Raw genomic sequence first — 72,089 nt, forward strand, 5'->3', positions numbered from 1 at the left:
TTTTTGAAAATTTGTAAAAAAAAAATTTGTAAATTAAATATTCTCTTAAAAGAATTGAATATAAAACATTAATAGAAAAGGTTAAAGCATTAAATTAATTCAGTTTTTTTTATACGGACAGAAAAATTAACTATTTTTTTTAAGGAAAAAATGAGCTATTTGAATTTTAAATGTCTTCGATTTATTTGTTATAATATACTTCAATGTTTGTTTGTTTCCATATTTTTTTTGGTTTAGATGTTTCCTTTAATTAGGGGTTATAATCAACACTATCATTTTTTTCTTTTTCCTTCTGATCCATCGATCAAGGCATTTTCATTCTAAATAATTACATGACACATTTTAACCTTTATAAAATCATTTTAATTTAAGTGACATTAATTACTCTTAAATTGCTTAACATTATTAAACTTAATAAAAAGGAAAAAACTAATATTTGAGAATTATATTAATTATTAATTATACAAATACTTGATACTTATGTGTTAATATAATTCATTTTGCCTAGTTAAAAATACCAAATACGTGAAATTTAGAAAGACATGACATTGAGAAATAAGATTAAATATTACACATAGCCGGCCCTAGTTTTCTAGTGAGGGAAACTCCAACTTCTCTCTAAACTTTCTTTCCCCTTCGTTCGTTGAGGAGGGGTTGTTTTAGGTCATTTTTTGACCCAGAATCACCCCTCTACATCTTTTTTCCCTTTTCTTTCAATCTAAATAAGTTGTTTTCACATATATCAAGTTTTTTCTTTTGTGTTTTTTTTTTGTGATTTCGCCGTCTAAGTGCGGCGTTGTGTTGTTCGTCGTCTTGTGCGGCGTTTGATTTCACGTCTTGTCGCGGTGTTTGTTAAGCATGTGAATTTTAGTGACTTAGGTTTTATCATATTATTTATAGGCACCTTAAAAGATAGGTTTGAATCAAACGAAAGATAATTTTCTTTATGAGTGTATGTTTTTAATTTATTTTTCTACAATGACAATAAACTAGTCAATCAAATAATTCTGAATTTTTAGCATTTATTAATTGAATTTTTTTAATGTTTGAATCAATAGTAGTTGAATGCACATAATTATAATCAAGAAAATGATTTAAAACTTTCTATATATGGATTGTAGTGGTAAATATTTCTTCATTGAATCAAACATACAACAAAATACCCATAGAACAAATATTTTATCAACTTAATTTAAAAGTTGGGGTAATTTTATTATACTTTTTTGTGTGTGATCCAGAGTTTATGGACATCAACGGTATCTTTTTTTATTGAATTTTAGTTTGCCATATTGTGAATGTAACTTGTGTGAAAACTGAGAAAATTCAACCGAAACTTGGATATGATTTTGATGTAAGAAAAAAAAATTATAAAAATTATTCATTCTCTATTTGGATTATCTTTTATAACAACAGGACTCTTGGACATAAGAGTATGAACATGCTTCATCATTCAACATGTTTTTCCCCTTCATATTATCTCAAAATCTCGAAACATTAAACCCCTTGTCTAAATTTATAGTCCTTGACCAAAGTAGGATATTTAGAAATAGTATAACAATGGAAAAAATACAAAAGAGAAAACAAATCATTTTTTTCATAATCATTCTACTTGAATTCAAAAGGGAAAATAAAAAATGAATTTGTTGTTCAAATGAATTACACCTTTCTATCAAAGCTTTAGAATTTAAAGGGCTAAAAAAATATCAAAAACACTACTTCAAATGAACATTGTTTATATGATCTATCCTTTTGAATATTTGACTACATCTCATGACGAAGATTTGAACCAGCAAGATGTACACACATAAAAAAAACAAAACTCGCCCCCATGGAACGACAGATCCACCTCATAAGGAAAACCTTGACTCAGATAATTCATCGCTAAAAGACATGAGATGGAAAATCAAAATAGGAGAATCTTGTGGCATTGTAATAGAAAATTAATGATGTAACTATAAAGCAGATGTATAATATAATAAAAAGAAGAATCTGCATATAAGAGTAAGAATTATTTGATTGTATTGATTTTGAGATGACAAAATGTAGAGTTATATAGCATCACTAATGCTACAATTTGGGAGTTGATTAAGAAAGACAATAAACGCGTGGTGGTGCCAGAAAGGAAACAACATTCGTTTATAAAAGAGCAATTTTTTTTCAAAGATGGATTGGGTAATTTGATTTGATTTCGGTTTAATATTTTTAACAAATGCATTAAATTTAGTTTGACCAAACCTTTATTCTTCATAAGATAAAATTGGACAGAAATTAAATGGGCTGTTATACATACAATTGTTTTCTTAAGGTTTTGAAAGCCAAGACTAAAATAACGTGATCAGTTGCCTGAATAAAGATTGAGATAAGCAGTCACGTAAATGTAGCTCAGTTGGTAGCTACCAGGGACAATGTTTGCAGGGGCCGAGGTTCGAATCCCGGATTCCCCACTTCTCCACACTTTAAAAGTGTGAGATCTAGCCACTAGGCTATTGAACCAAAAAACAAAAAGATTGAGATAAGCATTAATTGTAAGAATTAGCCATATTTCTTAGAAATCATGAAATTTTGGTGTGTATATGAAACAAAACATTAAATACAAATTTCAATATAATCTTGCCATGTGTACTATCAAAATAAAATAGAGAAAATGTTTATAAGATAGAGATTAGGAAATTAGGAAATAAGCACTATATGCATAACATACTCCTGTAAAATTCTGTTAAGGAAATAACAATAATCCTCTTTTTTCATTATTTTCGTAAAATTCTGTTAATTTTTTCCGTAAAATTCTGATCACTTTTGATTGAAATCATGTGCATTAAATACTCTTATAAAATGAGTCCGTGATTATGATGCAAGATCAGCAGCTGAAGTAGCTGCTGGTTTCATGCATGTTCTTACACGAAATCAGAAGCAAAAACTTAAGGTACAACATGTTTTATCAAAGCAGCCTTCCAAATCCCGTGCACGGGGTGACACTCAACCGTGAAGGAAACTGTTGTGCAGATAAGTTGGCTGCTTTGGGTCACTCCATTATTGGTGAGATTTGGCTTGACGATCTTCCAGATGAGGTGAAGATTGACTTTTATAGGGACAAATGTGGGTTACCTAATTATAGATTCCATTAATCTATTTTTGGGCTGTTTTTTTGTTTCTCTGTTTCTTTTTCTCTTTTCTGCTGTTTTTTTTGGTGGGTTTTGGTATAGTCCCCCCACCTTTTGTAATTATCTTTTCCCCCTTTTTTTAATAAAATTTTCGAGTTTGGCGACATAGGATGGAGGTAGCTCGGGGTGCCAACCTAGTTGGGATGTCGATGTTGTCTCCTGATGCCTGTCCTCTCTCCTTGCTTATCAAAAAAAAATTACTCTTATAAAATAGAGATAACATTTTAGGATAATTCATCAAATTATGATTGTTGTTTCTATTATAAACTTTTTCATATTTATTGTGTACATAAAAGAAAACATTGGTGCATTAAACAACAATTTCAAATTCTGACTTTTTGCACAACATTTTCGGTTACCTAATTTGGATTCCAATTTTGTTTGTTTTTTTCCTATTATAAACTCCATCATATCTTGTGTGTACATGAGAAAAACATTAAATGAGCCTCTCACTAATAGGTTGCCACATGTACTTTAAAAAAAAATAGCGCAAATATATATAACTAGCATGGACACCCGTGCCAAGCACGGGCTAGAATGTCGTTATATTTGATGGAGGGAATATTGTGATGTATCAAGTGTTACTTAAAATTTTAGATGGAGTTTTGGTTGTATCATTATCACTTGTGTGGTTTCTCTTTATCCAAATTGTCGATCTACATCAACGTAGGCTCCCACAGAAAGCCCAACGGTGGTATCACATCCGGGTTCGACGTTGTGGGGGATCGAGAGTTGTTCTTGGTGGTGGACTACAGACACAAAGATCCAAACACTTAATGGAGAGATGTTAATGTCTCAAGTGTGAGTTAAAATTCCGTATTGTATGCAAGAGTAGATGTGAGAAACATATAAGTGAAATGACTCATATACATAATGCCTTAAGACTTTGAAAGAAGATAGGATGTGAATCTCACTTCTGTGATTGATCTTAGCTTAATGTGATAATACAATCCATTGTAGGATCCTAGCCTAATGTGATGATTTGTTTCGTTATTTTTTGAGTGTCATTTGTTTAACTTTTCATCTTAAATTTTAGTTTTTGAATGTGATTAGCTTTCATGCACAAAAAAAAACCTTTGTCATTTCAAATTCCTTCACTTATGGTATTTCATGGGATCTTGCAATGGAAAAATGTATATGTATGATGAGTTGACAAAATACATATTCGTTATACATTTTAAATAGATGTACATATTTTCAATAAATCTAATATTTTTGTAGCATAATTGCCCAGTAATATTCAACTTCTTCAACAAATCCATAAAAACACCAGCAATTCATTATGTTTCCTATGCTCTCACGAATAAAACGCACACTCCTTATTTTTTTTTTTCTCTTTTCATTTCTATCAAGTTCAAATTCATTTTTAATCTTCTTTTCTTTTATAATTTACTTTATCTCTTCTCATGAAAGAAAGAAACAAACACCCCTCTATGAAACTGCCGCCAACCCACTTTTTTTTACCATGTCATGTCTCTTACCTTATGTGATATCTCACCAGATCACATACATAATAGTCTCACACTTAAGGGAGAGATGTTTATGTTTCATATGTGAGTTAAACTTGTGTGCAATAATATACATTGAGTAACATATAAGCAAGAAGAACAATATACATAATGTCTTAAGATTTTACGCAAAGATGTGATGTCAATCTCACTTGTGGAGTTTCTCATAGTCAAATGTGATGGTCCAACCCATTGTAGACTCCCTCAGAACTCTAAACATTATAGTGATTTAAACTTGTGTGCTATTATACATTGAGTAACGTATAAGCGAGAAGAACAATATACCTAATGTCTTAAGATTTTACGCGAAGATGTGCTGTCAATATCACTTGTGGAGTTTCTCATAGTCAAATGTGATGGTCCAACCCATTGTAGACTCCCTCAGAACTCTAAACATTAATTTTTTTTTTTAGTTTTTGAATTTCATTTGTTTAACTTTTTATATCAAGTATAAGTTTTTGGATGTCATTTGCTTTTGTACAATTTTTTTATCCAATCAATATTATATCAAATACCTCCATATTTGGCCTTTCGGTGAACGAACATGCGAATGGAAAAATACAAATGTGTTATGCTGAATTGAAAAAGTACATGATTATTAAACATTTTATAAAGATGTGGCGTTTTTTTAACCGAGTCTATTTTTTGGTGAAATATTTACTCTTAAATTTCCAACACTTTTTAACTGACCCATAAAATTGTCAGTAACTCGCTATATTTCCGATACTTCCATGGACAAAACACACTATTTTTTTCCCTTATCATTTCTTTCATGTTCAAATTTCTTTTCATATTCTAATTTAATTTTATTGTTGCTAAATTTATTTCTCTCGTTTCATGAAAGATGGGAACACAAACTTCCCTCCGCAAAAACACCATTAATCCATTTTTTTAACCATGTTGTGCCTTCGCCTAACCTTATTTGACTATCAACAAATTACAGACGCATTGAGTCTCACACTTTAGAGATATATGTTCATGTGTAAATTGTGACTTAAAGTTCCACATTATTGGATGCCAAAGTAGACGTTGAGAAACATATAAGTAAGATGACCAATACAGCTAATGCCTTAAGGTTTTGGATAATGATGTGATGTCAATCACAATTGTGTGGTTTCAATTAGCCTAATGTGATAGTCCAACCTACTGTAGACACCCTTAGAACTCTCAACATTACGATAAACGGTTTCGTTAGTTTTGGGATGCCAATTATTTAATTTTTATATCAAATTTATGTATTTGGGTGTTGTTCACTTTCATGCAATATTTTTTAATCAATCTCTAAGATATTAAATTCCTTATCCTTTGATCTTTGGTGGAATTTAACCATAGATAAACACTTAAGTGTTATGCTGAGTTAACAAAATATGTGCTTAGTAAATTCTTTATATGTTGTTGCGTTTTTTTACTCGAATCTAACTTTTTGGTAAATTAGTTTTTTTAACGCAATCTAACTTTTTGGTAAATTAATTACACAAAAATCTTCAACTCCTTCAACAATTTCATAAAATCACTTGCAACTTACTTCGTTCTTTATAACCTCATGGACAAAATACACAATTCTTATTTTTTTTAACCGGTATCAGTTCTCTCAATCTCAAATTTATTTTTCATCTTCTAATTTCTTTGATATCTTCTCATGAAATAAAGGAACAAAAACACACTTTTAGTAAATTACCATTAATCTACCTTTTTGATCATGTTGTACATCGGTTTGACCTTATTTGGCTATGTCACGTAATTACGGACACAGAGAATGTCACACTTGAGGGAGATATGTTATCGTGTAAAATAAGAGTTAAAGTTCTACAATGAAAGGAATAGTAGATATTGAATAAGATATAAGTGAGATGACTCACAAACGTGTGCCTAAATAATTTGGGAGAAATTGTGGTGTCGATATCATTTGTCTAGTTTCTTTTAGCCTAATGCAAAGATACAACCCAATGTAGGTTACACTTGCAGTCCCGAAATTATGATGATTTGTTTTGTTAGCTTTTGAATGTCATTTGTTTAATTTTTTTATGTTAAATATTATATTTTGGAAGTCGTTCGCTTTCATGCAATTTTTATTTGTCAAGGCGATAACTTTTTTTTATTTAACCTCTATTATTTTAAGTTCCTTCACCTTTAGTCTTTAGTGGGATATGACGGAAAAACGTTTATGTGTTATGCTGAGTTGAAAAATTCATGTTTATTGTACATTTTAAATTGATGTGACATTTTTAATGAGTCTAATATTTTCGGTAGAATAATTACTCAGTAATATCCAACTCCTTCAACAAACTCATAAAACTACCCACAACTCACTCGTTTTCCTTGTCATTTCTTTCTAGTTCGAATAATTTTTCTAATTTAATTTCTCTCTTCTCATAAAATAAATGAGAAAAAAAAACACATCTCTATGAAACCACCACCATGCCACCTTTTTTACCATGTTGTGCCTCTGGCCTTATTTGACTATTTCATCATATCATAGACATAGAGAGTCTCACATTTAAGGGAGAAATGCTAATTTGTCATGTGTGAGTAAAAATTCTATATTGCCAGCAAGATTTGATATTTATGAACATATAAATGAGATGAGTAATATACATATTGTCTTAAGGTTTTGGATGAAGATGTGGGGTTTCTCATTTTGAAACACAATACATTGGTATATGTTCCTCATCAATATTATTGGACATCCAACTTTAAATCTTAATTTGTGGTTTGAAATATGCAATTGTTAATATCATTCAAGAACTCAATTGAATACCATTTGCTTTGTAGCTTTTTATTTTGGTCAGCTTGACAAACCAAATCAAAGCTAATATTTTCCTTCTCGTTTTCTGGAAACAACGATAGAATAATATTGTTAAAGTGCTCAAATGGGTCCAAAGTTTGAGCAAGTATCCCTCGCTCTTGATTTTTTTGGAGATCTATATATTTTCCAAATTATTTGGATAAACAAAGTCAATAAGGGAACACAATGAATAAGTTTGATCTAACCCACTTGTTTTGGCCTGGGATTACTTTTAAGGTCTCGTGTTTGATTCTCTATGCTGCCTTCATATCAATTTTAAGGTCTTTTATTTTCTTTTCAAATCCATGTATCAATGCTTCATTGATTTTCAATGGAATATTGAAGGATGAACCGGTTGTACGAACACCTGGAATTAACATGTAAGCTATGACCCTAGGAAAAAATGGTCAAATTGATAATAGATTAGAGCCTCGTAAGTATGTGGATAGCAGTTCAATTTTTGCCTTATGTGTATGGAAAATATTCGGCTGAGATGAGAGAACTCGTCTTATGTATCCCACAGGTTTTCCAACTAAGATTAGTCACTGCTAAGCGGTGATGTAAGCTTTATACCAATTTCATGATAACTCAAAAAAATATCAAATATAAAATTAGTTACCAAACTTAATTGATACATTTAATTAGTATATCTAATAAACATTAAAAATCAATATTTATTATTATTAATAATATAATAATAATAATAATAACAATAATATTTAAAAATTGATAATTTCAGCAAGCATTTATTTTTTATTATTTTCGACCAAAAATTTTCATCAATAAGTTAATCGATTGTTAGAGCATCCACAATGGACCTCTCCTTTTGGTTGCTTAAATGAGTCTCTATGTACATGTCACTTGCTCTTATAATTAATACTTAATAAGATTTAATCTTTCAAACTCTAGGAGTATATATGTTACCAGAATAACTCAAGGACTTTCTCTTAGTTCGTTCCTTTTATTTTTCTTTTGGTTTTCTTTACTCTTTTTTTTCTTGTTATTTACTTTTTTCTTGGTTTGGTGTTTGCCCCTCGGCTTTTTGCTTAGCTTTATTGAGAAGGTTTTGGTCCATCCCCCAACTCCTTTTGTTCTTGTTTCCTTTTATTTATGCATTTATAAAGTGATGCAGCTGGTTCATAATTGAACCCCATTTAACTAAAAAAATAAAAAATCTCTCAAATTCAACACTTCAAAAAATATTAAATGGGTCTTAGTAATAAATAATTGGTGTGCATTTTATATTAAATGTGTAGTTTTTTAATAAATAATAGTTGTTTTCAATAAGAAGTTATTACTTTCAGTTGCTTTAACATGTGCAATATTGCATCTAAAAACCCATAGGTCTAGCCACTGTATATGTTCTACACCTAATTTTCTAGTTCTATCTAGTGGAGGTTCGGTTTAAAATTAACATAAAAAAAAAAATACACATTTGTTGGCTAGTGCCCCTTTTAAAATAGATATATTTTGATTAATGTGTATATACACTCTTTACAACTTTGTTTGTATGAGAGGTAGTACAATACTTATATTATTGAGTAAACGTGTTTTATTCAAAATATTGATTGTTATAATGATTTTTTTAAATTACCATTTACATGCTCTTCAAAGTCAAATGAGGTTTGGGTTTCATCATTTTTTAAAAGTGAAAACGAACCAAACTTAATCGATGGTGTACGGTTTGGTTCGACCAAAACTGCATTTAAATAAAAGAGGAATTCCCTCAAAAAAAATAAAAGAGGAATTTTTTTTTCCTTCAAATGTTTGTATTTATTTAATACTGAAAATAAAATATATGAAATTCCGTGAGAACACATAATTCAGAAATAAAGTTGCAATAAAAATTTAGATTTTTTTTAGCAAAATTCAGAAATAATCATTGTAATAAAATTCAGAAAAACTTTTGCAACGTAAGAATCTAGAATATGTCAAAAAGGAAACTTAAGAATCCATAAGAGAAGCTGCAACAAAGAAAAATGAAACCCTAATTCAAAATTCTTATAATGTAACAGTAATCCAAACAACACAAAGAAGAAAAATAAACAAAAGCCTTAAAAAGACTAAAATACACACTTATTACATATGATTCGTGGTATAAAATGAGTAAATGACAAATTACCAAAAAAACTAAAGTTTGGCCATGACAGTTAATATAAGATGCGCGACCTTGAACTGAATATATAGATAGGAAACTACTTTGTTCTCAATATTATAAAGGTCTCTGCAAAATAATGAACACATTGTAAACAAAACCGATAAAAGAAATTTCAATAATGTTGACTTTCCTCCTAATTAGAAGAAACACAACCAAACTGGAAGGAATTAAAGTCGATTAAACTGAGATATACTTTAGTTAAATCCGATAAGTTCTTTGTAAATTTGAGGAACATTGAGTTGCAATATGGTCATCCGCAAACAAATATATGGGAAAATAAATATGTTACATTAATAGCAAAAGAAATTTAATGAATAAGATCATAACGTTATATGATGAAAATAATGTCTCAAATGAAGCATTTTCAAAAATGATATATAGTAGACAATTATTTGGAACAAAATATAAATTATCAGAGAATTGGAACAAAATATAAATCATGAGAGAAGATTCAAGATCCCTTTCGTTTATGCCTTTCTTCAGCTTCAAAATCAATTTCTCAACAAATTATTTGATAACTAACATTCTCCCTCTTAATTATTTTCTCTTGTACAGCTAAAAAACCAACTATTAGCAATAAAATTCTAAACCATGGTCACAAACCATGATGAAGGGGAACAATCTGATGCAATCAACAATAAAATTTGATGAAATTGTAGGAACTAAAGGTGTTATTGATCTTCTTACCGTTCTCAAAACCATTTTTGAAAAATAGTAATAGTGATGAGAATAGGATGGGAGATAAAGATTTGAGCTATTTTATTTCCTTTTTGTGACAAAAAGAATCATTACCTTTCACTATTTTATTTTGGTTTTAATTTGATTTTAATAGGTGAGAAACAATTCAACGATAGTCTTGAATTAGACCAATTGTCAACATTCTTTTTTAGGATTGTTATAAGTGTTGAATAATTTGAATTTAATTTCATTAATTGGTAGTTGATAGTTTCTTGTTTGATTTTTTATGGGCAGTTTCTTGTTTGATTTGATATCAGGCAATTAAATTTCTAGATATCATTTTGATCATAATAATAAATCGAATGATTTCTTAAAATAGAGGCATTATATGGAAGTATGTGTTGAGACTGAAATACCAGGTGCTAAGCATATACCATGTAATGGAAATTTGAATTTTTCTAGCATTAATTAGCCTGACATTAATTAGAATGAGACTATAACATGCCACATGTACTTTTGAATGAAAATGGTTTCACTTGTTTATATTGTAGATGTAGATGTAGATAAGGATACGGATAGAGATATTGATAGTTTAGCCGATATTGTTGTCTTTTTTTTTTAATATAATTTTAAAATAAATAAAAAAATATGGGTATGAAATAAAGGCAAATAAATATTATCGATGTTGATGAGTGACTCAAACAACCATAAGTATGTGTTTTATCATGCAATTTGTAAAAAAATTAACAAAGAAGTTTGAGTATGTGTTGATGGCAGAAATAAATAAATATCGGGAGATAAAAATGGAATGCTTGATTAGGTGATAAAGAGTATTTGATGCATGTGAACTAATTTATCAAATGAAATGAATGGATGAGATTTGATGTTAAAATAATTTATGTGAAATAATATATATCAATGCCAAGTTTAGTGAAAATGAGTGATTGACAATAGAAACGAAAAAACTTAATAAATTAAATCAGTTCTTTTGAATATGAGCAAATGAAAATAATAAAGAAAATAGTGAGGTTTAGATAAAATTCATTGAAAAAAAATAACTAAAATAAATTTTCTACATTTTCGTAGGGGTCGGTCTTGTTCTACAACATACATGAATAGTTTGCACCACAAAAATGTAAGATAAAAATATAATATCTTGAGAACTATCAACTAATATGTTACCCAAAAATACTTGAGAATTCTCTGTTTTTTTTAAGGAAGAATTCTCTTTTATATGCACAACTTCAACGTTGGAAGAACAAAACATTGACATGCCTTTCACATATCTCTCATTATTAATAGTGGCAAAAAAAATAGTTTTGGAATGAAGAAATCTGATTCAAAACGTCTTTCAATTACGTCGCTTCAAATTAATAGAAAAATAATGAAATTCATTAAAACGTGAAGCAAACTTTTTCAAAAGGTGTAAATATATATGGGGATGAAAACCCTAAAATTAACAGAGCCGACAGCTAAACCTATAAAAGGGAATCAAAATTCGGAAGGAAAAAAAAAGGTGCCTAAATCAATTTGATAATAATGAAATCAATAAAATTGAATTGGTCAGGAGGTAGATATATTTGCATTTCAAATAAATGATATTATAAACAATTTGTACGAAAGGAAGATGCATATACAAATGATGAAAGACAAATTGACTATATATAGGAAAAAAAACTCAAGACTGGCTAACTTAATATGATGATGTGTTGATTACAATTTGATTGGATGATAATTAAGAATTATGTACCAACATGTAATTGGTACATATCTTGTCATAAGCCGTTAGAACTCGAGGGTATCATAGGATGAATATGTGAATTTGAACAAAATACATGGATATATACAACATGTAGTGGAGTAATATCATAAATTGAATCAATTTTTGAAATTAGAGTGATGAAAAAAATATGTTAAGAAGAAAAATGTTTCAATAAAATAAAAGAGAGATTTTGAGAATAATTTTAAAATTTTAGTATGAATTGTAAATGATGTGAAGATGTTTGAGACGGACAAACAATATTTATAGGAAAAAAGAAGCAAGTAAGTCACATCAATTATGCCATTAATTTAGTAATAAAATTAGTAACATATTAAATAGCAAAAATAATTTGAATAAAATATTCCATTTATTTTTTTGTCATTATAAGCCTTTTAGTCAACTTGCATAATCATGTTAATTACATAAGTCTTGCACAAATCACATAATATGTACCAATTGCACAAAATATTAAATGCACCTTTCAATATAAGGATGCCATGTGTACTATCAAAATAAAATAGTGCAAATATATATAATAGAGATAGAGATGGCTTGAAAAAATTGGAGAGAGAGAGAGAGAGAGAGAGGGGAGAGAGAGAGAGAGAGAGATAGAGAAGAGAGTGCTTCCATAACCACCTCTATCTATAAGCACCAAACATTTTATCTCCACAATGACGGTTCCTATTTAGTGTGGTGCTAAATAGTTCAAAAATGTAGATGCTCTAAGGGAGTTGATTTTAACATAAGAGGTAAGGCAATATAATTCAAGCTTCTATCGAATGAGTAAAGTGTAACTTTTTATAATATACTTTACATGGTAGAAGAGTGTATATTTTGACATAAAAGGAGAGAGTGGGGGTAATTTATGCATATCTTAAGGGAAGGGATGGTAATTTACTCATACTTTTGTTTAATAAAGCAAAAACACAACACCATGATTTTACATAAAAATTGTTTGTAAACTTCAATGTTATTAAAATACATTAGGCTTAAAACAAATTTGATCCTTCTAACTTATTGCAAAATTTGTTTTGGTCTTTTAACTTAAAAATCGATCAATTTTATCCTTTAACTTATTTAAAAGTTCAGTTTATTCCCTTGAATTTAAAAGTGACTAATTTGGTCCACTAATTTATGTGCACCATTTATGCCTTCTAAGAACATTTGAAAAATGTTGCCTGAACATTGAAAAGCGTTGCCTAAAAGAATAGGGGGCGTTTTCCAGGTGTCTCTGTTCGAGCATTGCCTATTATCTAAGGGGACGTTTTTTTGTGGTCTTTGGGCACACTTTTTAGAAGCGGCGCCTAAAGCACAGGAATAGGGGACGTTTTTTATGGCATCTGAGGGGACGTTTTTGAATGTTGCCATATATGGCTACAACTGATAATCGTTGCCTTAAATATTAGTCTAAATAATCACAAAAACGTAGCCATAGCATATAGGCAACACTTTTTACAATGTCCTCATAAAATATACAATCTTTCAATTAGTTTAAGAATATGGTCGATTATAACCGGCTTTGACGTATTTTATAGATTATATCTCAAACAAGATCAAATTTAAATACGATAGTTGTATTATGACAAAATTGAGTTCGAACATTAATTCAATACAGTCATAAAAAAAATCTCTAATTAGTTCACTGTAACTTATTTCTATCATATGCTTCAAAGATTTTCTTGTTCCTAGCTAGCCACAAAGCCCAAATTACTTCCAGCCATGATATATGTTTCAATCTTTTGCCTATGTTTCCCTCTAAAGTGACTTCCATGTTGTATGAAATGGTTCATACAACTATCCGCACGAACACCTTCAACTCATAGCCACGTGTAAAACGCAGTCTATAGAAAGTCTGCAAACGAACACGATATTATTTTGTTATGCAAGGTACATAGTTGAAGTGTACTTGAGCTAAATTCAAATACTTAAAGTGTATTCAAGCTAAATCCATGATTATATTCTCATAATCCGGCCTTGTTATTTTAATACATGGACATTTAGAAAGGGGCTCTTTTATTTTAATCCATTAACTAGATTAAAAATAAGTATATTACAAGATATATATGTGCGTGTGCGTGTGTGTGTGTGTGTGTGTGTATATATATATATATATATGTTTTGTTACAAGCCACCCTTTGGTGGTGTCTTTTAACAAGTCACACCTTAAGGTGTGATTTTCACTTTTTAGTTATAACTTTGCTAAAAGACACCTTCATAAAAGTGAGTTGGTGTCTTTTCGCAAATGCTCATAGAGTAACTTGATAAAAGACACCTTCATAAAAGGTGTCTTCTATCATAACCCTATATATATATATATATATATATATATATATATTCAATACAAGCTTAGCATGTATGCATTATTTAAAAGGAAGAGGAAGAAAATTTGTTGACAAAACATATAACCCACTTTTCTTTAGAAGTTGGAATGAAGCAAGCCTTGATTTTCTCTTTCTTTTTAACTTGGTTTCTAACTCCTTCCTCACATAAGTTCAAAGCAAAATCGGAAAGAACCAAACATTTAGTACCCCAAAAACGTGCAAAAGGCATAAACATAAGATGCTAATTGAGTCTTAAAAAATTTCAACATCGGATTTTGTATGTTTTACCATACCTTTTGACTTATTTCCAAATGGAGACACCAACGATGTCCCAAAGCCCCTGCAATCAACGAAGAGGTTCTAATATAGCTCAATGGAGATGTAGTCTTCAATGTTGACAATGAAAAAGAATATATGAGCTTAAATAACGATTTGCTCTTTTCGTTTTAGATTAAAAAAATTAAAAAGTAAAACTTTTAATTAGAAAACTAGAGGTAATTAAATATCAAGAGGTTCTAATAATTTAAAACTTCCCGTTGGCCACACATCTCAACATCGTATTCTTTAAAATAAAACACAAACTATCTAATCCATCACACAATAATATCATCTTTTAACCATATATCAGGAACATAGACTTATCTATTTAACCTCAAAGCACTCAAATCTAACTCTGCCAAATTAATTTAAGCATCTAAATTAAATTTGAATTTAACTTATTAAAACCTTAATCACAAGTGGATCATAAAACCACCATCCACAACAAGTACTTGATCAAAATGGATTTTTAAAAACTTACAACTCTAAGTTCTACCAATCTCCAAATTCTCATTCTCAACAAATAAAAGGGCAGTTTTATTGCAAATGAAACTATCTATACATTGTAAATAATGGTTTCTTAAAGAATAGTTGTATCTTTAATCCTTATCTTTTCTGCTCTGTAAATAATAGTTTCTGATTACGTACCTATGCCTATTGTTAAAAATATAGATATTATCATGTTGTACACTACACTACAATTTTAATCTACTTACTTTCTTACCCATGTACATTGAAAGTAGCCACTAATAACCACTCACATCCTGTTTGTATAAGAAAAGTCCATATTATTAAGTTTCATTTGTTTCCTCCTAATTGTTTTGTTCTATAATATTTGCTGATACAAAGGTCCTTGATAAAAGTAAATATACATGGGTGTGAGTCCATTGATAATGGCATGGAATCTAATGTTCACATATATGACCTGATATTTTCAAATTGAGATGTACACTAGACAACCACTGTACCACACTTTCTAGACATACTCTGATACCTTAGTGACAGATCAGAATTAAGAACACCAATTTTGCAAAGGACCAAAACTAAAAAAGTTAAAATCATCAATATAACAAAAACAACATGCTTAATTTGTGTCTCTTCAAACAAAAACGAAAATACATATAAAAGTCCCTAAAACTAAATTGAGAGAATAGAAAGAAGATGAAACTACCCCAAAAGAAGAAGAAAAATTGGTTAAATGGCCGCGAATCAGTTTCCGGCGCGGTGTAGGTGAACTCCGACGTGGTGGTCGTCGGTGAAAATTCTCCGATCATGAAATAAAATTAGGGCTTTTGTTGAAGAAACGAGAAAAAGAATATCAATTAACTTTATCAAAATATTGTCTATGGTGGCCATAAAATGAGAGACAAGGTGGTGATTAAACTTTTTCAAATCCCACTGATCTAGAAACAAAATGGTTGTTTTTGGAAGGGAAAAGAGAGAGGAGTTCAATGGTAGTCTTTGTTTTTCAAATCGGTCCTTGTGGTGGCTGTAAACGGCGTCAAGTAGCTAGCGGTGGTAGTGGTTCAAAAAGGGAGAAGAAGATATGTGTTGTGTTTTCACGTGAAAGAGAGGTGAGATTTAGTATGGGAAAGGGGAGTTGTTTCCCATCATGGGAAAGTATTTTTTTGACCATTAGATCAAATATAGACCATAATGTTATCATAGACACTCGCCACAGTATTTTATTCACTCTCCTCCATATATCTCTCTCACTCACCACTTGCAGAAACCTACTTAACCCATTTAACAACATTCAATCAATGGCAGAAACCCAACAAACTCCTCCTCTTCCCTCCCTAAACATTCAATTCCTGCAATCAACAACAAGATCTAGGTATTCAGATTCATAGCATCAAGATCCAATCATAATCAACTACAACTTCATCATATAATCATTTCATAAAAGAAAAAAGAACAAATAACAATAGGTGAACAAAATGGAAACAACAAAAATAAAAATAAAAAACAATGAGAAAAATTATGATTCAATTGAATTAAACGAAAATCAACTTGTGTAAAAGTAACCTCAAATAGAAAACTATTAACTTCTTGTTTCAATCGGTTAAACACACCTCCTTTAATTTTCTTTTATAATTTGATTCCATCTCCAGTTTCAGCTATATATCACTCTTTTATATACTACTTTTTGTAATTAAAGTACTAGCTGGTAGCAAGAAAATAGTAACTAATGTGCATATTTCAGAGATTGCAAGAAGAGAAGCAGCACATAATTTATGGAGGTTCCAGTCCGTTGAACAAACAAGGATTAGAACATAAGAAGATCAGAGTTAAAAGAATTCACAAGCGTGAAGCCATCGTTGGATGTAGGGAGGTGAGAAAGAAAGAGACAGCGGAAAGGAGATTAGAACAGAGAGGTCAGGTGAGATGGTGGGGAAAGGAGGAAGATGAGTGGGTAAGATTTAATATTGAGAGTCCATAATAAAGATGTGTTCTATACTTGATCTAATGGTCAGAAAAAGCTTTCCCATGGTGGGAAAAAACTAGCCTTTCTCAGGCTAAATTCCACCTGAAAGAGAAGGAAGGAAAAAGAAATGCGTGATATCAGTACTTGCCAAAGGGAATAAAATTGAAAGTAAATAATAACAAAAACAATTATTATTATTATTATTATATTATTATTATTATTATTATTATTATTATTATTATTATTATTATTATTATTATTATTATTATTATTATTATTATTATTTTGTCAAGTAGTCTAGTGACTAGAGCTCGCATAATTAAATTGTGGAGAATTGGAATGATGAAAAAGTAAGTATAATTATACTCATCTAGTTTATTACACTTTTTAAATGATAAATTAAAAAAAACAAAATATATATTCATATCGTGTTTGTTACATTTGTTTTAATATTTAAATTTATTCTTATCTATTTGTTACATGTGTTATTTGTATTGAAAATTGAGGGTATATTTTGAAAGAAAAATCTAGCCCAAAAATGCTGAAAGGGGTAGTTTTCTTTATACTAGACTCTTGACCCATGCTACCGCACGGATCATACCACGTAGAAGTTAATCTAATGAATCGCAATAATGTAAACATATATAGTTGATAGAAGTTTTATATCAGCTGAAATTGGGGTGAAAATGTTGGTCATCTTATCATGTAACATCCTGCTCGTCAGCTAAAGGGATATTACCAGTCGAACGTGCTAGAGGATAAATGTTCATGGAATGTAAGTATGACGGAAAATGTTTATCAAATGATAACAGTCAAGCATGGGTTTTGTATCAGTGTCGGACTAAACACGATTAAGGCGAAGGGTAAAATGGTAAAGAGCCGCAAGGGTTATTTAAAGCCACAAGGGCCATATTTCATTCATTTTCATTTCTCTTTCTCTCTCTAGGTTTGAGAAAGAATTTCTCTCCTCCTTCTCTCTAAACATGTCGCCCCCTTTCCCTCTCCCAATCGACATGTTTAGAGAGAAGGATGAGAGAAATTCTTTCTCAAACCTTGAGAGAGAAAGAGAAATGAAAATGAATGAAATATGGCCCTTGTGGCTTTAAATAACCCTTGCAGCTCTTTACCATTTTAACCTTCGTCTTAATCGTGTTTAGTCCGACACTGATACAAAACTCATGCTTGACTGTTATCGTTTGATAAACATTTTCGTCATACTTACATTCCATAAACATTTTTCCTTTGGCACGTTCGACTGGTAATATCCCTTTAGCTGACGAGCGGGATGTTGCACTCAACCCCCTTAAAAAAATTTCGTCCTCGAAATTTAGAGATTCCTTAGTAATTGCGTTGACTTACACTTAACATCCTTGCATTTTAGTTCTCTGGCGTCCAATTACACACTTTCAAAAGAATTCAAGTATATTTTTCCCATTAAAACATGTAATTCCTTTTACTTTAATCCACATAAAACCGAATATAGTCTTCTTAATCTTAATATCCTCCTCAGAATTTGGCGTTCTACTGAAACATCGTGGTTGAAACGTACCCTTACTACATATGGACTGGTTTTCTTAGATCCATATCTTATCTACTTAGCATTAACCATTCGTATAAGTAACTTATCATTAACTAGAACATCCAGGTTTTGCCTTTCAACTGGGGTCCTACTGGAATCCAGGTTTGCCCTGCAATGCTCGATTGCATCATAGGCATCTTATCGTGCATAGATATAGTTCATACTTAATCTTTCTTACTGCACCTTGAGACTCATGTCTCTTGCTTATGTTGGTTATCTAATGATTCTGCAATCTTCTTAACTCATCTCAGAGTCTTAAGAAATCTTCCTATCTCATTGCACCCGAATTCATGGGTTACTCATATAACTTGGCCTTATGGGTGTTGGTGGTGGTGGATTGGAATGTGGTGTGAGGGGAAGTGTGAGGTACTCCCAGCTAGATTTAGTAGGAGATAAAGATTTGTATGGAAAAATAGTTTCTTCAAATCTTCTCCCTTCTCTCTCTCTCCTCTCTTTGCTCCTCTCTCTCTCTCTCTCTCTCTCTCTCTCTCTCTCTCTCTCTCTCTCTCTCTCTCTATATATATATATATATATATATATATATATATATATATATATATATATCTCTTCTCCCTCTATCTCCTCTCTTTTCTCCCTTCTCTCCCTCCTCTCTTCCTCCTCTCTCTATCTCTCATAAAAATAAAATAAAAAATAAGAGTATGTATTCAAAATATTATGATAGATAGTGTGTTGTAATCATTTCTTTTCAATGAGTCCTTAAAATTCATAAAATCCTTTGAAATCTTATAAATCCATAAAATCCTTTAAAATCTTATGATGTAAATCCATTGAAATCCAAATTGAAAATCCTGATTGTCTTTTAAAATCATGAAAGTCATTAAAATCCTACAAAATCTTTTAAAATCTTTGAGATTTTTGTAAGCAAAAATTGTCCTTCAAAATCCTAATTCAATACACCCCCCTTAGATTTATGACAATCTTGAGTAGAAGCAAAGCAGAGTGAACCAAACACTTTGAAACTAGACAAATCAGACAATTCATTGTACACTAGTTTATAAGGAATTTCTCCTTGAATAGCATTAGAAGGTACTCTATTCATAATAAAAACAGCATGAGCGACTGCAAATCCCCAATACTTGGAAGGCAAATAGGATTGTAAAAGAAGATCTCTTGCTATATTCAAGATACATTGATGATTGCGTTCCACCCATCCATTTTGTTGTGGTGTCCCTACACAACTGGTTTGATGAACGATACCTTTGCTAGCATAGAAATCAGCAAGAGTGAACTCCGGTTCGTTATCGCCACGTAAGACTTTGATCTTGGCATTAAGTTCTCATTTGGCAACTTAACAGGAATATCAGGCACCCTTTTATATCGACTAAACATGCTAATGGAACAACAAGCATGATCGGTAGCTCCACTGTCCAATATCCAGGCATCTATGGAACCAGAAATAGAGCAGCATGAGACACAGGTCTTACCTTGTGTCATGTCAGAGTGAGGCTTTGGTGCTGATTGTGCAGAGGGTCCAAGATGTCGAACAACATTCACCGCATGCTCAGCATCACCCTTGACAATGTTCTTGAGAATAGATCTGAGAGCTTGCATCTCCTCAATGCTAAAGAAAGCTCCAAGGCGAGAGTCATCCATATAAGCATAGACCGACCTAGTATCTGTATCATCGGTATCTACACAATTAACTGCAGCCATCAGGTGCTTAGCAAGTGCAGAACCATCGTGTAATCTGAAGCCCGAAGGGTAGCCATGCTTTCGGTAACATGTATCCACGGTGTGACCAGTACAATTGCAATAAGAACAAGGCTTAGTGCTGGAATTGCCCTTTGCCTTTACCATATACAATGGATTTCTTACCATCAGAGAGGTTAACCATGACTTATGAATTCTTAGTAACATCCAATCCATTAAGACTCATGTTGAAGAATCATTCCAAAAACAGAATTAAGATTGGGAAATGGTTCCATCAAAAGAATTTGGGAACGAACAATTGAGTAATTATCGTTCAATCTCCAATTCAGTGACAGAGAGAGAATTTTGACAAAATTTGTGTAAATCACGTTGTAAGGTTGAAATGCGAACACGATCAGTGCGAGAGAAACATGCCTGCAAATCGTTTCATGCATCAGCGGCGCTATCAGTGTAGATGAGGCTTTGCGCGATTGAAGGAGGGACAGAGTTCATCAACCAAGAATGAACAAGGTTGTTGCAGCGGATCCACGCTTCAAAGGTTGGATCGAAGGAATCCGGCATCGGAGACGAACCATCAATGAATCGGAGCTTACATGACAAACATAAGATGAAAAAAATAACAATAGCTGGTTCAACTTTATGTTATTTGATGAAATTACTGTGGAAATTTAAGCTAATTTATATCTAACAATCAAATTCACATTTTCAGGTAAAAAAGAATGTTATTTAAATTTTAAATGTCAAAAAATGATTTTTAGGTCAAATAGTAATGTTGGTCCTTGCAACTATAGCTGCACAATTTTGTATCTGCTTCTTGTTACTTGTGCTGTTTTTCCAAATAAGTTTTACGCAAGTCATCTCCCAATCAAATTGGTACTCATGATTTACTTCAATACCAAGGGAAGTGTATAGTATGGTTAATCATTTATTTGATCAATTTCTTTAATTTGAACCTTAGGATATGATTTGTTAATGTTACGCAAATAAAAAGAGATTGTTGGGAAATATTACCGACATTGATTCAAAATTATATGACATAGTTTGTTTTAAATAGGTTTCAGATGCATGCAAGGTAATAAGGGTAAATGTCATGCCAATACTTTCAATCTAACACCTTTCAATCCTAACAAAGTTGCAACCTTCAAAAATGCAGACGCTATTGAATCATTATAACCAAACTAGAAATAATAACGACAAAAAGACATAATACAACAAAAAAAAACAACAGAAACACTTGACATTATAATAACTAGTTAACTCAGTCCCTTAGATGTTCAATAATATCTGCGATCATACCCGCAAATCATTACAGGTCTGTTAAAAGACTCATCACAGTTAACAAGTAATTCAAAAACAAGATTTCAAAATGACACTAAACTATAAAAAAGTGCATTTAAATTTATTACAAGATGGACTAATAAAATTAGATAGAAAGAGGGGATTGCTCATATTCTATGGGTGTAAAGTGTCTGTCATGCCAATAGCATTCAGTACGAGGAATTTTTTATAATCATCACAACCAACCTCTTTCAATCTTATGCTACTCTAAAAATCAATTAACGAAAGAACAAAGAATTCCAAGATTTTTTGAAATTGAAAAATGTTGTGCTGATATTTAACTCCAGACTCGTGGGTTACAAGAGATGAAGCTGATAGACAACACCAAATATTTGAGTTTTTTTATCAGACTCTAAATCCAATTAAAAGGGATAAGAGGATCCTTAATTAAAAACTCAATGACACTAAACAACAATATACTACAGTGATTAACAGAACAGAACAATTAAACACAATTATGAACTAGTCTACTTATAAGCCGATAATCAACTACAGACACAGGACGTGTTAACACGCCAACACTGCTAATAATTTGATAAAACCATATTATTTAGTGTAATTATATGTGTCGGTGTCGTGTCGGTGTCAAACACGGCCTCTGTACGACACGGAGACACGCCTAATCCAAGGAGTGTCAGTGCTTCATAGCTTATAACAATCCAAATTTAAAGCATTCTAATCCAAATTATTCGGCAATTTTGAAACACAATCAAAGCCTCATTGAATCCATTAATGTCATATGAATGTCCCTTCACCAAGTAGGTTCTCCCTGTAAACAGGGGCTTGGCTCCAAAACACCTCAAACAATCGGATATAGTTTAATCATAGGCCAAATTAACATATTAAAAAACAATTAAAAATCAATAATACAAATATAACGTGAATTGCTTAGTTAATATTAAAGGCTCGGAATACATTACAGCTCTCTCAGTCACGAATTTTCAGAAGCAGAACTGGCATAAAGCTGAATAATTTGTCATCACAGCCAACATATTATTATAAAAAATTGAATGAAACAGAAAATGTAAACAAAAATAAAGAAATTAAAATTTGGCTCATATTAAGAAATTCAACCATTATTCCGATATACTTCATACAAAAAACTCAGAAGCGCGGATAAAATGTAATCATAGCCAAAAATTAGTGTTAAAAATCGAAATCTGAATAAATTATAACATAATGATGTGGCGAATTTTTTTAGAGGCATAAACATTGAAAGGTTAAAGCACCACGTGAAAACCGCCTATGATTCAATTTGTGCCTCTATGACTAGCTTTTGATTTTCATGGAATATATTTGAAAACAAGCTAAAGGTGTAGTGAGGCAAAAATCAAAACATATAGAAAAGCAAAACAAATTGGCAATAGCTGTTTGGTATTCAATGAATTAACCATAGAATACTGCTGATTCATAGCGTATATGCTGTGGAAAATTCAATAGAATAGCAAACATGTATCCAAATTGATTAAAAAACGATTATGGGTATAAATTATAGATCTACAGCAGCCAATGCTAAACCCTAACTATGATACAAAGAATGAATTGTTGTGAGAGAATGGAAGCTGGTTATTGATTTTTATAGGCGTCATCAAAAGTCAAAACCCTAAAAATACCAATTTCAAGGGCCGGGCCTTTGAAAATTACTCTTTGAATGGATCCAACATAATTGGCAAAAAAGCCCACTTTGAATGAAGACCATGTTTTGGAAATTACTCTTTGGGCCTCTTGAATTGCTCACAGACCCCTAAAATTCTTAAAATGCTCTTACTTTCAATTACTCCCTCCGTTTCAAAATGAGTGTCGTTTTAGGTGTTTACACACATATTAAGAAATGCAATGATTAAAAGAAAGAGAATGATTATTTTACCAAATTATCCTTATTAACTATTGGTTAGTTTTAAAAGTAATACTTTGGAAGTAGTGTGCAGAGTATTAATTGGAGGGTACAATTGAAAAGAAAAAGTTATTATTGCATTGGAAACTGAAAGTGACATTCATTTTGAAACAAATTTTTTTGGTTAAAGCGACACTCATTTTGAAACGGATGGAGTATTAAAGTTACGAACGGGTCCAATCGATAGATAACTTATGAGTCACATAAAAATATAGAAAGAATAGTATGAACCAGAGACATAAGGACGTGTTGTGACAGAGCTAAAAATTGGTTAATTGGTATGTTGACAACAAATAAAACAAACTGATATAACAATCTGATGACATAACAAAACAATTGGATATAAAACATCAACATTGAATCATTTCAATAAACCAACAATTTGTGTTCGTTATTAGATAAACCAACAAATCATGCAAATCATTTTGATAAATTTATGTATTCATTATATAAAACATCAGTATAAATACAAAAAAAAAAAAAAAAAAAAAAAAATCAAAATATGAAAATAAAACCCTATCTAATAAGTTGTTCACTCTGCATATCCTTTATAACTCATGTGTCTAAACCTCAAACGATATTGGACGATATGTCCTAGTTATGTGACAATTTGTTTGAGACTAGCATATAGAGGATCCTATATATATTCCTCACCATTATTCATTATATCCAATGTTATGATTCTAACCCTCCTGCGAGGCATCATCATGGGACAAGAGACTTATAGAAGCAGAAAATGTAATCAAGATCGACTTGTCAGTTGGTCTCGATCACTGGCCCGTGCAGCTCTTTTCGATACAACATGTAACAAGTAATCCTCAAATGTCTTGTCCATCTGGAAAAAAAAAAAGTTTTCTATAATGTAGATAAGGCAAATGTTTAAGCACATGTTTTGAAAAGTGGGGAAACACACGGCCACACGGGAGAAACCAAAGAAAACACAGGGAGAGGATGGGGAACAAGGTTTAAAGCTAGATGGAGCATTAGAATTTGAAGATTCAAGTGTTGATTCAACATCCTCTCATTTTCATCTCTTTGTTGTAAGTTACCATGATAATGTGTAACTAAACTTCTCATTGTGTTGGGATTAGGTGTAGTTAGTTGCAATTTTAATATGAATACTTGATTTTGGATGGTTATATAAGTTTGGTTCATTATATCAATGTTTCAATTACCACACTTAACTTTTAAAAAACGTTAAGCTTCGAATATGATCTATTGATTTAGAAAGTGCAAGACATTGAATTTTTATCTATTGGTTTACGATCACGCACAATATCAAAATGTAATGCCATTTTATCAGCTTACTAAGCGAGACATCAGAAATGAAAGGATAAAATATATCTCTTGTTATTTTCGAATAATCGAGATGTATGGTGAGCAATAGGTGAATGTGTAATTGAAACACTGAGTATATTATAGATCAATGAAAGACATTATAGGATTAACTAACGAAACTTCCAAGCACAATTTTCTCATCTTGATATTTATAATACTTTCCTGCACAACAAATTCTTTCCAATTCTGAAATCGAAAGAACCGTGAGGAAAAAAATCAATAGCAAAAAGAAAATTAAGTTAACTCCTTTTAAAAATTGTGATATTTTCATCATTTTTTGTCCTTCTTTAAGTCAACTCACATGTATCATTCGAAATTTAAAAAAAAAAAAAAACAAAGTCAAGTTTAGCACATTATAGAATTTTCTCTTACGAAAGTTTAAATTTTTTGAACAAAGGATTAATTAAATATGAATTTTTATGTTTTCTGAACTTAAAAATTCATATTTTGTTAAAAAAATAATAATTTTTTAGAGAGATTATTATAATATTCTAAACATTTCTGTAAAAAATCATTCAAAAATTTGAATGATGCACAAGACCTGAATTAAAAGCAGTAACAAAAAATGTGGACCGAAAACTTTTCGGGGACTGAAAGTCGATAAAAATTTTAGAGACTAATATGACAAGTAAAAATATTTATAATGGTAATAACATATTCAACCCAAAAATCAAACTTGAAATATAAACCCATCTTGATCGAACTGCTGAGATATACACTACCCTGTCACCCTAGATCAGTTTAGTACAGCTCAAAATGCTGGTAGGTTTCTAGTGGAAAATATGTGATAATGACCATTGTCTACACATTTTTTAACGACTGCTCTAATGTTTCATTTGAACAATGCAAGTGAAATGAGTTACCAAACCCCACACTCATCAAATTAACTCTTAGAACAATAATACTGAGTTAAGAACCTCCTCAAAGTAGTGGTCTAACCCAAAAGGAATTAATATTCTAGTGCCAAAACTTGATCCCCAACTATTCACATTTAGCTAATGCAAAAATGAATATTCTAGTGACATGTTTTTGTTGTATAATTTTATTAACAATTCAACTATCTCATTCTGCATCTCCCTCACCTTCTCCTTCTAGATCAATCATTAGCATCCCACTATATCACAAGAAAATGTTCAATAACACCTACATAACCTCTAGAGGAATACAACATCCTCAAATGGAAACTACATCAGATATATACCCTCTAAATGATGCATATGCAATATTTTTATGGATTGGTACTCCAGTACAAGTTGTATTTGTTATGATAGACATAGGAAGCCCAATTTCATGGTCACAATGTGATCTATGTAATAATTGTTACCCTATGCAACGCCCTCCTTTCAATACTAGAGCATCAAGTACCTTTAGACAACTTGGTTGTTACACAGATACATGTTTGATCCCAATGATGAGGGAAGTTTTTGGAAACTGCACTGAATGGACATGTAGATATAATGTGAAATATGGTACCAGGGATGAATCTCATTCCTTTGGTGCAATGGTGACTGATACACTTAATTTTGAACATTCCAATACAGAGATTAAGAATTTCATCATTGGTTGTGGAGATTCATATGAGGGTCCATTTAGGACTCAATTATCAGGTGTTTTAGGTTTAGGACGCGGTCCGCTTTCGGTTCAAAGTCAGCTCAATGCAAAGGCCTTTTCTTTTTGTCCTGTAAGTCAAGGATCAGAGAATCCTTCATCTCTTGAGTTTTATGATACTCCACCTGAAATGAACCAACATGGTGTTGTTGATGATAATAGCTCCATTATGGTTCCCTTAAGTGAGAACAGTGGATACCCTTTTTATTACTTTTTGCAATTTGTTGGTATAAGTATTAATGGGTTTATGTTGGATATTCAATCTAGAGTTTGGGGTTATGGATTGAACTATGATGGTGGTGTTATTATAGATATAGGAACAGTGCTAACTTATTTACCAAGTGATGCTTATAGTGTGTTTAGGTCAGAGATACTTAGAACAAATCATAATCTTACAGTGAAGCCAGGATATGAAGGGTTAGAGTTTTGTTATAAAGATGATTCATCTAATGTATTTCCAACTATTGAACTTCACTTTCAAAATGGAAATATTGCAGGTGAAAATTTTGTGTCTTACAAGTTGAACAAGAAACAACTACTCTTCACACCAGAAGAAGGCACTGTTTGTCTATCATTTGCAGAAGGAAAAAGTTCTGCTCTTACTGTGATTGGAAGCAACCAACTCCAGGGAACTTTATTGACGTATGATCTGGCCAATGAGATCCTTGTTCTTACATTTAATAAGTGTTAGGAGATTAGTAGAACATTGGTTGTTTAATTGATGTAGTACCATCTGTATAACTCTTTTGTCATTAATCAATTGTCATTAATCAATTCAAATTTAATAAAAATTTAATAAGGTTGAGTGTATTATTCACCCTTTTGAGTGCTGCAGGTTTAAGAAATTATGATAATATCCATTACACCCTCCGGTCACTATTATAAGCAAAAAACAATATTGTAGGTTCATTCATTTAATGATGTATATGGTCTTTATTGTAGACCACATACATCATTAAATGAATGAATCCAAAATGTTGATTTTTGTTTGTAAAGCCTTTGTTTACATTCAAAATTTTGGGTGAATGAGTACCTATACTAGCCTGCCCTAAGCTAGGCAATTTACGATAGGGTTTTATTTTTACACATTTACTGTGGTTTATAAGCCTTTATTTAAGTTTTATTAAGTGTTAAAGGATTTTTTTAGACTATTATATTTTTATTATCAGTCAAAAAGTTCTAGTTTGGTACCCCTAACATCATACCTTGGTTATAGCGGTTTTAACTGTGAAGTGAGAATTTCTCACCCAATTTTGAAGAAACAAAAAATTTGATGTTGCCAATATTTGACATAAGATTTATAGCAACAAACTTATACTCTCATCACATTGCCACCAGCGAACTACAACAGCAAATAGTTTATAACATCAACTTACTATCAGAAAGAGATGTATGGCTGAACTGAGTATGGTTGTTGCTTTTCAAAAGCTTCATTTGAAAGTTGATGATAGAACTTACAATAACAAAAATAATCTAACCAATTGGAAATGCAGGATCAGAAACAAATAATCATGTCGAACAATATTACAGTTCAAAATTGCACATAACACATTCCAGTCTTAAACTTTCTAATCAACTTAATGTTTGACAAAGTTGCAAAATCTATCTCACTATGTAAAATTGGGATTCCTGCCAAAACTTTGGGGTGGGGGCGTGTGGGGGTTGTAGGTGGAAGATGAGAATCACATCCATGTCTCCTGCAAACGATGCTTCATAAGTAGCCGCTTATAGTCTGCATATCTTTTCTATAAGGATTGATGTCGCCTGATCAATGTCTTCTTCCTCCTTCCACTTTTTGAATTTTCTTCCTATGCTTCGAAGCACTGCTATCTATGTTCAGACTTATCTTCGGTGGGTTTGTAAAACAGAATGAGGTAGCAACAGCCTACACAAGTACAATAAATAGTACTGTCAACATATTGTTATTGTAGTCATCATATCATACAATTCTAAACTGTAATTTTTATCTACCGCTAAGTCTTCATTGGTGGTGTAGTAGGAAACAGTTATTCCACAAGCCAGAATAAAGAGGCTTGAGAGAATTATGCATGGTAGCACTTAGGAAAGGAGAGATTTGCTAAATTTCATATAAGATAAAAGATGTCGAGTAAGAAAGACATGAATGGATCTCATTCATGAGAAAGAAAAAGGGGAGAAGAGTAGAGTGGGATGGGTAACAGAGGGTATTAACACACCACTCTAATTGTATTTATCTTCAATCCCAGAAACTATAATTTTATCGACGTAACTAAAAACATGTCTAACATACGATTAACTCTTCAAATACAATGTAGCCATCTTACTCATTTTAGTTTCAATAATTTATTCTTCTATTATTATTAATCATTCAATTGTTACAACCTGACTCTATTATGAAGTTTGATATTAGATGAAAGAAAAATATGAAGAGTCCAAGAGGCCGTTGATTTATTTCAGGTTGGTATGTACGTGTTTGTACACAACTTCAGACAAGGATCAATTAAGATTTGTATCTGTCTGTTTGAAAGACATGGATATTCATACAGTTCAGGAAATTTGAAAACCATTATGTAAAATGTGATGAGAAAGTTGTACCTGTAAATCAAGGCGGTGAACATTGAATATTTCCTTCATAGAATGTGCATTATATGCCAATATATATGACCTATAAGCCTCTTTGGCCAGAGTGTTCAAATGATAAACGCTGGCCACCATCTTCTCCTGCAAAATCCAGATGATACTGTGTAAGATAAGCTGCAATTGGTTCTGTATTAAATCATTTTTTAATTGGCACTTGAGGAAGGAGGAACATACCAGTTGAGACTGTACATTTGAAAGCTTTTTATCATCAAATGCATACTCTTTCACAGGAACCTTTGCTGCCTGAAATTAACCACAAAAATAAAATTCATGATTCAGGATAATGTAAGAATAACTTTTCAACCAATATAATAATATTTTCAATTCACCGCCTAATTTTATACACTTCCAAGGGATAAAAAATACTGCCTTCCCCCTTTACAATATAAGCATAACACATTCAAGGTTTCCTCAAGAAACCTATATTGCAACTTTTAAGATCAAGGTAGAAGACTCTAGTTAACTGTGTAGCTTTCCCCTATAAAGAGAGTAGAATCTGACCTTCAAGTAGCGAAGAAATTGCAATTCTTCAGGAATCAGGAAAAGTAAAGCATTTCCTTTTCCACCTTCCCCACGAGCTGTTCTACCAACTCTATGGATATATTCCTGGAAGCCATAGAATAACATATGTTAGACTGATATATAATAAGAATATAAATAAACAAATTGAACATGATCATGACCATAAAAAATAAGAAGCACCTTTGGTTCATCAGGTGGATCAAACTGCACAATCCAGTCCTACAAAGCAGAAAAGGAGAAAAAGATTAAAACAATTGTGCCATGATATCAAATTAACAGAACATAACTATAGCAAAAATGCAACACAACATTTGACCAGTTTTACAATAGTACTAAGAACCAAATTAAACAGAACAACTCTAACAACTAGGAATATGGGAAGCTCAACTTACAACAACAACAACCAAGCCTTATCCCACTAAGTGGGGTCGGCTACATGGATCAAATGACGCCATAGTGTTCTATCAAAAACCATATTCGAGGGTTCAATGTGACTATTGTAACTTCGGCCAACACACAATTTGAGACTTTACCACCGTGGAGCGGCTTTTTGCAAAAAGATGAGGGAGATGTATTAGGGTGCTGATATGAGTAACAAGGGTCAAAGAATGTCTAATTCTTTGGTAAGAATTTCTATCATTTTGTTCTTCCTTATTTTGGCATTTCTATTGATTGACGTTGATTCCGATCTTTTGAAAGTAAAGTGGACCTTTTTCAGCAGGTCTCTAAACCTCCTCTTTACTCGGCTCGGGTTCGGGATCCAACTCATTGACCTCTAAATCTTTTCTAATGGTTTCTCTAATGGTTTTCTTAGGTCTTCCTCTACCTCTTTTAACCTGACTCTCCTCCATTTGATCTACTCTTCTTACAACGGCATCTACGGGTCTTCTCTCTACATGTCCAAACCATCTAAGCCTATTTTCTACCAACTTTTCTACTATAGGTGCTACCCCCACTCTCTCTCTAATGGTGTCATTCCTAATCCTATCCTGTCTAGTCTTACCACTCATCCAACGCAACATCCGCATCTCCGCTACGCTTACTTGATGTTTTTATCCTTTATGTTGAAACTTTTGTACTATTTATCCTTTACATTTTTTATCATTAGTTGCTCTCATTATCATTGTTATAATTATTTATTTTATCATATTATTTAACAATACTTTTTGTTCTACTTTATTACTAAGCTTTAAAAATAAAAGAGGATAATCTGATTGAAAATAAAAGTGTTTGGGCCATACAACTCTATTCCCCCATCCCCACAAACATAGAGTCTAAAGCAAAAATAAATAAAACTGAGTTGGGTCAGGCCCAAGCTTTCTTTTCCCCTTCAGCAAAAAACCGTAGTTGTGCTGGGTGAGAGGGATGTGGCCACCTCAACTGAACTCTCCTAAAGGTATAACAACCAATTCACATATAGGCAAAAAACAGAGAAGGGGAGTAAGAGAGATTCACAAATGGCGGTGCAAAGAGGAGCTGCGAGCGCAAGGAGGAGTTGTGGTCGCAGGCGGTGGCGCCTTTCCACACTCAGGGTTTTTTGTTTTAAAAAACAGGACATTCGAACAAAACAGTCAGGACGAAATAAAGTCCATTTCGACACCTTTCCACCCACACGTTCCCACCGGCAACTCACGATTTCACCCACAACGGCACACTTCAGCAATTCTGGTACGTCATAACACGGACCAAGGGCCTTGGGAGGCATAGGGATTGTACAATCCTACGACGCAGCTCACACAAACTTGACTGCACTGCAAACCAGAGTTCTGATTGATCCAAGACTAGTGAAAGTTGCAACAAAAAATAATCTACACTTTCTTTTTCCTATTTTTCATCCAAATTTCAGATCCAAGCCTTTAAGATATATTCTACTGTTTTTTCTTTGATGTTTACTAGATACCCAAATCAGTTTGGCACCCTAACATTTACCACCGGATTTCATATCCAACAGTAACCCAGGCAACAATGCTATAGAGTACTGCAGACTGCAGTGTTCCCTCTTCTTTCAGTATCTTCATTATATTTCTTTCATACCCCCACACCACACTCTTTAAAAAGGAAGGTTGTATGGATGCAAATTTCAACTGAAGTTTTGCGTGAAAACAAGAGTCTGACAACTTAATTATATTGCAGGTCAGAAATATATACATGTAACTTAATAAGAAAATATAACATACCACAGCAGGTATGTCAAGTCCACGAGCAGCAACATCAGTACAGAGCAATATCCCTTTTTCAGCTTTGCAAAAGTTGAAAAAGGTACTTGTCCGAGAATTCTGCTTTTGTTTTCCATGAATATTTAAACAGTCTAATCCAATGAACTTAAGAAGATCAGCATGGAATTTGACAGAGTTGCATGAAGAGAAAAACACCATCACTTTTTTTGATTGGTATCTCTTCAAGAATGAATACAGAACAACAAAACGCTTGGCACAGGGAACAACAACATAACCCTGTTCCAATCCTTCAACAGTGACCTGCATCGATGCGGAACGTATTAGATACTATGATAATGCTGTAAAGAAAATTTCAAAGGAGGTGATAGAAGTAGGTAGGCATCACCTTTTCTCTCCCAACATCTACATCAACATAGACAGGAGGTGTCTGAAAAGACAAGCGGGCAAGATCCTCAACCTGTAATTAAACAGGAAAATATTTCAAAAAACAGAGAATAAGTAAGCAATATGCTTGCATTCCCAAGATTTCCAACTTTCAAAAATAGCATGCATTAACTTCAAGTATAGCAAGTGAAAATAGACATTCACACGACAATTTAGAATTGAGTGGAGTTGACAAAATTGAAACAAGGATTTGCTTTAAGGGAAGGTTCATGATGAAAAATAGAAATTAACAACAAACCTTCTTTGTTTGTGTGGCTGAAAACAAAGCTGTTTGCCTTTTCTGTTAGAAATGAGAAGCAGATAATTAGCCAGGCTCATAAAATTAGGTAAGACCAAAATCTAGATATAAAAAAGCTACATTTAGCATACAATCAGGAAAACTAGGGAAGATAATATGATGAGTATAGCAAGTTAGCAACATCGTCCCAGGTCATAGCCTAAAAACCTTGGCACCATACCTTTAAACGTATTAACAAGATACCACAAATATTTGGGACCTTTACAAGTACATATATCCAGAAAATATACCTGAAGCACTATTTTTTTGTCAGCAAAAAAGACCACTATTTTTAGAATGTTACAAGTTTGAATGCAAGCAGCTACATGTTCAAAATCAATACACTCACTAGTAGTATTAAGTTAACTGACAGATGAAAAATACTAGCAGAATAAACTACTCTTTTGGAGATGAAAACCTTGAATTATTTAGCATCTTGTTTACAAATTACAAAAGTAATCATACATATATTGGTCAAAAAGACTACAGGTTTCAAAACTTCCTTCTGAAAAAAGTTACCTATACATGTTTCTTCTTTACAAATCTTTGAAAACATATAATATAATCTATTTGGTTGCATCATAAACTTCCATTAATTTTCATCAACAGTGCAAAAGACACTGGAAACTATCATTCGGAAAGCTATCTACTGTAATTAATTTTCAAATCCACTTCCCTCTATGTAATGAATTCATATAATTGCTGAAGTATTTTTCATGAGGCTGGACAAGACTAAATAAAACTCCAAAAGTTCCAATACCTTTGGAAGTATATTAAGGATCTGCTTCATTTCCTCCTCGAAGTTTGATTCCAATATCCTGTCTGCTTCATCAATCATGAGACACTGTCGAATCATGCAAGAGCTCAGAATAAGAAAACACCAACACCAGAAGTTGCAATGATATATAAACTAACATAGAAGGAAACACTCCCTGACAACCAGAGAATAACTTCTCTGTTCCCATCAACAAAAAAATAAGCAGAGATAAAAAATAGGACATATACAAAAGAAAAAGGGTGACTGATGCAAGCTCCATACATGATGGAGAATAAATCAAAGTAAAAGAAAAGACCCTTATCGAGAGAAACAGCTTCTCTGCACAGCCAAAACTACTCAACAGAATTCATGAATACCTCTCATATCCCCCATCACTTACTTTAAAACCACCTCACCTTAATTCCTCTTGGGATTATCAATGTTAATTGGTCTATCATATGATATTTCAGTACTACATATTGATTTTATGTTTTATTTTCCTTCTAAACTACAAAAGGATGTTTGAAATTCAAACCGATACCAAGAGAGGACTTATAACTTATGAGTTAATATTCGTCACATACTTCCCAATAATTTGTTACAAAACCATTACAATGAACGAAAAGCATGAACAACAGATATCAACATTGTTTGTCACTTGTCCTGTCAGTGTCGGTGCTTTTTAAATCCATGTAATTAAGAATCAAATCAGTTACTTACCTTCAAGTTTTTATATATGAATCCTTTTGTATTCTGAAGGTGGTCAAGAAGACGACCAGGCGTTGCAATCAACAGATTTACTCCTTTAACAATGCGCTCAGCTTCTCCCTTTCTACCCACACCACCAATAACCCTTCCCAAAGTTTGTGAATGATAACCTTTCATTAGCTCACTCGCCACAGCGTGTGTCTTAAAAACCAAGTCGCGGAATAAGTCAATAACGACAACAAAATAATAAAAAACAAGAAAACAAATAAAAAGTTGCGTAAATCAAAATAAAATTTAAACAAGGAAACGAGCATGTGTGTATACCTGAATGGCAAGCTCTCTAGTTGGACAAATGACAATTACACCAGTTCCATTACGAGGTGTGAATTGCACATTGTACAACAATTCCACAGCTGGAATTAAAAATGCAAGTGTTTTACCAGAACCCGTCCTCGCAGCACCAAGAACATCCTTTCCCATCAATAGTGGCGGAATCGCTTTTGCTTGAATCTGCATTTCACCATTCATTGAAGTAAATTATGAGTCTGTTTGGATCGAGTTATTTAAGTTAACTACTACCATACGCACTTATGAGGCTTTTTGGGATAAATTATGAAAACAACTTAAGACATGTTCATAATGTGCTTTTCAGCTTATTTCTACAAGTTATCCAACATATTTTATGAATACACCTTATAGCTTACACGAAAACGCCATAAGTTTTATGAGACTGACTGGGAGAAGTTACGAAATTAGCTTACGACAATTTCATAAGTTTTTTCAACTTATTTTCATAAGTTCTCCAATGTAGCTTATAAAAACAACTTAAAAATTACAAAAAACAATTTAACATTAGGTATTTTTTGCTATGAAAATACATTATGCTAGATTATACTTAGGGCTTGTTTAGATTAGGCTTATTTTGAGCTTATGCAAATCAGCTTATGCAAATAAATAAGTTTTTATGTTATTTATAAGTTCTCATTAACCAAAATTGTGTCTTTATAAACTGTTTTTCCACAAACAACATTTACAAACTTATGAATAATACATTAAAGCTTATTTATTTGCATAAGCTGTTTTGCATAAGCTCAAAATAAGCCTAATCCAAACGGGCTCTAAGAAATTATAATCAAATTAAACTGTTTATCTAAACATCGCTTAAAACCTTCGTTTTATTTCTACCTATTTGATCAATTAGTAAAAAAATAAAAAATTACAGCTCACAGTTAATAATCAAAAAATGTTACCTGAGTCATATGGGTAAAACTCATTGCAGCAATAGCCTGAGAAGTACGTTGAGATAACCCTAGAGACGAAAAAGACTCATTACTCAGAATTCCAGAAGGCAAAACATTCTCAACTTTCTTCTCTTCTATTTCTTCGATGTCGTCGTCGCCGTCTTTATCGTTCTTCTCTTCTTCATCTTCTTCTGCTTCAGATTCTGTGTTTTCATTATTCTTCTCCTCTTGTTGTTGTTGTTTTTCAAGTTCTTTTTCCAATTTACGAGATCTTTTTCTGTTGCGAAGCTTCTTATTCTTCTTCTTGTAACTGTCGTTGATTTGGTTTTCGGGTGAGATGTGGTTGTCGTTGTCGGATTCGGCCATGATTGGTTTTGGTTTGGAATTGGTGAAGCAATGAAGCTGCTGGTTGTTCTGTGGTTTTTGAGAAACAGTGTCTAGCTGCGGGGTGTGTGTGTTAAACCCTAATATTGAATTTCTGGTAGTTTCATTTTCATATGCTTTTCTATTATTAAATTAAATTAAATTAATTTTCTACTTCAATCAAAATAATAATAATAATAATACTAATAATCCTCACCAAAAAAAAAAAAATATAATCCTCTCAAAATATATATATATAAAAACAAATATGAAAACAATTTGAAATAAATTGAGATTATTTCAAAAAAAAATTGAATATAAATTGAGATAAAATACAATAATTTTTTAATTAAGTTATATTTATTTTCTAAACTACTTTTTTAAGGTCAAATTGACTCATCTTTTATAGACTAAAGCAAAAGGTATATAAAAAAAAAAAAAAAAAAATCAATTGATTTGCCTTAAGTGGTTAGTGAGTTTCATTATATGAATTGTTCGAAAGAACTTGAGTTCGATTCTTAGTGACAACAATTCTCGATCAAGGTGAAACTCAGTGAAATTAATTAATTTATTAGCAAAATATTTTGGTAATTATGGAGTAGTTTATTGCAACTGCCTTGTGCTCAATTAAATTTAAAGTGCCTTATTTAGATAAATTTAAAATTTTCAATGGGAAGAGACTGTTATTCATGCTCGTGAAGCTCTACTAGGGTTTCTTTGTGTTACGCTTTCACAAAATTTAGCTAGGTTATCGGCTGATGTCCTATCAACTTTAGGACATGAAATTTGGTTGTACATTTTTGTGTCGTGGGTGTTGGACGAGGGATAGGGCAATTTAAGAGCATCGACAATGGAGACACCCATTTTTGGGTTCTGAAATAAGTTCCACGCGTACATTTCAATTTTTTAATATTAAAAGAGTGTGGGTCCCGTTTAAAGTTGGAGGTCTTAAGTAAGAACCTGGGTCTTAAGTAAGACCTCGGGTCTTAGAAGACCATGAAAAAAGATTCTCCCCAATGGGGGTACCTAATAGGTATCGGGTCTTAAATGTCTAAGACTCTCCCATTGGAGATGGTCTAATGTGTGTTATGTCCATGTTGATTTCTATTTGCCTTTTCCATGCCTATTCATATCAATAATAGTTTGGTCTAGACTTTCTTAGACTCTAGGCTAGGTAATTCTACTACATATGCCCTGGTTACAATGCTAAGACGCAATCAATAATATTCACATAGCGGTTAGCGGGATATTACTTGTAGATTGTTCAATTTCATTTGGGCCATTAATGTAATCTAATGTAGGTTTTATTTCTATGTAATTTTATTTTCCATTCCAATGTCTGCACAAGTTATGATTCCAAATGGTTTTTTATTTTCTTTATGATATTCATCTGTATTTTGCCTCTAAGGGTCGATGTTAATGTTAAAATTGCAAATTTATCCTCATGTGAATCTATATGTGTTGTTATAGTTTCATATTTGGTTGATTCATATTTGACATATTAGTAGAATAGATATATAATGTCAATGCATAGCAAAAAATAATGGTTTTGAATCTGTGTTTGATGTGTTAAAAAATAAAATAAAAAAGGTTATTGGTTTATTGTCTGTTTCAGATATTCAATGGTAATATGGTGAAGGAAGAATCCCTGAACTGAAGCTGATGGTAAGATGCTTAATTTCAATTTGTAATAAAGGTAAGGAATACCTGCAAGAACTTGCTGACAGAAAATATATATGTGAAAGTAGCATGAACTTAATATGGCACAGAGCCGTTGTTGAAAACCAGCAAAATTATAACACTGCAAAATTATATGTATGTACCAATTGGAAGAATCATAAGAAACATAAAAGGAGGAAGCTGATGCCAGGCAGTCTCTACAATGATAAGATTGTGCAAGGAGAACCCACTTAATTCTGCCATGTTTTTCTCACGTTGTATTGTAATTTGCAATGTGCAGAATGTAACTTTGAAAATAGAATGAGAAAAAACCAGAAACTAAGTCTCAAAATATTGTGGTGAGTGAATTTGAATCTGAATTGGAAAAAGATATAAAAGCTGCTACTTCTTCTTAGCAACAATTTAAAGGTCATTACTTCTTACAATATAATTTGTATGTTGGGCTGCATAAACGTTGCATTGGATTACAGTACATGACAGAGTCATGTATATGTATAAAATCCCATTACCCCACTTATCTATCTGGTGTACTGTTAAATAATTATAGAGATTTGATTAATGATACTTTTATATGGTAGTTGAAGGATATGATCATTGCTTAGTTAAGTGTAGAGGTGCAATAATCAATTTATTTTATGCAACTCTTAATAGTTATTATAGTAGGTAAGTCAGGCCAACAGTGTTGATTAATGTTTTGAGTGATCTATCTAATACAACCTCAAAATTCACAAACATAGTCTATGAGCTGACAACTACTTAGTTAGTAGTTAGTTTATGTTATCAAAGTGTTGTTACTTCCGTTCATTTCCTTTTATCAGACCCTTGATAAGAGACTTAAGATTCTTAATACATAATAAATATTTTTATTCTGTATTTATACCTTGCATATGACTGATTGCGCCTTAATTTTTTCTTTGAAATAACATATATTATTCATTGACAAGAGGGTGCAAGACATGCTCACAACTCACGGAAAAAGTGGCAACAAATACAAGAGGGGCCGTATATAGGCGGCACACCTAAACACCAAAACCACTCGGTCATGATGCCGAAATATACAACAAGTGAAATCCCAGGATAAGCATACCCCTGCATCACAACCGAGCTCACCACTCAGCTAAACCAAAACAAATAACTTCCAAATATGAGAGAAAACCAAACCCCTAAACTGGCAACACTTTCCACACCGAATAAACAGGTAAGACACTAGAAAATCTGTTAGAGACAGATACATATAAACTTCCAACCCAACTGTCCAGACTCAACCTCCAAATGGCACAATGCAAATACAAATGCCATAGCAGCACATGCCTATAATTATAATACAATGCAACACCCCTCTAAATGTCCTATCAAAAAGAGTTATGGTTGACATGTTTTGTCTTCTTCTAATCAGTTGAAAAACACTATATACTCTTTATAGGGACGACTTAACTTCATTATCTTGATTTGGAGATGTTTATGTTGGATTTGAATAATTTATGGTAACTTTGGTCAAGATTATTTGATTCCATATTTCTTAATTCCATCTAGGCGTCTACTGAGATGTAATTTTTTTTCCAGCTTGCAATGCAATTCTTTTTGATTCCTTATCTAAGAGTATACAAATGATCAATAAGTATTTAGCTGCTAATCAGAAGAATGGTTGTGCGATTCTTTCTGATAGTTCTAATCAGAACGAGTTTACCAATGCAGAAGCTGCTAGAAAGGATATACTCTGTATATTTCCCACGCCCTTATTCTCAATTCCATGTTTGCTTCCCTCGACAATTTTATAATGTCTAAATTATACCGAGTACTCAATTTATTTACATGCATTTACGTGTTCATTGTGAAAATGAAATGTCAAGTGTAGCTGAGTTAAAACTTGGTATTATAATTAGGGAGAAATTGTATGCTACTTAAGTTAGTGTTAAAAAAATTATGACAGCTTACATGTATATCAAATAAGATATTTTTTTCATCGGTTGAATTTCAGAAAATCCATTGTGTCTACGACAATGCTGTTATCCGACCCTTTATGAGTGAAAAAAAAAACAAAATGTGTGAATTGTGGAATTGTGCAATGGAATTAATTGTGGTATTGTATAATTGTGGAATGCAATGGGTTAAAAAATGTCAGTTTTTTTATATTTTTGTATCTTAGGGGGGTGTATTGGATTAGGATTTTAAAAGACTATTTTAATAAAAAAAAGTCTTTAAGATTTTAAAAGACTGTGTGAGATTGTATTGATTTTGTGAGATTTTAATGGATTTATCACACTGTCTTTTAAGGATTTCAAAGGATTTTATGGGATTTTAAAATTTTAAAGGATTCAATTGACTTTTAAGGATTTCAAAGGATTTTATGGGATTTTAAAATTTTAAAGGATTCAATGAATTTTAGGGGAAAAAAGAACAAACTTACAAGCGTGAATGATAAAAATAATGAACAAATAAATTCTAGTGTTTGAATAAAGAAAAATAAAACCAATAAAAAATTCTTTTACTATTGATTTTAAAATTTTAAGGATTTTATGGATTTTATAAGATTTTAAGGGACTAAAAAACACTCTTAACACATTATTCTCCATACACATTTTTTGTTTGTTAAAAATGTTATTCCCACAAAATTCAATTGTACATATTTAAAATTATGACAGCCCTTACAAATCTTTCAAAAAAAAAAAATATTGTGTCAGCCCTCATTTTGTGTTTGAAATTAGAGAAGTCGTTTGAGTTTTTCTAAGAGAGGTGAGAGAGAGAGAGAGAAGAGAGGAGGGAGAGGGAGAGAGAGAGAGAGAGAATGGAGAGATAGAGAGACGAGGAGAGAAAGGAGAGAGGGGGGAGGGGAGAGAGAGAAGGGAGAAGAAAGAGATAGTAACTTTTAAATGAAAACAATCCCAAGAAATCTCATCTTTTCATGAAAGACTTTTTCTTGTTAAAATTACACTACAAAATCCCACAAAATCCATCAAAATCCAATTTATTAAACAATCCTTCGAAATTTAAATGATTTTGAATACCATGAGACTTTTTTTAAGTGATGAAAAGTCTTGATTGAATACCTCAAGACTTTTTTAAAATGACAAAGAGTCTTGATTGAATACCACAAGACTTTTTTTAAGTTGCAAAAAGTCTTGATTGAATACCACAAGACTTTTTCATAATTAAAAAGTCTTTTAAAATCCCATAGAATCCTAATCCAATACATCCCCCTTATACACACCCCTGTGTATTCTGTGTTGCTTCTTATCCATATATTGCTCCATGTGTTATCATTTCACCAATAGTGGGTTAACTGTCCAATTTTACATGTGTATGAGCATGCCCAATTATTATTTTTTCGAGCTATTACATATCTCATAAGAGTGAATTTTAAGTTTCTATAAATAGAGGGTTGTCCATGAGCTTCTAGAGTCTATTTATAGAGTTAAGTTGTTATACATATTCTATGTGATTGCCATTTAGAATGTCCATTTTTAAAAAAATTATCCGGAGAGAGGTTTCAAACGTTTATAATTCTCCTCGCCGTCCCCTTGCAATTTTTGACACCGTGCATGCACCCAATGAGGTAAAAGTATCAGGACTTTTTTTGTTGTTGTTATTTTTTTGGTATGACTTTTCTATTTTAGTGCATTCCAATACATCCTTAAAAGAGCTCCGATGATTGTAGTATTGTTTTAATTTTTTTTAGGAATGTGGGGAGGTTGATCTTACCTTCTTACATAAGTTCAGTTGCAACTTTGGTAACCATTGGACTTTTCTTGATGATCGTGGTAATATTCATAATATTATTTTTAATGGTGATTATAGTCATCCTTTGATGGTTGGTGGTTGGAGCCAGTTTTGAGATTTATATTGTCTGAAAGGTTTTACAATGGTACAGTCTTATATTATGGAAGTGATCTCTTTCAAGTAGAGTTTGGAAATCGTGTTGATAATATGCCTCACATACCAAGTTTTCACAGTCGTAATACTGTTGTAGGAGAGACCAAGTATTTCAATTTTATTCTTGAAGAGTCTGGTGTCTGCATTGACACATATTTGGTATGGATATTTTACGTGGTTTTTTTTATTTACGTTTATATAAAATTATGTGTAAGATCGTTATCAAAAAAAATTTGTAGGTGTTTGACGATTCTTTTACTGAGTATGCGACGATGAATAATTTCAAGTATTTGGTTTTGTTTGGATGCGTTGGTCGAAAGGTCGATTGTCCATTATATACTGAATATTTTCCTGATCCATGCATGTTTATTGAAGATGGATTGATTGAGTTTTGCGAGACAGTGATTTTCAAGTTGGTGACTCCATTCGCTTCAAGTTTGCCTTCGTTGATACTTCCTGCATGGTTGACAACCTCAGGTTCCAAAACTGTCACCGTCAGATCCTACTGCCGCCTCCATCTTTATTGCGGCGGGGAAGAAGATATTGTTCGAAAACTGTGTTGTTCATCGAATCCCTTACAATAGGGTTCGTCATCGCACCGTTTCTATGAAGACTCTTGCTAAGTGTGGACTTGTGAGGGTGATGGATAAGGTTTTTGGCGATGGTGCAGGTTGTGGAGAAACCAAGTGAATTATGTCGTATATGTTAGGTGTCTAATGTGTTATGTTTAATTAAAGTTTGTGCCTTATATATGTGTCTAATGTGTCTAGCTCCTTTGGGTTTTACCATAATAAAGTTAAGTTTTTAACGATGATGAGAACTTTGGAAGCTTGTTGAAGAGTTTGCTGTGTATGGTTGTTTGATAAATGTATTATAAGGGTTGTATTTGCTAGGTTGAGTTTCTTAGCTTTTTGTTTGGGTTGGTCTGCTATGATTTATGTATGATGCTTGGAGGGAATGTTAGAAGATGAAGAACATGCATTCACACAACAGGAAGAAACCCTAGCGACCAATGATGATATATTAATTTTCTTGCTTATTGATGCCTTCATGCTGTTTTTTTCTCTTCTCGGGGAATGAAGTCATATGGTCCGATTCTTTGCTAGATCAATCAAGTATTTTAATTTGTGTTACTTATTTAACTCATTGTAATATGTGGATTGATATTATATGTGATGTATAATTTCTAATGTATTGTTGTGTATTCATGTATAATGTATAATTTCTAATGTATGGAATATTTTGTGGTTGTGTATCCCATGGTTTTTAACATGATACGTAATTAATTATTAGCTTGCCTGAAAATACCAAAAAGTATATGTAAATGAACAACATATCTTTATCATATTTAACTAATAAATATTAATCAATTTGAAGCAGTTTTTGGTTACGGTTATTATCATCTTCGCTAATTACAATTACTGCATCTGTTTTATCATTCTGCTTGGTAATGTGACCATTGGTTTCACTCACAGCAGGATGTCTTCATGTATGATAGGCATGATCAATGGATTGCTAACTGTGGCAAATTCTATAAGGATTATCTTGAAAAGAGGTAAGTTTTAGTTAATTCAAATAATACGTGAATTAAATTGAAGTTTCCAACAATGTAAATAAAAGTATTACACATTAGTCATTTTTTATATTTGCAGGTCCAAACTTGCTGTCTGAGAGATTGAGTGTAAATGTTTTGTGGTTGCTATTAATCCCATCGTTATGTCTTGTGTGTTGATTGAAATGTGTGGCCGATTTTACTTAAAAATTAAGTTTAGTACATTTAGTTGGAATGTTTTGACTCCATTATTTCTTGCAATGATGTATTTCTCCATATTCACATGTGGTGTATCTCCTTCTCTTCACAGAAATTCGAATATGCTACCAAATTTTGTTCAGGTCATTACTTGATTCTTATAGACAAGTGTGCATTCTATTGAATTAGTGACTAACATCTTTATTAAGCAGGGTCCAGTTGTGTAGTTTAGATGTTTTAAGTGTGAGCTTGGTTTATTTGTTTTAGGAGTTTGCTTGATTAGAAATTAAATTTGTGATATTATATCAGGAATAACTTGGTTCCATCCTTTAATCTATCCTTCGTACCGTCTTGATTACATTGTAACGAATCTGTTTCTTAAAATATAGATTGTTTGGATAGGAATGCAGACTGATGACTGAAAGTTGCAATTTATTATACCAACTTTTTTTATTTCTTTTCTACTAATGTTCTGTAGAGCAAAATTGTTATTGAGCAGCATGTTAATATTTGCTTACCTTCAATTACCATTTGTTTTACATTTTCTTGCAATAGAAGGTTTTAATTCTATATATTGTTCAGATTGTACCCTGATGGCTTTAACATTATGACTTTTTTTCTTTTTATGTAGTGACCAAAATATATTTTAAGTATGCTGGAATGTTTTAAATTAGTGTCCGTTATGGTGAAAACACCGCGACTAAAAGGTATGTTTAGCCATTGATAATGTTATTACCTGTTTTTAGGGTGATACCGCGATTGATACTGTGACTGTTATTTAGAACCTTGATAGATGGGATCTTGACAGCCTTAAAGCGAATGCAATTGATACCACAATTGATACCGCGACCGTAATTTAAAACCTCGAGTATATGTATTCGTTTTCAATCCCATTAGGGGTATGTGTACATTAGATTTGTAAGTGGTGATTTGTTTGATCCATACTTTGCTGTAAGGGCAATTTTCTATGAGATGTACTTGAAATTACAAAACATGAGCTTATTTAAAATGAATCAGTTTTTCTTTTCTGTTAGTGCCAACAAAACATAAGTGTCGGTACAAAAAAAAAATACTTCATCATCTTTTATGGCAATAATTGGTTGAAGAGTTCTATGTCATTTTTGGTAATTTTAGGAGTGAGATACTAACATGTTTTTGTTTATTTGCGTGATAGTATTCTTCCTGGTGCCGTTTAGGGCGGAAGACCACATTAGGTCTCCTACCGTGAGAGACCCAATATTTTTTTTGGACAATTTAAATGACTTATTTTTGTAGGTGATGCACATTGTTTACCTAGTATAGGAGGTAAAAAAGTATATAAATAATTCTTATAATAATTTCATGCATATTATATTACTTTTCTCTTATCCATAAAACATATAATTTTATTTTTTAAATGATTTCTAATATTTTTTGTTGGAATAATTACTGTCTAATTTATTAGAGTTAAAATAATTTAAGTTAATAATTTTTTTAAAGTGTGGAAAGTGTGGAAAACATAATACCATCATACTAAAATAATAACATAATAACATATATGTTCTTTAAAGTGAATAAAAATAATTTTGAAAACTACACATATATGTTCTTTAAAGTGAATAAAAATAATTTTGAAATTCAATAATAATTTAATAAAACAAATGATTTTAGGGAACTTTAGAAAATAATTTTAACATCATATTGAAAACAGGTGGGCGTGTCTAATATAGACATCTTAAGAATTGTTCAAAAGTTTATTTATACCAATTTTTAGAAAAGAAAAAAAAATGGACTGGGGGAACACCAGACCGCCCCCTGAAAAAATATCCTCAATTTATACACAATATTTTTATTTAGATTAAATATAGATTTAAAATTTTATGTGAAGACTGGGTATTGTTCCTGAACACTTTCCTGGAATTGCACTAGACGATGCGCATATGAGTTTGCTGGTATTTTCACAATTTTTTCAACGATGCCAAAAACAGTAAAATGTGATTCCAAAATCAATTGCAATTTTTAAAATCAGTATATATGTTTAAATAATAGCAAGCTAATGGGTCACATAACCTGCAAATCAAAGCCATTCAAGAGATTTCAAGTGTATCCAATGGGTCATATCCATTTTACACACACAAAAAAAAAAAGTTCAAGTCTCCTACCGTAGGAGACCTAAAGAGGTCTCCTACCGTAGCCTTTGACATTCTTCCTTTGCAGATTTATTAGTAGTCTGGTCTATGTAGCTTTCATAAAAAATGCATGGGTCTATGTATAGCTTTTCAAATCTAATACAGTGCCCTATTTCAAAATGATAGTTTTTTGTCCCAACTATTTGAACTTTAAACGATTATTGGCCATGCATTTGAAAGATATGGTCTTCATTCATTGTTTCCAAATGAGTTCCAATTATGTTGAGATTGTATCCTATCAATTTCTATAGTTATTTATTATTATTATTTTTTGTCATATAATGTAAAGAGGTATGTAGTATGTCAAGTTTATTCTAATTTTTTTTTCATTGTTGAATGAATAACTTTGTAATCTATGATTTGTAGTTGTTAATCTATAATTGTTTAGTTGTGGATAGTTATTTCACTCTCGAAGTTACCTCAATAAATAACTTTCTAGTCTACCATTTGTAGTGGTTCTTCTTAATTAGAAGTTTGTGCATTTGCAGGGAGCAATTATAGTTATATCTGGGTCTTTTAAGTTATGAAGCCTTTTTTTTTATATTTTTGGAGAAAAAAATATATTTTTTAACCCAATAATAACTATTTTTATTTTTTATATGTTGTAGTGCTTCATTATAGTCATATGTGATTGGTATACACATTTCTTCCTTGATGGATGTGTATAAAAAATAGATTATGTAGTGAATACAACGAAATATTACTTATAATTATAACCCTTGATAAAACAAATTTCATGTAATTATCATCATTCTCTTAAATCTTTTAAATATTCTTTTTGTGATACTTTTAGAAAGATACGAAAGGTTCATTTATTAAAAGTTATAAATTTTTGTCTTGAAATAAATCAATTATGATTTTTTTTAAACAAGAAGATTCAATATACGATTTAATTTTTTTTTGGATGTGCCAATCAAAGTTTGATATAACTTTTAATAGAGTCCCTTTTAGTAATCATCTTAACATTCTTTCAAAAAAAAAAGTAATCATCTTAACATGTATAATATAAAATTTGGCGATAAATGTTTAATAGTCTAAGCATAAGTAAACAAATTTATATTTGGTATCGAGTAGAATTGAGTACATAAATTATTTGTAGTGATTTAAATAATCGTTAAAATTAAGTAAATACGAAACTTAGTAGGTTCTTGTTTTATAGAGAACAAATACATACTTGACCATAATTTATAGTCATTTTGTAATAATTTCTTTTTTGTTAAAACATGTAATGCCTATGTGGTGGAAAGCACCCAATGACATAGTCTGAGATGGAATTTTTTCTTTTAAGATATTCATTTTTAGCCAACGGTTATAAACCATTATGGGAGCCAAAACCAAAGGACTGAACTCAGTTAAGATGCTTTAATCATCAATCATGGTTGATGAACAGTGTATTTAACGATAACAAAAATCGTTAACGTTGACGGTAACAGTACAAAATCATTCTATAAATACTCCAATTTCGTTCAGAATTTCATATCATTCTCAGAATATTTCTCCATATTCTCGAAATGGCCAAATGTTTTCTTCTCTGCATCACTCTTATTGTCATCGGTTTGTTCATTGTCAGTTTTGTCAAAATTGAAGAATTAGGAATGATTTACGTGGGATTAATCGTGTTTCACGTTTTTCCATTGTTAGGCTTATCTTGGGCTATTGCCCTTAGTTCTGATAGAGACAGAGACAGAGATTAGAATACTGTCATGTTGTTTGTAATTGTTCTTGAATAAGATTGTATTTTTATTTTTATCCTAATTTGTACTTTATATGTTGATTTTAATCAGGTTATAATCCACTTGTGTTGTGTTTACTGGGTTAGGTTAATGTCCGTCTGGTGGTTATGTAATTTTCCCGTATTTTTTTAATAATATATGTGGATTTACTTTGATGTAATTTTGCACTTATCTTATCTAAATAAATGGTGATTTTGAGGATGATTATTTTTATTTTCGTCCTATTTTTACCATTAATTGTTGCGTTTGAAAGCTTCGCCATTTGATCTCCTCTCCTTTCATTCAATATAAATGTGAATTGTTTGGAGTTGTGCATATTATATGTTTTATTATTTTGCAAGTTGTTATATTTCCTGCAATATCCTGCAATATACTATATTTGGAAATATTTTGGCGTGCGTTAGTTTTTTTGTAAGAAATTGTCACTGTTTGGCATGATTGGAAAAAACAAAAACAATAATTATTTATACTTCAATCTCTTATAGTGTTTTAATTATTGTATACTTTGTACATGAAAACAAAGGAGAGCTGGGCCAATGATTTTTGTTTTATTGAAATGATATTTGCATGTTGGATTCTATTATATAGTAACCTATTTATATAGTTGAATTATAGGTGTTCAGTATTTGTGTTTGATAGTGTTATGCATATTTTTCATTATCGTTTTCTTGAGATACATTGAAAACCATTGTTTTGTTGTTAGTCGAATGGACAACTTTAATTCTCTACTTCGTGCACAGGATGCCAAGGCAAAGCGAGCCGAAAGAAGAGAGAAACTAAAACTCAAGAGACGTGTAATTCAGTCTGATAGTTTGGTGCATAACGTTAATCATGGTGGTGAGTTGAATTTGTACTTTATACATTGTTATTATTTTAGTTGATTTTTTAATAGCTCAATTTGATTGAATTTCAGTGCCTACCGAGGATATGCAGATGGGTGACATAGATGCTCTCGACCGTGCCCGCGTTGCTAGGATAAAACGAGCAGAGAGGAGAGAGAAGTTAAACCTCAGGAGGTGTGGAATTCGGTCTGGATTCATTCTATCTGGCGTTAGGCGTGGTTGTAAGTTTTTTTCCCATATATATATATATATATATGATTATTTTGTTTAACGAGTTTGATCATAAATAGATGCACTTACTCTTTGTTATTTTATTGAATTAACTATCAGTGTCATGGAGTGGTAGACTTATTCCTCAAAATTGTAATTTAAATCCATCCACTTCAAGGGTACCACTCTCAGGTTGGATGTTTATGTATAGGTGATTTGTTTTATTTGGTTGGATTTGATGGCTTATTTGTCGTCAGGTTTCTATGTTGATGTCTAATTTTGGTTGATGTGTATTTTTTATTGTAATTTTTATGCTATCTAGAATGATTTGTCCGATCATATAATTGTCAGATGATTCCCAATCACGTAATGTTGATATTTTTCGTGCTGCTGAGGAACAAGGTAAAGTTGTTACTTACTAATTTGCTGAAATATGTGCAATTTTTTTTCTTCAATTTGTGTGAGTTTTCAACATAGTACGTTTATTGTTGCAAAAGGGTTAATTAATCTTTATTGTTATGATATCAAATAATGCTAGATGTTATGGATGATTTGTCCGATCATATAATTGTCCCAGATGATTCTCAATCACGTAATTTTGATATTTTTCGTGCTGCTGAGGAACAAGGTAAAGTTGTTACTTACTGATTTGCTGAAATATGTGCAATTTTTTTTTCAATCTGTGTGAGTTTTCAACGTAGTATGTTTATTGTTGCAAAAGGGTTAATTAATCTTTATTGTTACGATATCAAATATTAATTAATATTGATTATTTGGTGTGTTCTTTTACTATTATTCATAGAATTATCAGACATATGTGATATGACAACTGTTTGCCAAGATTGTGGCGCTTTGGTTTGGTATGCTGAGAGGGCTGAGAAGTATTTGAATTCTGTTACATCCAAGGTGTCCCTATGTTGCATGAAAGGAAAGATAATTATTCCCTTTATGCTTCAACCACCAAGTTTGATAAGAAATTTGTTCATTGGTCTTGATCCTCTAGTACCCACTTCATTGCAAATCTTAGGTCCTACAACAATATGTTCACTTTTACTTCACTTGGTGGGAGGTTCGAACATGGTATGAACGATGGTCGTGGTCCTCCTCAGTTTGTCATATCTGGTCAGAATTATCATAGGATTGGAAGTTTGATTCCCACCGATGATGGCAGGCCCAAGTTTGCTCAATTGTATATATATGATACAGAGAATGACATCTCGAATCGTTTGTCTCATTTTAGGTGGGGATATGATTGTGTTTTTACCTATTGTTTGCTGACATCCTTTATTTGGATTTTTTTTGGAAGTTTTATAAAATTAACCGATACTTATTGTTTATGTGTTTCAGCTCTCTTCCTAACGATCAACGTCTCAATGAGTCCTTGATTACTGATTTGTTGGGTGTTATGGACCAGAGTAATGTCTTGGTTAAAAGTTTTAGGATGGTTCATGATTTTAGAAATTACTACCCTCGGACGTATAATGTCCTCGAAGTTGGTGAGGTTGCGGCTTTGATCGTCGGAGATTTTGATAGTGCTAAAGATGGATCAGATATTATTGTTAGGGAAAATGATGGTAATTTGCAGCGGATACACGAAACTCATGCAAAATACCTTCCTTTACAATACCCATTGTTATTTCCTTTTGGTGAAGATCAGTACCAATAACACATTGAACTTAATGAATTGACGGTGTTGTAGTTGGTTAAAAACGTGTTCGTGTTTCAATGAGGGAGTTTATTGCCTTTAGATTGCATGAGAAAGATATTGAAGATTCAGTTATTTTTCGGGCAAGACGGTTGTTTCAGCAGTTCGTTGTTGATTCATATTCTATGATTGAATCCTAGAGGTTGTCTTGGATTAAGAATAACCAGAGTAAGATTTGGTCAGGGTTTTTATTGGGTGTTGAGGAGGCTGTTAATCGTGGGGATATTGATGCCTCTTCTATTGGGGCCCGTGTTGTACTTCCATCTTCGTTTATAGGTGGTAAGAGGTACATGGTTAATAACTGTCAGGATGCAATGACAATATGTAAGTAAAATGGATATTTTGATTGGTGCTAGCCAAATCAAACAGAGGTTCGGAGAAAGTGGGTTTTAGAGTGCAGCTAGGGTTTTGAACTTTTGTGTTGTGTTTTAGCCCTCTGATGATCCTACGCTCGACCAAAAGGTAAGAAAAATCTAGCAAACAATTATTTCACGTTTAAAAAAAAATACTTGAAATAAAATTCTCATATTTTTTTGACTAAAAATAAACAATATTCATTAATTCAAATTGATAGAGTACATCGATACAATACAAATTCGCTAAAAACAAAAAGGATGAATATGCGAACATACTCACTACATCCATGTTAATACCGTAAATCAACAAAGTAAATAAGCATATAAATACGACTATATTCAACTGTCCGGACTACGCATGCCTTCAGATATTCACGACACCAAAGTCGTTGATTGAATCTGCACTACATCAAAGCTGATATGACAATTTGAACCGAACAAACATCATAACATGACGAGAAAGCAAAACAACGCCTCACAAAGACGGAAAACAAAATAATGTCATGCTAGGACAATAAAATCGTGAAAGAAAAAATTGAACATATGTGAAAATCATTTATTTAAATGAAAGAAAAGGAGAAAAACAATTTGGGGATGATTTAATCATTTATTTAAATGAAAGCAAAGGAGCGAAAACAACTAGGGGATGATTTCAGGTCAAAAGCTAAGATTCGGGGATAATTTATTTTGTGGATTGAGGAAAATAAATTAAGATTGTAGGTGACGACTCATAAGAGAGTTAAAAAAAACTCATTTTTGTTTTAAGTTAGTTTTGTTGATCTAAATCACACCATAAATTCTCATTCTTATATTCGAAGTAAATTTATCGTGAAAACAAATCTAATAAACTTGAAACAAACATTCCTTAAATCCTACTCTTGAATCCTAAATTATAAGAAGTTTTGGACATTTTACACTATTAAAAGTTTTAATTAATTTTGTATTGAAGAAATATATTATGAGTTGTTTTACAAAATTGTCCTTAATAAATGATATGAAAAAGATAAATAAAAAAATATATAGTAACTACACAAATTTTTTTCCAAAACGATTTATAATCTAGGACCGGTATAATTATTTCGGGTTAAATATGTTTTTGGTCGTTATAAATATACCAACTTTTCGTTTTAGTCCCTCTAAAATTTTCCTTCAACTTTTAGTCCCTATAAAATTTTCAATCACTACTTTTGGTCCCTATTTTTAAGTTAATTTTAGTATTTTTTAATAAAATTATGCAGAAATGTGTAGAATATTGTAAAAATATTTCCCCAAAAAAATTAGAATTTTTTAACAAAACCTAAACTTAATATGAATTTTTAACCATAAAAAATATAAAAATTCATGTTTTGTTAAAAAATTTTAAATTTTTGAGAGATATTCTTATAATACTATGAATTTTTCTGCAAAATTTTATTCAAAAATATGAGTTTACTTTAAAGGAAGGAGCAAAAGTGAAGATGGAAAATTTTTGAGGAACTAAAAGTTGAAGAAATTTTTTAGAAGGACTAAAATGAAAATTTGATATATTTATAAGGACCAAAAACATATTTAACCCAATTATTTAAAAAAATAAAAAAAGGTCGAAGGGGTAAGAAAACAATATTTATTTATTTATTGACAGCGGAAAGTATAATAAGAAATTAAAATACCTGAAACGTTTTGCCCGTTACATACATTCGTACACACACAATTCAAAGCTGACAGACACACACACACTTTCTATTTCATCTCACTCGAAGAATAGTATAGCAGAATTTTCTCACGAATCACACACTCTCTGAGATTCATCGTGTTGTGTAACAAGCAGAAAAAGGACCTTTCAAACCCTAAAATCTCAACTCATCGATTCAATCTCAATTCTTCAACTTGATGAACAAATAGCAACAAGAATCGTTACAATGCCAGTTTCAACTCGATCTCACACAAAAAACGCTCCAATTCCACAACAACAACAACAACCACATCAATGTTTAAAGGAGAAATTGAAAGCCCTTACACTCTTATACGAGCAACAAAATCTCAAGAACCGTTCTTTCAATCCTCCAAAACAAGAAGAAAACAATGTCGTTGCGAAGAAGAAGAAGAAGAAGCTTTCGTTGGTTGATGAGAATAGGATAATGGTGTTTGTGAGAGTGAGGCCAATTGCGAAGAAAGAAGCGGGTTCGAGGTGTTGTGTGAGGATTGTGAATCGTTGTGAAGTTTATTTGACGGAATTTGCTGCTCAGGATGATTACTTGAGGTTGAAGCGGGTTCGGGGTCGGCATTTTACGTTTGATGCTTGTTTTTCTGATTCAGCTACTCAGCAGGAAGTTTATTCTACCTCGTGAGTTTGCTACATTCATAATTTACTTAATTTTGTATCTCTTACAAATATAGTATAGTATGATTAAATTAAATGTTTGTTATATTTGATATGGAAACTTTTATTTGTAAGATATCAAAGTAGGGTCTGTTTGGATTGACTTATTTTATTTGGGTTTATCTACTGACATAAGATTAGTGAGACTGTTCTAGAGAACTTACGAAAACAGCTTATGACAATTTTCACAAGCTTTTTACAGCTCATTTTCATAAGTTCTCAGATATAGCTTAAAAAAACAGCTTATAAGGTATACAAAAACAATTTAACTTTATTTTATCTTTTCCTGTAGAAATAGCTTCAGTAAGCTTATGCGTAAACGCTTATCTTGCTAATCGCTTGTGCTATAAGCTCCAAATAAGTTGCTTATACAAACAAGACTAAGTGTTAGGAGTCCCACAATGAGTTTAAAAATACTTACTGCATTACTTAAGCCGTGAGCCTCTCCTGTCTAATGTACTAGTCTTTTGGGTTGGGCTCTCCTCTTGTTCAAGTCCTAACATTTGGGTTGTATTAAGGTGCTTTATCGAATACCAATAGGTGAGTGAATCTAGCAAAAACAAAAAGAAAAAGGCTACCATTGGTCAGTGCCGATAGAGTGAAAGTCCATGTCGATGTCGACTTTGAAAGGGTGTGGCAATTTTAGGAGTCCCACATCGAGTAGTTAAAAGTTCTCAATGTGGTACTTAAGCCATGAGACTCTTTCACCTAATGGACTAGTGTGTTGGGTTGGACTCTCATCATATGATTGATCTGGTGATAGGATACCTAGGCATATTCTGGAAGGAAGTGGGGCCATGTGAGAGACATTGAATTGACTAGTGAGGTCCCATTCAGGGAATTCGGTTACAGGATTTGCTATATGAAGGAGTGAGGCTGGGTAGTGATGTTGATTCTGAAAGTTTATGGTAGGAGAGATTTCTCTCTGGTTCAGGAGCTTTTGCTCTGGATTAGGAGTATTGACTCTGGTTTATTTTCTTATGGTAAAGCATAAACTAGTTTTTATAGGTACATTTACATCATAATGTTACTACTTAAAAACTTGGTTTTCTTGTAGGAGTATAGTTAAATATGATTTAACAGCAGTATAAAACTTATTCCTATCGTAGGTTTATGGTTATAACACTCAATCTCTTTTGTTGAGACTGATTTTATTTACTTGATCTGAACCTTTTTCTTATGCTATAATAAGTGATGCTTTATGTTCATATAAATAAATGATGTGGCTGTCATTCATGAGCTAGATCATTCATTTTGTTGAGAAAAGTTGCACAAAGTTGCACATGCCAACAATCAACCCACACACCCATGAATCTTTTATGAAACATACAAGAACACGCTGAAAAGAAAGTAGTAGCACACTCAGATTTTACGTGATTCGGCACCTATGTCGACGGGAACACCTCAACATAATTTATTCAATTCTCAGATAATTACAAATAGTATAATCCACCCCTAGATATGTATCACACTACAATACTCCATTCAAGAGTTAAAAGGAATGGTAACACCCACATAGTCACATCTCACACACTTAAGTGATCAGCAACACCCTCTATAGGATATGTTTTGGGATACCTACATGATCACCCAAGGATGGGGATGTCTCAAGTCTTCACAAGTCCTCCTATTTATAGTATAGGGAAGTAGTTTCAGTTCATGAATATAACTTAGTGGACAATAATTATCTCACGTTCCCCTGTAGCTTCTCTTCATTTCTCCAAGAATCGAGATACATCCCTTCATCTCTTGAAATGTATCTATTTGCATTTATTTGTAAATTTGAATTGATTTGCCAACACTTGCAAAATTGTGTATTTGTTATATTGTTGCAACTCTGCTTGTTTTGGGTTCAGTGTGTTTGTAATTTCTCTTCTATTAGTATGACAGGGCTTATTTTGACAATTGCTGCATCTGCATGCATTCAAAATCTTATCGCTTAAGAAGTCATTTTTGTTTGATTTGATGTTGGGAAGGTACATTGACTTTGCTTTTTCAGAACCTCAGAACTTGTGGAAGCAGTTCTGCAAGGGAAGAATGGGACAGTTTTCTGTTATGGCGCCACCGGAGCTGGAAAAACTTACACAATGCTTGGTACAGTGGAAAGCCCGGGAGTGATGGTGTTGGCAATTAAGGATCTCTTCAGTAAAATCAGGACGAGAAGTTGTGATGGGAACCATGTTGTTCATCTGTCCTATCTTGAGGTTTATAATGAAACTGTAAGAGATTTGATTTCACCTGGAAGACCTCTGGTTTTGAGAGAAGATAAACAGGTTCACTTTCTTATCTTAATAGCAATTTTTTATTTAAAAGCTAGCAATGTTCAAGAGAAATGCTTGATGCCATTGCATAGATACAACTCAATCTGCAAACATATGATATTTTGATAAGCATTCTGAGTTTATGCACTGTTTATAGATCGTGGACTGCATCTCATGTGCGGACACTGTAACCCCACCAAGCTCTAACTAAATTATAAACTGCATCGTTTTTCATTAGTCCACAACAACTGCAATCCATCCTCTAATCCTACAATACCTCAACGTGTGCAATTTAAAACCTCTAGCTTATGTTTATTAGGTTTTAATATTGGACCTAACACATCCTTACAATTTCGTAAGAATGTGTTAGACCCAGTATAAAAAGGTAAAATAGACTTAGAGTCTATCCATTGGGCCACCCGCCATTTATATTCACGAACCAAACCCAATAGTGTTGGGCGTGAGGGAGTCTATTGCAAAAAAAAAAAAAAAATCCCACATTGAATAGAGATAATGCCTGAAATGAGGTGGCACTCCCACGTTACAAGTCGGTGTTGTAAGGATGAGTTAGGTTCAATATAAAAACCTAATAATGTTTGCTTGTATATATTTATACAGGCCATCTATACTTGGTGTAAGGATTTCTTTTTTCTTACAGGTCATGAATACTTAACTCATTAGCCTTAATAAAGAAGGCTGTAGTTTACTTCATATACCTGTTTATTCATATTATTTCAATTCTTCACCTATTAGGTGAAACACCTTGAGAAAATTAGGTGAAACATCTTGAGAAAGTATGAGCACCAGACACCTCTAGAATTTGTTGGTTGTGAAAAGATCGGCTGCTCAATAAATTATCTTGTTTTCATTGCATCCCATTTGATCACTTTCTGATTGTACATTGTCTAACTATATTATAGGGGATTGTGGCAGCAGGTCTTACACAATACAGAGCCTATTCAACTGATGAAGTAATATTCAGAACCATTCTAGTACATTGGAAGTTTAGATTGCTGTTTGAACCCTAAGATACTTTTTTGTTTTACTTTGCTCCTGCTGCTGCAGGTGATGGCATTACTTCAGCAAGGGAATCGTAACAGAACTACAGAACCAACTCGTGCAAATGAAACATCTTCACGTTCCCATGCTGTTTTGCAGGTGCATTTTTTAAGGTTGTTTCCGGAAAATAATGCAAAAATCTTTATATGCTGTGATTATGACATGCACTTAACTTATTTGTTACATTTAGGTTATGGTTGAATACCGAGTTAGAGATGCTGCAATGAATATTGTTCACAGAGTGGGCAAGCTCTCATTGATTGATCTTGCAGGGTCCGAGAGAGCCCTCGCCACAGATCAAAGAACACTTAGATCTCTTGAGGGTGCCAACATTAACCGGTCACTTCTTGCACTAAGCAGCTGCATCAATGCTCTTGTAGAGGGCAAGAAACACATTCCATACCGAAATTCAAAACTTACTCAGCTCCTCAAAGATTCACTAGGAGGAACTTGCAACACTGTTATGATTGCTAACATAAGCCCGAGTAACCTCTCATTTGGTGAAACCCAAAACACTCTTCATTGGGCTGATAGAGCCAAGGAGATTCGAACAAAGGTTGATTCCTCAAACCATTTCAAGCTTTCAATGACACAATAATATGAGTATTTTTTAATGTTGTCATAAATCGTCATACATATTAATTTTTGGTTTTCTTGAATGATATCAAGCATTTTTCTTACACTTTGTTGCTTTTGCTGGTATGTTAACATTTTTGTTTTATTGAATTTTTCGTTTGGTGTCAAATAAATCACAAACCAATAAGTGTACAAGGTACTCACTCTGGTGATGTTGAATAGTGAAACTGAAATCTGTTGTTCATTGATGCAGGCATCTGATGCAAACGAGGATCTATTACCGGTACCTGAAACAGAAATAGACCAGGTCAAGCTGGTACTAGAGCTGCAAAAGGAGAATCGTGAATTGCGAATGCAGCTAGCACGCAAACAACAACAACTTTTGAAACTCCAAGCACAGTCCTTGGCAGCATTTTCTTCCCCGACTCCACCATCAGGTTCATCTTTTCTTTCCACTCCTCCAACTTCAGTTCAACCAAATGAAAAACGAAGGACTAGACCCTCGTTCGTAACTGCAACTTATCTCACTCCGGGGACCAAGAACACGGGAGATGAGATAGCATTCACTGTAAGAACACTTCATCAAAAAGTCAAAACTCTGGAGTCAGAGATAGAAAGAATGAAAAAGGATCATAGTTTGCAGATAAAGCAGAAAGATAATATTATTCGCGATCTTTCACAAAAGAGTGGGAAAAAAGTGGCAGCAGCAGGGGAAGTGGGAAATAGAGTGGTAACTAGGTCTAGCATACGACCAAAGGATGAAAACATAGGTGAGTTAAAGAGTCCAAGTCATCGTTTTCAATCACCACTACCAAAGGCCAAGAAACGAAGCTTTTGGGACATAACTGCTGCTAACAGCCCATCAGTTGCTGCATTAAATGGGAGAAAAACTAGAAGTCATGTCATTTCTGAACCTACTGCACATCCATCAATGCTTCTTCAGGTTCGTTGTTTCTTCTTTCCATATCACTATATAGCACAGACACATATCCAAACTATAGTGTCAGACGTGTCTTAGACACTAATACTTCTCGGACACACCTTAGACACTCGTCTAACATCCCTTAACAATGTCCAAAAACTATATACTTTTCAGCTTGAGTGCTTCTCAGACATGGCTTGGACACGAGCCAAGAGAATGAGGAGACACCTACTCTGACTGAACACTTCTTGGTCACTCATAAAATTTTTATAAAAAAGTCACCTTAGATTATGTCTTAAATTAATTTCTTTTAAGTAATATAATCAATTAAAATATATGAAGCACATAACCTTTATTCATTGAAACATGAAGTCGTATATATATCTTATTCTTTTAAGGCTCATCATCATCAGACTTAACTAGTTTTTTTAGAGACATGATTCATCATATTTTCAGATTATTTTTATAAGGACTTCATTGCAAAATGATCCATTGGTTCTGGTATACTATTTTTTTTAGGATCATTATCATATTAAAATTGTATTTTATCTTCAGATTATTTTCGGAAGATTTTGTTTGAAAATATGCTTATTAACTTTGTATTTAGAAAGTGCATACATATTATTTTTAACTTTAATTTTGTTATGTGAATCACACATACACACTTATGTGTATGTGTGGTATCTTAGTGTCCTATATTTAGACATTAACTGTGCTACAATATCTGTATCTGTGGCGTGTCCAATCCCCGTGATTGAGTCGGTGCTTCATTGCTCCCAACTCCTTTCACCTTTTTTACTTGTATATATGATTGATATATTGATAATAAACATCAGAATATAATAAATGTTTTTTCGAGGTTGTAAGGTCCCATGGAGAGATGATGGTTCTTAATTGCATTGCATTGCATTGCATTGTTGAAATCCTTTTTACCATGTTTAAAACAGTTTTTTCCTTATTTGCTTGGTCTTGGGGCATCATGTTTTTTGTCACAACCTTACATGTTTGTTGCATTTTTCAGCCAGGGTTTGCTCGTCAAAAGGGAAACATTTGGAAGTGATCTAGGAAGGAGTAGAAGAAGTTCAAGGACAGAATAGAACAAATACGGCAGAAGGTCTGGTATTTTTAAAGACCTTGGCTGTGGCACAATATGATGAACTGGCTTTGGCACAATGTGAATTAGATCATTGCCACTTCCATCTTCAAGTGTCTGCTTGTGTAAATGAGTAATACAATGATAGGTTCTTTAGGCTTAGTCAGCAGCAGGACTCGAAGGTTCTCTTTTACAAGCTTTATTCACAGATGTAGATTTCATGCAGTCAAAATCTCTCGCATTTGGCACATGTGGCCGTTCTCTGAAGTCGGACTGTGCAGGATTATGATTTTGATATATTTTTTTTTTTTAAATCTAGAATGCCTGCATGTCATTTTGACTGTATACAATACAATTCCTTCATTCACCACCTCCCTCCACTATATTTTGAGGTATTGAAGCTATTGGAGAAAAGTCCAAAATGGTTATTATTATTAGTATATCTATACATTAATTTTTTTCATATTGGATTTGAATTGGTTTATTATCATTCCAGCTCACCAATTGTTGAAAAGATTATCGTCATGAACAAGGGTTAAAATTGTTGAAAAGATTATCGTCATGACAAAATTATAGGTTTCATTATTAACTTGAATTTAATTCAATGAATTGTTTATGGTATCAACTTAATAAAATTTAAGTGAAGTACACATTTAAAATATTTTATGCAAAGTTACACAATTCATCCTATAACTTAATTTTAAGTAACACATGGCTAAGTTTGATGCTTAATCTGACCTTGACCTCTTCGTTCACAATTCTCCTCTTAGAGACATCCTAACTTTCTTTGAGATTAGTCTTTTTTTAGCCTTGTAACAAAAAATATGTTTGTACAAAAACACTTATCAAAGTAACAAATCAGAGAAGAATAGAGTGCCCTGAGATTCCTCATTTCTTTTGAAAGAAGCTGAAAAATAGTTTACAAACTGTGTACACCCAGATATTATTATATAGATCTAGCTACTCTAACTAACTGATAAAAAAAAAACCTACTCTAACTAATCTGTCCTTTAAGACTTACTAAAAACTAGAATTCTTAACCGAATTAACTAATACCAATAACTTAATTAGTGAATCCATACTAAAGCTTCTCAAATATTTGCTCTCAAACTTTCACAAGAAATATCTCTCAAATGGTGAAATAAGTCAATCGAGAGTTACGATCCAATTCCAAAAAAACATTCACTCCTGATAGGTTTTGTTCGATCAAATTACGATCAGATAAATCCAAAAAACTTTTGAGCAATTCACATGGCGTATAGAGCAATTCTCCAACTGTTATGACCCAAATATGTTAAGTACTAAGCCCAAATTACATAAAATAGTTAAAATGATGAGTCATGCATTCTAGAAAGATCTAGATAGATCTTTAAGATGATGAGTATGCCAATATCACTTGTATAAATAGGACATTAATGAATGTAATAATAATTATCATTACATCTTTGAAAACAAATTGACTCATTCATTCATTCATTCTCTATCCAAAGAGCAATCACAAGTCACAATGCCTAGTAGGCATAGTTTCAGCATTGAAGTCAAATTCAAGGTACCTAAGTTTTCCTTTTCCGATATCAAGGAAATGGCCTCCAACTCCGTCGTCGCGGCGAAGAAGCTCTTCCGCCGCACCAGCAACGCTGCGTGGGTCAGCGGAATCAGTTTCATGGTGCTTGTCCTTCCTCTCATCATGGCCTTAGATCGTGAAGAGAAGATGATGAATCAGCTCGAGTCTCAAGTCTCAACAACAACAACAACAACAACCAACATTTAGAGAAAAAGATCGTGAATCAGCTCGCATGTTCTTCTTAATTTCTTCTATTATCAAATTTCATCGCTCTTATGTTTTTAGGTTTTAGTATTTTACCATGGAAATGCAATAGGTTGCATGTTATCATCAATGAAATAGATAAATTGTTGGTTCGTTTCTGTTTTCCCCTATTACCTGTTTGATGAAATGTTTGATTCTGTATCATTTTGTTTTTTTTATTTTCAGTTGGTATGTGTTTAAGAAGGAAAGTGATTTATGCACTAATTTTTTGATTATGGGTGTTACTCAAATTGGTCTATGGTTAGATAAATTAAAAAATTGTTGGCCTAGATTCAAGTAATGTTATAAAGCAAGTAAAAGAATTTTACAGTTAAGTGCCATTACAGAGTCCACTTTCAACCCATTACAGAGTCCACTAATTTACTAGTATCTTTCTATGGAGGCACTTGATGATTGCAACAATTAATTACATAGTCTACAATAACTTACAAATAGAAATAACTCGTGTCTGTTGGCATGGATGAACATTATGTTCATGCTAACACTCGATATGTTTCCCAACTCGAGTGTTAATTTTTAAACACGCATGAGTTTACATAGTTTACTAACCTTGCTTGCTTCACAAAATCTAGCAAAGAAATGAGTAATCTTGTTGTGAAATGTGGAAGATGAACTGTTTTGAAAGAGGAGAAAATAAAGAGAGGAGGTGAAATATATCAAAATAAAAGCTAAAGGCAAAATATATTAAAAACCAAACCAGTTAAGCACAAGATGTGCCTAACGGGAAACGTCAAAGTAACAAACACGGGAAAGACAAAAACCTGATTTATGTGTCTTTAGCCACCACCAAGAATGGAGCTTAATACAATTGATTGAGAAGTTGATCCTTAGGGCCAAACTTATTTAAGATGAAGAAACAAGTGTTTATCATTAAACCTCTTAAGCTAACTGAGATTCACTGTTAACCATTAAATTGGTCTATCGTTTATCATTTAAGTGTTTATTTATAATCTATCTGTATAATAAAAGATAAAGTGAAATCAAATGATTTTTATATAAGTTTATCTTGTCTCCACAAATATGCATTGAGGTAGCATAATCGATTATCCATTTTTTTAGTGGCAAACACCACGTGAAACTAACACACACAAATATAATGTTTTAAGATCGAATCCAGATGAAAATGTTCAGTTTAAACTATGTCTTACAGATGTATCCATCACCATTTACTTGACGATAGACTTATATACAATACCATAAATTACAGATTGTTTTTTTTCTTTCTTTCTTTCAACCGTTCAAAATCAAAGGTGACAAATATAGTCTACTTAATTATAAGTTATTGATGTTGAAAACACATAATCATTGTTGTGTTATCCTTTGATGGATTCCATCCTTGATTAATCTAACACCTTCTCTAAATATAGAATTTTGTTGACTAAATTATAATAATTTATAAAGTTTGTAGTAATTATAAATTTGTTACAATTATACTGTCTTTTCAAGTTTATTATTTAGGAGAAAAAATTATTTATCTTCCAACCATGATATATGCCGGTTACTATTTAGATGAACTACTTTAACTTCTCGAAAAAAAATAAAATATATGTTGGTTACAAGAAAAATGTACAACAATTAAGGATACTGTAAAAAAATTGTTAGTTTAGATGAAATTTTAAAGTAAATCATATAAAAAGGATAAGGAAAACATTTGTGTGAGGGATAACCATTGTGTAATCAACCACAAGTGTAAATAGGGTAATCAGTGTTAGACACCCTTTTCTTCTCTACTATTATTATACCACCCATGTGGCATTTATTTTAAAAAATTTCTTTCTCCCTCTCCTCACACCCCTTTCACTTTGTTCTCTATTCTCTCTTGGCCTACTATGATTCTTCTTTCTCTCTCTCTCTCTCTCTCTCTCTCTCTCTCTCTCTCTCTCTCTCTCTCTCTCTCTCTCTCTCTCTCTCTCTCTCTCTCTCTCTCTCTCTCTCTCTCTCTCTCTCTCTTTAAATCTTTATCTCATTTTCTCTCTTCTCCCTCAGTCTCTCTGACCTCCGCCTTCTCACATATCTACTGGTTGCCTTTCGTCGCTGTCTCATATTTTTGACATCTTTAAAGATGTTGTTGTTTTTGGGTTTTGTTTAAAAAGGTTGTTGCTGTTGTGTTTTGGAGAAGAGTGTGAGGTAGAGAGATAGACACGAAGGAGAGAGATCTTGAGGACAACGATGACGGTGGTGAGAGATGATGATAGTGATGTTTATCTGAGAGCGACGATGGTGTTAGTGGTGAGATTTGAGGTGGTATGATGACGACGGTGGTGAGATATGAGAGTCAGGATGACGACGACAGTTGTGAGATATGATGGTCGAGACAATGACGATGATGGTGGTTAGATCCAAGGGCGACATTGGTGGTGAGATTTGAGGTTGAGGACGGTGGACGACGATGGTGGGTGGCCGATGAGAGAGAAGAAAGGGTGAGAAAGTTGTTGATTGTGTTGGACAAAATTGTCCTTTACTGTGTTTAAAGGACAAAATTGCCCCATTGTAATTAATAAAAAATGCCACATAGGAGGGTAGAGTAGGGCTGGACAAAAAACAGCCAAACCGGCCTAAACTGCCCTGCCCGGTAAGTCCAAAATGCGACAGTCGGGTTATCCGGTTAAACTGGGTGAAGCGGTTTCACAAATATGGGTTCAGTTGGTTTAAGGTGGTCGGTTTCGGGTGGGCATATCCAGCCCATCAAAAACCATAACTGCCCGAAAATACACAGCTTACTAAGGCCCAATGCAGAAGAAACACATTTTTAGATAAAATCCAGCATATATAAGCCAAGAAAACCCTAATTCTTTTCTCTCAAACAAACTACAGCCGTCGCTGCACTCTTCCTCAACCGTTTTCATCTCTCTGAGTCTCATAAACAACACATCCATTCATACCCAGAAACAGAACCCAAGTTCATCTTCCACACTAATCATGAATCTCGAATCTGATCTAATACCCCTTTTCTTTTCTAAAATTTCTAAAACGTGAATGTCTCAACTTCCACTCTCTTCACTGCAACCATTCCCTCTCCTTGTTTTGTTCTTGGTTGATCTTGTTTCTTCTTGTCTAAATTGAGTTTATCTGTAAGTTTGATGTTTTTTTCCTCTTCTTTTTCAGTACTGTGTTATAAGCTTGTGTGTTATGGTTGTCTTCTTTATCGATGATTAATGTTCTTGGCTGAACCATAATTTGTTTATCCTGTGCAACGCTAAAAAAATACTGAGATTTCGAATTGGCCTTTTGTCGGATTAACCGATTGAAACCACCCGATTAACCGCTTAATCCGACGATTAAACCGAAACTGAGAAAACCGATAAAGTATTTGGGCGGAAATGGCCCCATGATTTGCAGTCGTGGGCTTGGTCGGATTGAGGTTTTCAGACCGATTTTCGATCGAAACCGACCGATGTTCAGCCCTAGGGTAGAGAATGAGGGTATACTGTAACAGCCTGATTTTTCGCTATATTTATTTTATTATTTATTTAATTTCTTTTGTGTGTGCTTGTATGTGCTTGTATGTGATTATTTGCTCCTGTGTGTATTTTTGGTTGGGAATTATAGAATTCGGTATTAGAAGGGTATTTTAGTCATTTTGGACTCAGGGGTATTTTGGTCATTTTATGAGTAGGGGTAATTTAGTAATTTTGATGAGGATTATTTTTAGTGCTTGGTGAGAGTGGTTATTTTACTAAGTGCTAGGGAGTGGTAGTGAATTGTTTTATTACCGGTAAGTGACCGTTAGTATTACATTTTACCGTTAAGTGAGTAGTAACATTTTGGTTGGAATAGAAATGAGTTAGGCCCATTAAGGTGTTGTGAGTTGAGTTTAATTAGATAGAACCTATATAAGCTCTAGTTGGTAGAGAAAATAGGGCTTACCATCATTTTTCATTATTAAAAGAAGAGGTAGAGAGAGAAAGAGTAAGAGAAGTGAAGGGTTGAAGAGGAAGCTAGAGAGAGAGAGCTAGAGGGAGGTCAAACTTCAAGGATTGGAGCTAGGATTGGAGCTAAAGTGAAGCCCTAGTGTTGATTTTGAAGAATTAAGGTAAGTGGGTTAGACTTTAATCATAATTAATAGTTGTAGTTCTTCCCTAATTCCTTAATTAAGTGGTTAATTTGATTTTAGATGTAGAAATTTGTGCTTAATTATGATGATATGATTATATACATGAATTGAATGATAATTGTGTTGTTGTTGTTGAATTTGTATGTCAAAATGGGTATATATGAACATGATGAGTTTTTGTATGAAATTGATGATGAATAATGTTGTGGTTGTTAGATTGATGATGAATTCATGTTCAAATGTTGTTGTTGTTGTTGTTGAATGTGTTGTTGATGGATAGATACATTGGGTATCATGAATTAGTGGATTATGATGGGGTTTTGTTGTTGTTGTTGAAAGTTGTGAGGGTTTTGGTGAATTGGTGAATTTTGATGAATTTATGTTGTGATTGTAAGTTGTATACATGTTTAAGTGTTTTGAAGTATACATGACCTATAAACATCTTTGGGATTAAGTTTTGGGGTTTAGGATGATCAAAATTGGGATTTTTGGGTAAAAAGGGGTTGGAACCCGAAACTTTTTGGTAGGAATTATGAAGGCTCGCTTGAGCGAGCTGGAAGCGAGCTCTAAGCGAGCCAGCCCAGAACTTTCTGGACGAAGTTCTCTTAAGCGAGCTCCAAGCGAGCAAGTCCAGGACTTACTGAAGCGTGGTCGCTTAAGCGAGCAGGCCCTCGCTTAAGCGAGATGCACCTTTTTCAGCCACTTTTGATTTTTTGTTTCGTGCACTTGGGGACCAATCCGAGCTTTCTAAAATGTTTCTTTTGACTTGTTAAACCTCTGTTTATACATTTAATCCTACTGGAACGTCATTTGAATCAAATTGGACTTGATTTGTGAATCAAACTTAAAACTTTTGAAAATGGTCCAAGAACACCGATTTTCCGAAAACTCGTTTTCTCCGGAAACTGAAGTAGGAATAATGTTGTATAATGTTTATATGATTTCTAAAAATGGTTGTGATTGGTTTCATCAAGTCTTAACATGTTTTGTTTTGAAAATGGGATTCTTTTGTAAAAATGATAAAGAGAGACGAACTTTGAGTTTTTCATGATTTCGTCTCATTTGGCCGGTGAAATGCCAAAGTATCCTCTACTGCACTCACATGTGGCCTAGAGGTATACTTCGTTGAGGCATTGAATCTGGTTTACTTGGTTTGGTTCAATAACTTCAATTATTTTGAAAATGAGATACTGATAGACGAACTTTGTTGAAAACGATTCCTTCGAACCAATTACCTTGTAAATCTTTTGTGAATGACTTTATATGATTAATTGAGGATGTATGAATGGTTGTTGAAGTTTGAATATGATGTTTATCATAAATGTTGTATTATTCCACTTTGCTTGGTTTATGAGAAGTATATGGGATTGTTGTGAGATATTGTGTAGTTGATGATGATTTATGTGATGATGACTCATGTGTGAATTGTGATTTGTTGAATGTGTGTGGACATGAATACTTGATAATGCAATGTTGTTGGGCTAGTCAATGTAATTGGAGGTGTACATTTACATTGTCGTTGGTAGTTGTATGTTGAAGTTGTGCATTATCGGGTCATTGTTGTATGTCCATGCATCATATCATATGAAGTTAGTTGTGAAATGTAAAAGGATGTGTACTTTTACATAGTAAGAGGAGGTGTACTCTTACTTAGATGTGCGGTTGGCATCTAATGTTGTTGTATGGTACCACATGCATGTATGTGTCGAGTATAGGCGCATTGAATATTGAAATGAAATCTTGATGTGATATGCGAATGTTGTTTGTTGGTGATAAGTGAATGCTTGCTTGTAATATTTGGATTGGTTGAATGAATGTATAGTTGAAAGTTAATTGTTATGCAAGCTATTTGAAAACCGAATTTTCTTATTCATTTCAATTATTATTTGTTGATTATGATTAATGTAATGCTAATCTCCAGTGGATTTTGCTGCCTACCTGTCTGTATGGATGGGTAGAAGCTGTGCATGAGTAGTCCGCTTGCGGTGAGTGCTTGGATAGCTGGAGTTAGCCTCCGCTATCATTTTGGAGTTATAGTTTAGGGCTCTGATTAGGTTGAGTCAGTGTCTTTTAGTTGTGTTGGACTTATTTTATTTTATTTTTGAGGTGTACTCATTGTTGAGATTTGGAGAATTTTATGTTGATGTATTGTTGACCATGACATATTTATGTTGGAGATTTTGTACATGAATTTTATCCGCTGTGACTGTTGAGATATTTTATCTAGATATGTATGTTGAGTTTTTGGTTTATGTGAGACGTAGCGTCTAATTCTTGAATATTTGCTATATTCGCATGTTTTATTGCTTAAATAGAATTAGGTCGTTACATATACCACATGAGAATTTCTATGTATCACTACTCTTCTAAATTATTTAAACAAAGAACTTCTACACGACCCTACTCCTAATCGTGTAATGATATAAAACACTCATTTAATGTTGTAAATAATAATTACTTTATCCGATCCTATTTATAAAAGAAATTTAGATCAATAAAAGTTAATGTATCTGATCTAAATTTTGAACTAGATGCATAAATTTTTGTTGACTCAAATGTTTCTTATAAATAAGACCAGATATAGTATCATTTTGATCTCTCTATCTCTTTTAACTCTTCTTACCTTACTAATTCCTACGTCCACACTCCTATATACTCCCTATGTCCCAAATTATAAGAAGGAAAAAAACATTTCATACTTATTAAGAAAACTAAAACATGATAATTTGGAATATAACTTTTTGTGTTCATCTTGGAATAAGTTTCATAGGAAGTTGTAAAAATAATTTTCATCAGTTATGGATAATATATGAGGTAGAAGTCCGCGTGAGCTTAACTCAGTTGGTAAGGACAATACGTAATATATGCAAGGTTCGGCGTTCGAATCCCGGACATCACAAAAAAAAATATGAGGGAGAGAAAATTGAATTCAGTTTGCATTTAATTTTATAAGAATAAGCAAATTAAAAGTGTATTTTGGAAAAGATGAAATTTATATTTTTAAAACAACTCTGTTAAATAAGTTAAAAGTTGTTCTTTTTCTTTCTTATAATTTGGGAAAAAAAAATTGAGTTTTGTTTGCTTAATATATGGACGGAGGGAGTGCATATATAACTATATGAACTTTCATTGTGATTTTCTGATCATTATCTCACCTTCTATTAAAGTATGTGTTAGGACATATAAGTATGCTAGTGTGTGAAATGAAAAATCCTAGAAATTCCACAGGACGAGATTATAAACAATATTAGTTTAGTGGAAGTATTCTGTTTGGGATGAGCCCTAAGGAGTACCTAGTTTAATAGATGGAAGACAATATAATCAATATGACAACCACAAATGTGTTCCTACCGCCGCTGCACTTGCTCTGGGCGCACAAGTGTATTTTTTTTTGTGAAATTTGAAATTTTTTGTTTCAATATACGTCACACTTCTGTATACGTCAACTTGAGTTCAACACACGTCAACACATGCACACACTCGTTTGTGCTCTCCATTTTTCAATGGTCGTTTGATCCGAGTCATCCTTTTTTTTTTTCTTGGTTTTCCCATTATATAAAGGGTGCTCGAGTCTCATCCCAACTCACACTAAAACTCAACATTTTTGAGATTTCTCTGTTCTCCCTCTTTCGCTTGAGGCACTTTTGAGCCGCTTCTCCATGAAGCGGGAGTTTTTAGCCTCTTTTTACGTCCTACTAAACCATGACTTTGTCTAAGATCCAAGACTGACATACTTAGCTAATAAACTAGAAAAAGAATCAACTTTTTATCGCTCGGCTGTCCTAGCTTACGCCTAACCTTCTATTGTTGGGATTTTTTTTTGTCTAAACCTTAATTATCTATCTCTCAATGTTGGCTAACAGACTAATTATTATAGGTGTAAACAAAATCATTAATCATTAATTTCAAAACATAATAAATATACATTTTTTTTGAAAGATAATAAATATACATTTAATATCCCCTAAAAAAAAATATGTATTTAATATTTAATATAACATGCACTTTAGTTAAAACACGCGATAACCACTTTTTTTTCTTCTTTCAAAATTATAAAAAAAAAAGTTTTTTTAAAAAATGTAAACTCATGTTTACCACTTTAATAATTGAATACATATTTGTCAATCAAATTTTCACGATAAGCCAAAATCGATGTTCTTTTTTAATGTCTATACCTACCAACACGAGATTGGGAAGATTGCAATCTGAACAAAGGGGATAATCGATGCTCTTAAAAAATAGAACACGCCATATGCAATCTATTTTAATCAGTTTTCTAATACTCCATGTGAAACAAGCAACCAAGCACGCCATTTTTCGAGTGTACACTACTCACAATAAACAACAAAATCACTCCCACGTGATCTTTCACGATCTGCTCCTCCCTCATTCAATTTTTATTTTTTTCGCCAGTTTGGTTTTACATTAGAGTCGGATCAATTATGCTCTTTGGCTGGGTTTTAAAACTTCAACAAGGGATCAATCCGATCAAGGCACTGGTTGAATCAGATTGGTCATTAGTTGAACTACATGATTGTTGTAACGAAGTTTTGTACTGTCATTGCTAATCGTAGTGAAAACTTTGTACTAATTATATGATAGTTAAAAAAAAAGCGATGATTGGAAATATAAAATGACATATATTGAGAGGGGTGAAAATGCAAATAAAAAAAATTGAGAAGTGTTAGTAACACTTTCTTTTCAACACTTATTCTCTTATCGGATGAAGTTTACGTAATATCCATATTTTAAAAAAAAGGTCCTACATAAAGTGGTGTGAGAACCGCTAATTAAAAAAAAAAATCCTATACTCCTGGACTACTTTTCTAGCTCTTCTCCAAACAAGAATCACAAGAAAGGGTTAACATTAATTTGGCATGTGAGAATATGAAAGATTTGGAAAGCGAGAAAAAAGATCATCTTCTCATCAAAGTCTCCGAAGGTAGAACACATTATTGATGAAATTAAATTAACATCAAGGAGGTGGTTTCTTGCTAGGAAAAAGGGGTGGGTCTTGCTTGTATTTTGAATGGTTTTTGAATCCTCTAATATGTAATATGTAACTTAAATTTTTTTTTTTTTGATGGATCGAGTATCCCTTATACTTATTTTTTTGGGTGGGTCTTACTTCTACTCTTTGATAAATTATTAATTATGCTCCCATGTGAAACAAACTATTATAATATGTTTCTTTTTAAAGAAACTATTAGAATATGTGTTATTTCTAATTTACATATATTCTAATAGTCAAGAAACAACACACACAAAAACATCATTTTAAAGCCAACGCGTGGTTTGCAATTCGTATTATAATACTATGGAGTAGTCAATAATAACCAACGGTTCATCAAATAAGAGAGAGGCAAAATAATAATTAATTAAAATGGAACGTGCCAAATTTACCTATAAAAAGCATCACTTAATTGAGGGAAATCAAACACACACTCTCTATCAAAGCATCACCAAATCTATAAGCCAAAAAACAAAGAAACAATCATGAGTTCCTATACCAATGGCAATGGCAATGGCAATGGCAATGGCAATGGCAATGGCAATGGCAATGGCAATGGGAAAGTGAACAATAATGTTGTGGAAACACAAACCCCACAAACAGGTGACAGTAGTGATACACTCTCTGCTATGGTGTTAGGTTCTGTTATGGTTCTTCCTGCAGTTCTTAATGCTGCAATTGAGCTCAAACTATTTGATATCATTGCTACCAGCAATGATGGATTTATGTCAGTCTTTGAAATTGCTTCAAAGTTACCAAATCAACACTCCGACTTACCAAATAGACTCGATCGTGTTTTGTGCGTTCTTGCAAGCTACTCTCTTCTTTCTGTTTCCAATCGCACCAACGACGATGATGGTAGTACTTTGAGAGTTTATGGGGTCACTTCTTCTGGCAAATACTTTGTTGATGATGAAAATGATGGTGGTTATTTGGGCTCATTCACACCATTTACTTGTCACAAGGCTTTGTTTGGAATGTGGTAAGTATTTCTAATCAATTAATTTGCATGAAATCTTGATCTATATGTTGTTAATAGTCCATGCAAAAACGTTGATATATAAAAAAAAAAAATTTGTATTGTAGGTCTAATTTCAAGGAAGTAATAGTGAATGAGGAGATTGACCTATTCAAGAAAGTTAATGGGATATCTATGTATGAATACTTTGGAAAAGATTCACAAATAAACAAAATATTTAACAAATCAATGACTGATACATGCAATGTTGAGATTAGAAGAATCGTTGAAGAATACAAAGGTCTTGAGGGAGTATCAACTATGGTTGATGTAGGAGGTGGCAGTGGACAAAGTCTCAAAACAATTATTGCCAAATACCCATCAATAAAGGGAATCAATTTCGATCTTCCTCAAGTGATTGAAAATGCACCACCTACTCCAGGTAACATATTTCTCTTGTAATTACATTCCTAAAGTTATATCCAATGATTACTTTCTATATATATTTTGAACTTTCTTAAGAGTTTAGATAAATTCAAAATTACCAAATTTCATTTAGGGATCCAACATATTGGAGGAAGCATGTTTGAAAGTGTTCCACAAGGAGATGCCATACTACTTAAGGTCAGTGTGTTGCTGAAATAATTTAATATATGAAACATTTATGTGCTTCAATTATAAAATTAAGTTCATGAGAAATGTTACTGGCACACATTTTAACACACACTCTCTTTGATTGGTTAAAATTCACACGAGACCTATCAAATTTATGTGGGACTCACATAATTTGGTGGGACCCATGTGAATTTTAACCAATCAAAGAGAGTATATTGAAAAATATGTGTTAAAATGTGTGTTGATACCATTCCTCCTAACATCATTTATTATCTATAAGAAATATAGTGCTTACAAATTATTTTGTTTTGAATCTCATTGTTTTAGAGTGTATGCCATAACTGGTCGGATGAACAATGCATACAAATTTTAAGCAATTGTCACAAAGCTTTACCACCAAATGGAAAGGTCATTATCATAGAGCTCGCAAAACCAGATGTTCCAGAACCAACAGACGCATCTCGATTCATTTATGGTATGGACAACATCATGTTTCTCACCGTTGGTGGAAGGGAAAGAACTCTGAAAGAATATGAAAGTTTGGGTAAACGATCTGGATTTGTTAAGTTTCAAGCTGCTTGTCGTGTTTTCTCCATTCTCGAAGTGATGGAACTCTACAAATAATTATGGCACACATATATTGGAATTTTACATTCAAATGTGGAGAGTTGATATTTATGCATGAGTTTTCCTTCATCAATTCACCTCACATTGATCGTTAAGCTTTTCTTTTGGCTTGTAACTTTTATTTTAATCATGAACTGAACTGTTTTTTACTTTACCAAAGATCCGATCCATTTGGATTCTTCTGGTATGAGACAGTTTTTTGTACTTATTCAAGTGTTTCTTTGGGTTTTGGTCTAGTCCCCAAAATTATGTTCTTGTCTTTTTTTTTTTTCATTAATAAATTTTATAAAGTGTTGCAAGTTTATGTAAATATCTTCGCTTTTTCTCTTCTTTACAGTAACTTAAACTTCGAAGATTCTTCTAGAATATAATGTAATTTTTCTAACTCATTATGAGTGACACATTAATTTTTTTTAAACATACAAGGTTAGTAATTAATTTTTTTTTTGTAGAAACTAAACTAGTCCACCGAAATTGACACCGGAGAGAATTGAATATGAAACCTTAAGAGGAGGACACTTCAAGGTCTTAAGCCAACACCAACAAACCAACCCAATTGGGCCTGGTTAGTAATTAGTTGTTATATTAGTTTTTTTTCTTCCTTCGTTTGGGTTTGAGTCCTAGACCCCAACTGATTATCCCTTAACACAAACCAGTTGATCTATCTGATGTAATTTTTTTCTATCAATCAAAAGTAAGTATTCGAGTATCGTTTCCACAAGGGACTAGTGCGATATCACAGGCCGTTCAACGTTAA

At 32.5% G+C, this 72,089-nt stretch overlaps 4 protein-coding genes, 2 long non-coding RNA genes and 6 other non-coding genes across 13 annotated transcripts; 3 read left to right on the top strand and 9 right to left on the bottom strand.

The window, feature by feature from the left end:
- Window positions 1-13,607: 13,607 nt before the first annotated feature.
- On the bottom strand, window positions 13,608-14,803 carry LOC146947067 (uncharacterized). Its single transcript, XR_015026898.1, has 3 exons — window positions 14,667-14,803; window positions 14,463-14,529; window positions 13,608-13,904 (listed from the first exon to the last, which is right to left on the bottom strand). It is a non-coding gene; the product is annotated as an uncharacterized LOC146947067 (long non-coding RNA).
- Window positions 14,804-15,212: 409 nt separating this feature from the next.
- Window positions 15,213-17,221, bottom strand: LOC146947068 (uncharacterized). The gene is made up of 2 exons (XR_015026899.1): window positions 16,767-17,221; window positions 15,213-16,505 (listed from the first exon to the last, which is right to left on the bottom strand). It is a non-coding gene; the product is annotated as an uncharacterized LOC146947068 (long non-coding RNA).
- A 4,400-nt stretch (window positions 17,222-21,621) lies between these two features.
- Window positions 21,622-21,709, bottom strand: LOC146947069 (small nucleolar RNA SNORD25). The gene has a single exon (XR_015029367.1). It is a non-coding gene; the product is annotated as a small nucleolar RNA SNORD25 (small nucleolar RNA).
- A 98-nt stretch (window positions 21,710-21,807) lies between these two features.
- LOC146947070 (small nucleolar RNA snoR8a) lies at window positions 21,808-21,892 on the bottom strand. The gene has a single exon (XR_015029577.1). It is a non-coding gene; the product is annotated as a small nucleolar RNA snoR8a (small nucleolar RNA).
- Window positions 21,893-21,967: 75 nt separating this feature from the next.
- Window positions 21,968-22,077, bottom strand: LOC146947071 (small nucleolar RNA snoR97). Its single transcript, XR_015029898.1, has one exon. It is a non-coding gene; the product is annotated as a small nucleolar RNA snoR97 (small nucleolar RNA).
- Window positions 22,078-22,421: 344 nt separating this feature from the next.
- LOC146947072 (small nucleolar RNA Z278) lies at window positions 22,422-22,537 on the bottom strand. Its single transcript, XR_015029555.1, has one exon. It is a non-coding gene; the product is annotated as a small nucleolar RNA Z278 (small nucleolar RNA).
- A 69-nt stretch (window positions 22,538-22,606) lies between these two features.
- On the bottom strand, window positions 22,607-22,698 carry LOC146947073 (small nucleolar RNA Z223). Its single transcript, XR_015029382.1, has one exon. It is a non-coding gene; the product is annotated as a small nucleolar RNA Z223 (small nucleolar RNA).
- A 60-nt stretch (window positions 22,699-22,758) lies between these two features.
- LOC146947074 (small nucleolar RNA U36a) lies at window positions 22,759-22,843 on the bottom strand. The gene has a single exon (XR_015029580.1). It is a non-coding gene; the product is annotated as a small nucleolar RNA U36a (small nucleolar RNA).
- A 3,029-nt stretch (window positions 22,844-25,872) lies between these two features.
- LOC146947075 (protein ASPARTIC PROTEASE IN GUARD CELL 1-like) lies at window positions 25,873-27,370 on the top strand. The gene has a single exon (XM_085744772.1). The coding sequence runs from the start codon at window positions 25,946-25,948 to the stop codon at window positions 27,236-27,238; it is 1,293 nt and encodes a 430-aa protein (XP_085600898.1). The 5' UTR covers window positions 25,873-25,945; the 3' UTR covers window positions 27,239-27,370.
- A 578-nt stretch (window positions 27,371-27,948) lies between these two features.
- LOC146947076 (DEAD-box ATP-dependent RNA helicase 27-like) lies at window positions 27,949-35,758 on the bottom strand. Its single transcript, XM_085744773.1, has 12 exons — window positions 35,302-35,758; window positions 34,376-34,561; window positions 34,064-34,252; window positions 33,347-33,430; window positions 32,548-32,589; window positions 32,251-32,322; window positions 31,866-32,165; window positions 29,869-29,907; window positions 29,668-29,772; window positions 29,341-29,409; window positions 29,122-29,247; window positions 27,949-28,432 (listed from the first exon to the last, which is right to left on the bottom strand). The coding sequence occupies exons 1-12, from the start codon at window positions 35,656-35,658 to the stop codon at window positions 28,316-28,318; spliced, it is 1,686 nt and encodes a 561-aa protein (XP_085600899.1). The 5' UTR covers window positions 35,659-35,758; the 3' UTR covers window positions 27,949-28,315.
- A 15,872-nt stretch (window positions 35,759-51,630) lies between these two features.
- LOC146947077 (kinesin-like protein KIN-8A) lies at window positions 51,631-58,702 on the top strand. 2 transcript variants are annotated; one of them, XM_085744774.1, is made up of 7 exons: window positions 51,631-52,292; window positions 54,328-54,601; window positions 55,510-55,560; window positions 55,655-55,747; window positions 55,839-56,204; window positions 56,478-57,167; window positions 58,168-58,702. In XM_085744774.1, the coding sequence occupies exons 1-7, from the start codon at window positions 51,868-51,870 to the stop codon at window positions 58,204-58,206; spliced, it is 1,938 nt and encodes a 645-aa protein (XP_085600900.1). In that variant the 5' UTR covers window positions 51,631-51,867; the 3' UTR covers window positions 58,207-58,702. The 2 variants fall into 2 exon arrangements, with proteins under 2 accessions (XP_085600900.1, XP_085600901.1); XM_085744775.1 differs by having other exon boundaries at window positions 54,336-54,601.
- A 10,854-nt stretch (window positions 58,703-69,556) lies between these two features.
- On the top strand, window positions 69,557-71,642 carry LOC146947078 (isoliquiritigenin 2'-O-methyltransferase-like). Its single transcript, XM_085744776.1, has 4 exons — window positions 69,557-70,114; window positions 70,219-70,532; window positions 70,650-70,714; window positions 71,033-71,642. The coding sequence occupies exons 1-4, from the start codon at window positions 69,618-69,620 to the stop codon at window positions 71,327-71,329; spliced, it is 1,173 nt and encodes a 390-aa protein (XP_085600902.1). The 5' UTR covers window positions 69,557-69,617; the 3' UTR covers window positions 71,330-71,642.
- The last annotated feature ends 447 nt before the right edge of the window (window positions 71,643-72,089 follow it).

The sequence above is a fragment of the Medicago sativa genome, chromosome 2 (assembly GCF_051527215.1).
Source record: "Medicago sativa cultivar Bolivia chromosome 2, Bolivia_mono, whole genome shotgun sequence".
NCBI classification, from domain to species: domain Eukaryota; kingdom Viridiplantae; phylum Streptophyta; class Magnoliopsida; order Fabales; family Fabaceae; genus Medicago; species Medicago sativa.

Bases quoted from the DNA above. Each gene is read 5' to 3' on its own strand.
- LOC146947075 (XM_085744772.1), top strand. From the start codon at position 25,946: ATGAATATTCTAGTGACATGTTTTTGTTGTATAATTTTATTAACAATT.
- LOC146947076 (XM_085744773.1), bottom strand. From the start codon at position 35,658: ATGGCCGAATCCGACAACGACAACCACATCTCACCCGAAAACCAAATC. The intron at 33,431-34,063 runs GTAAGTAACTGA...ATGATTCGACAG, and splicing joins TCATATATAAAAACTTGAAG to TGTCTCATGATTGATGAAGC. The intron at 28,433-29,121 runs GTACAACTTTCT...GTACTTGTGTAG, and splicing joins TTCACCGCCTTGATTTACAG to GCTGTTGCTACCTCATTCTG.
- LOC146947077 (XM_085744774.1), top strand. From the start codon at position 51,868: ATGCCAGTTTCAACTCGATCTCACACAAAAAACGCTCCAATTCCACAA. The intron at 54,602-55,509 runs GTTCACTTTCTT...ACTATATTATAG, and splicing joins TTTTGAGAGAAGATAAACAG to GGGATTGTGGCAGCAGGTCT. The intron at 57,168-58,167 runs GTTCGTTGTTTC...TGCATTTTTCAG, and splicing joins ATCCATCAATGCTTCTTCAG to CCAGGGTTTGCTCGTCAAAA.
- LOC146947078 (XM_085744776.1), top strand. From the start codon at position 69,618: ATGAGTTCCTATACCAATGGCAATGGCAATGGCAATGGCAATGGCAAT. The intron at 70,533-70,649 runs GTAACATATTTC...AATTTCATTTAG, and splicing joins AAATGCACCACCTACTCCAG to GGATCCAACATATTGGAGGA. The intron at 70,715-71,032 runs GTCAGTGTGTTG...TCATTGTTTTAG, and splicing joins GAGATGCCATACTACTTAAG to AGTGTATGCCATAACTGGTC.